The following is a 71,777-nucleotide window of genomic DNA, read 5'->3' as shown; positions in this document are numbered from 1 at the left end:
ATCTGGGTAAAGATACAGCAGAGCATCCTGCTATTTCATCCAGTGGAGCCCTGCAATGCTTCATTTAAGCCATGACTGTGGAGGGCAAGATCTTTTGCTTAGAATGGTTATATCTAGAAAGGGAAGGTTGGAGGGAGCAGTCATGAAGGAGGAAGGAGAAGGAAGGAGAAGATAAGGCACACTACTCTAGAGAGTACTTCAGGCAACAGGCGGTTTACTAAAAGAAATCCAGATGTGTCAAAGAAATGAGCCAACTAGTCCATCTGCTTAGAGAGATTTCTCCGTTGTCCAAAACGGGTATGAGTTGTGAAGCAAAAACCTGCCATCAAGTCCTCAAAAGAAAAATCTCGTGACATTCTCTTATAAGTCTAGACCAGCCTTTCCCAACTAGTGGGCCACCAGGTGTTGTTGGACCACAACTCCCATCAGCCTCAGCCAGCATTGCCAATGGTCAGGAAAGATGGGAATTGTGGTCCAACAACATCTGGTGGCCCACTAGTTGGGAAAGGCTGGCCTAGACCAACTAATATCCTTTATCTAGCTGTGGTTGTATTTCAGTCTGATCTCCTTCAGATCCTCACTGGGGACGCTTAAAGGTAAGACTGCCAAAGAGGAACTACTTTGAGATCCTTTCCAACTTTTAATTAACAAGATTTGAAGACATCATTATGTGTCTTACCTGCCTTTATATATGTGTTGTCAGCAAAAAAAAAAAAAAAAAACACCAAAGGAATATTTTGTGATTAGCCGTTCTCCCATATGGAATGTGACATCACAGCAGATAAAATGGCATCCTTGTAATACGAAGGGATCCCTGACAAGGAATGTGGTAAGCTATGCATTCTACTAAGATCCAAATCAGATGTGTTAACAGAGATGTATGAGTGTGTCTACTCTCCTTAAATGTTTGCAACACAGCAGCCATGGGACCTCAATACAGATCAGGACTGTGAGGAGGGGTGTTAACCCTTCCCCTTGTACCATCTTCCAGATGAAAATCATCCTCCTGATGTTATTCGTATTTGCAAAGAAATGTTTTTCCTAGCAGTTGGGAAATTGGATTTTCATCAGGAAAATGGTGCGGAAGGAAAGCCCTGAAGTGTGAATCCATATTGGACCCTTCCTCTCTGAGTGGCTGGTGTTGGTGAAAGTTGAAAAGAGAGTAGAAACATTAATGCATCCCTGTCATCCCATTTAGTTTGTCTCAGTTGTTTGTGTGTCAAAAACTACAATTGTTTCTAGGGACAGGTAAACTCCTAAGCCATACGCTAGAAAAAATGGATTTCTAAATATTTGACATCTTAGAATCATAGAACAGTAGAGTTGGAAGGGGCCTATAAGGCCATCCAGTCCAACCCCCTGCTCAATGCACAAATCTAAATCAAAGCATTCCAACAGATGGCTGTCCAGCTGCCTCTTGAATGCCTCCAGTGTCAGAGAGCCCACCACCTCCCCAGGTAATTGATTCCATTGTCGTATGGCTCTAACAGTTAGGAAGTTTTTTCTGATGTCTACTCGAAATCTGGCTTTGCAACTTGAGCCCATTATTCCATGTCCTGCACTCTGGGATGATCAAGAAAAGATCCCGGCCCTCCTCTATGTGACAACCTTTCATGTACTTGAAGAGTGCTATCATATGTCCCTTCAGTCGTTTCTTCTCCAAGCTAAACATGCCCAGTTCTTTCAGTCTCTCCCCATAGGGCTTTGTTTCCAGTCCCCTGATCATCCTTGTTGCCCTCCTGTGAACCTGTTCCAGTTTGTCTGCATCCTTCTTGAAGTGTGGAGACCAGAACTGGACACAGTATTCAAGATGAGGCCTAACCAGTGCTGTACAGAGGGGAACTAATATTTCACGCGATTTGGAAACTATACTTTTGTTAATGCAGCCTAATATAGCATTTGTCCTTTTTGCAGCCACATCACACTGTTGGCTCATATTCAGCTTGTGATCAACAACAATTCCAAGATCCTTCTCACATGTCGTATTACTGCGCCAAGTATCCCCCAACTTATAACTGTGCATTTGGTTTCTTTTTCCTAAGTGTAGAACTTTGCATTTATCCCTGTTGAATTTCATTCTGTTGTTTTCAGCCCAATGCTCCAGCCTATCAAGGTCCCTTTGAATTTTGTTTCTGTCTTCCACTGTATTAGCTATGCCCCCCCAATTTTGTATCATTTGCAAATTTGATAAGCATGCTCTGTACCTCCTCATCCAAGTCGTTAATAAAAATGTTGAAGAGCACTGGGCCCAGGACTGAGAACTATGGTACCCCACTCGTTACTTCCACCCAGTTTGAGAAGGAACCATTGATAAGCACTCTTTGAGTATGATTCTGGAACCAACTGTGGATCCACCTGATAGTTGTTCCATCCAGTCCACATTTAGCTAGCTTGCTAATCAGAATACCGTGGGGCACCTTGTCAAAAGCTTGGCTAAAGTCGAGGTATATTATGTCCACAGCATTCCTACAGTCTACAAGGGAGGTTACCGTGTCAAAAAATGAGATAAGATTAGTTTGGCAGGATTTGTTCTTCATAAATCCATGTTGGCTCCTAGTAATCACTGCATTATTTTCAAGATGTTTGCAGATCGACTGCTTAATAATCTGCTCCAGAGTTTTTCCAGGGATTGATGTTAGGCTGACTGGTCTGTAGTTCCCCGGTTCCTCCTTTTTGCCCTTTTTGAAGATAGGGACAACAGTAGCTCTCCTCCAGTGATCCAGAACTTCACCGGTCCTCCATGATTTCGCAAAAATAATAGACAGCGGTTCTGAGAGTTCTTCAGCCAGTTCCTTCAATACTCTAGGATGCAGTTTATCAGGCCGTACTGATTTGAACTCATTCAAAGTGATTAGGTATTCCTCAAGCTCCAATCCTGTCCCTTCTACTTCATGTTTCCCAGGAGGGTCACTGATCCTTTTTTGGGAGAAGACTGAGCCAAAGTAGGAATTGAGCACTTCTGCCTTTTCTTTGTCATCTGTTATCATTTTGCCTTCCTCATTGAGTAGCTGCAGCACCATTTTTTTTCTCTGTCTTTTACTATGGACGTACCTGAATAAAGCTTTTTTGTTACTTTTAGCATCCCTCGCTAGCCTCAGCTCATTCTCAGCTTTAGCCTTCCTGACACCATCCTGGCAATTCCGTGATACCTGCCTGTACTCTTCCTTTGTGGCCTGGCCTTCTTTCCACTTCCTCTATATGTCCTTTTTTTGTTTTCAGGTCACCTCTAAGCTTTTGTGAAGCCACATTGGCTTCTTCTGTTGTTTCCCCCCTTTTTTCCTTGTTGGAATTGCTTGCCATTGTGCTTTTAGAATTTCATTTTTTAGAAACTCCCACCCATCTTGGACTCCTTTTCTCATTAGGGTGACTTGCCATGGAACCGTACTTACAATTGTTCTGAGTTTATTAAAATCAGCTTTCCTGAAGTCCAGGGTACGCGTATGGCTACTCTCAGCTTTTGCTTCTGTTAAAGCCAAGAATTCAAGTATGGTGTGGTCACTTTCCCCCAGAGTTCCCGTAACTGCCACTTCATCCACCAAATCATCTCTATTGGTTAGAATCAAGTCCAGGATAGCTGATCCTCTGGTGGCTTCCTCCACTTTCTGTAGGAGAAAGTTATCTCCAACACAAGTCAGAAATTTCTTGGAGGGGCCGTGTTTGGCAGAATTTGTCTCCCTACAGATATCAGGATAATTGAAATCCCCCATTACTACTACATCATGCCTCCTCGAAAAGTTGGCAATTTGCTTTTCAAAAGTTACATTCTCGTCTTCTCCTTGATTGGGTGGTCGATAATAGACTCCAAGCACCACATTCCTTTTATTACTTGCCCCATTAATTTTAATCCTGTATTTCTGTGCAGGGATATATATTTTTAACATATAGCGTGACTCCACCTCCCTTTTTATTCCTTCTGTTCTTTTTGAACAAGTTATATCCTTCAATTGCTGTATTCCAGTCACGGGAGTCATCCCACCAAGTTTCAGTTATACCTATCAAGTCGTAATTGCCCTCCTGTATTAAGAGTTCAAGTTCATCCTGCTTGTTTCCCATGCTCTGCGCATTAGTATACAGACATTGAAGACCATGTGATTTATGGCTTGGCTTCCTTACTACACTTTTCTGAGGTCTGTTACTCGTCCCTATTACAGCCGATCTCTCTGTTCCCATTACTGTGCACAAGCCTTCATCAGTCATTACCACCAAGTTTACGTCTCCCTCCCCCTTAGGATTCAGTTTAAGGCCCTCCTGATGAACTTCTCCATGCTGTGGCCAAACACATTCTTCCCAGTCCTTGTGAGATACAACCCATCACTTGCCAGCAATCCATCTTCCAGGAAGCATAGCCCGTGGTCCCAGAATCCAAATCTCTCACGTCGGCACCGCCTTCGTAGCCATTCATTCAGACGGAGTATTTTTCTTTTCCTTTCTACTCCTAAGTACTGGAAAATGGATGAAAAAACTGTCTGGGCCTCAAAGTCCTTGAATTTCCTTCCCAGAGCTTCAAAGTCTGATGTGATTTCTTCATAGCTCCGTTTGGCAGTATCATTTGTTCCCACATGGATGAGGAGAAAGGGATACCTGTTGGTGGGCTTGATGAGTGATGGCAACACTTCCATCACATTTCTAATCCGTCCTCCTGGTAGAGAGCATACCTGGCAAGTCCACGGCGAGGCCACAGTGACTCCAAAATTTATTTGTATTTCATTTACAACATTTATATACTGCTTTATTGTGAAAAGCCTCAAAGCAGTTTATAGAAGGAATTAAAACAATAAAATATTGGCAAAAACAGTTAAAGACAGGTATTTAAAAACATTCAAAATAATAAAACCAACAAGTTCAAAACAGGTAAAATCATAATGTTTTTAGCAGGTGCCAAAAAGAGTACAATGAAGGTGCCTGCCTACTGTAAATAGGCATGGAGTTCCAAAGGGTAGGTACTGCCACACTAAAGGATCGATTTCTTACAAGAGTAGAACAAATACTATGGAAAGCAGACCTTGAACTTGGCCTGGTAACAAAGTGGCAACCAGTATGGATTTCAGAGCAGAGGTGTTATGTGCTGATAGGGTCTCTCAACTCATGTCAACAATTGTGCCGCAGCATTCTGTAATAACTGCAGCCCTCGGGTCAGGTTGTGCTGCTTGGGGATTTCTGTGACCTTGGCTGCCTGGCTGCCAGGATACTTTAGTTTTGGTTAGCAGAACTGACTGGTTGTGGGATGCTGAGTTTTCTGTATTACTCAAAGGAATCGTGTTGTGGTTGGTATGGTACTGCATTAAGGAAATCATCACTCTCTTTGGGTTTTTTTTCTATTTGCATTTCATTTACCTCTGACCTTACTCCCTTGCATCCATAGAAGCAATAACAGTAGGTCCATCTGGTCAGCTCAACTCCCTTAAACCCACTGATAATGCACCTTGTTATTTGCATGATGGTTTGTTTCTTGCCCAATAGTGGTAAAAGAGAATTCACGTACTGGGAAGTGTGGCTTCAATTGCTGTTGTTCCCTAGCTACAGCCTGTGAAGGTAGACCAAACCATGTGTGTTTTCTCTGTCAGTTATTACTCACTGGAATTGGGCTGGCTGTCAAAGTGAGTTTATAGCAGCCCGCAGAGTAGGCAGGAAAGAGTAGAGAATTTTCTTAACCTTCATTCATTTCTCAAACCTCTCTTTGCAGTGAAGGGTCAAGTCTATAAAGACGTTTGGAGCAGCCACATTAAAAGACAGGCAGGGCATTCCAGGCAGGGTGTTGCCAACCCTCTTTGATATGGATATTGTTGCAGAGGATCCCTAGTCAAGCCTTATCAACAGCACAATCCTAACCATATCTACTCAGAAGTAAGTCCTGTTGAGTTCTATGGGGCTTAGTCCCTTAGTAAGTGTGTTTAGAATTGCAGCCTTCAGGGGCATCCAACTTTACTCCTGAGTGCTCCTATCTAACATCTCCACAACACTAGGCTTTCTTCCTACGATGGCCTTCTGATGACTGCCCTAGCCTGAGGGCACATAAACCCTTCTTGGCAGAAGCAAGTAGCCTAGATTAAATGTTTATTTATTTATTTATTATTTGATTTATATCCCGCCCTTCCTCCCGGCAGGAGCCCAGGGCAGCATGTTCCTTGCCCAGGCTATCTAAGCAGTGAGAAGGAATGATTCTGTCACTTCAGCTGGACCTGGAAGCACCCCTATTTAGCTAAGATTTCTATCTTAATTTCAAATCAGAGAAATTTTTTTGTTTAAGTGGTATGCTCAAAACAACTGTGGTTGATGGTTGATGTATCATGCTTAATGATATCACTAGGGCCCGCCCCTGAAATCTCAGGATTTGGGATGCTTCTGACCTCGCAACTCTAGTTTCTAGTGTCACTCATGGCTGAGTGGGGAATCCAATTGTCCAACTATTGCATTTATACATCTATAAATGTTCAGTTTGTTTTACTGATAATTTTATTGTCTTTTGTGGTCCCCTTCTAAACCAAAGTAAGGCAATTTTCAGTTTCTTTGGGTTCTATTTGTAAAACTGCAAAATCTTTCAATGCAGGAGGAGGAAAGAAAACCAAACCTTGGCCACCCCCCGTGACCTCACTGGCCACCCCCCGTGACCTCACTGGCCACCCCCGTGACCTCACTGGCCACCCCGTGACCTCACTGGCCACACCCCTGTGACCTCCTAGCAGCCCTACCAGGTTTAGAGGGCACCAGCCACCACTGCTCTTTACCGTACAACTATAAAGAATCAACTTTCAATCAACAATCAACACTCAAAGGGCGGATCAGGGAATAGGGATCCAACTTGTGCTGGACGGGGTTACACTCCCCCTGAAATCACAGGTTCGCAGTTTGGGAGTTCTCCTGGACTCGGCCTTGAACCTGGAGGCACAGGTCTCGGCTGTGGCAAGGAGTGCCTTTGCTCAACTAAGATTGGTACGCCAACTGCGCCCGTTCCTTGACCTGTCAGACTTGACTACGGTGACACATGCCTTAGTTACATCCCGATTGGACTACTGTAATGCGCTCTACGTAGGGCTGCCCTTGAAGACTGCTCGGAAACTTAAACTGGTACAAAGAGCTGCAGCCAGGATGTTAACTGGAGCTGGGCTCAGAGAACATACAACCCTGCTGTTGTACCAGCTCCACTGGCTTCCAATCTGTTTCCGAGCACAATTCAAAGTGCTGGTTTTAACCTATAAAGCCCTATACGGCTTAGGTCCAGGCTATCTGTTAGATCGTGTCTCCCTCTATGACCCTTTCCGAGCTTTGAGATCATCTGGTGAGGCCCTGCTCAATATTCCATCTTTCTCACAAGCTTGCTTTGTAAAAACACAGAATAGGGCCTTTTCAGTGGCTGCCCCTAGATTGTGGAATTCCCTCCCTACCGAGGTTCGACTGGCTGCCTCACTTTCATCCTTTCGTGCCCAGGTTAAGACTATTTTATTCAGACGGGCTTTTAACTAATATTGTCTTTTTTAACTTTTACTGATTTAATCTATTTTTAATTGTTTTAAACTGTATATTGCTTGTTTTTAATTGATTATGGTTTTTATTTGTAAGCCGCCCTGAGTTCCTTGGAAAAAGGGCGGGGTATAAATATTTTAAATAAATAAATAAATAAATAAACTTCAAAACTGTTGTTCTGTCTTCTTCTAAGATGTAGTGGAAGCACTTGTTTTGATGGTTTTAAAAAAGAATAGGTAATCTTTTATTTATTTATTTATAAAGCCATTCATATTGTTGCACATGCCCCTGAACAGTGAGAGGCTTCAGGTGGGCCAGCACATACCTCAGGTTTGGTTTCCTTGAAATGAAAATCACTCCCCCAAAGCCACAACTTTGGACTTGGGACAGAGGGGAGAGCAGATGTATCTGTGTCTTTCCAGCTCCAGAATGTCAAGGCAAGCCAAGCCCCTGTTCTATTGCTTGTATGCCCTCCACCCTCAGAAGGAGACACAACACAATGTATGTGGGGGGAAATGTTATATTTATTTGAATATAATAGTTGGCAGATATGCAGTACACCAACCAAATAGTGCAGGCAGGTTAAACTAGATGACTATCAATGAGGTATGCATCCCTCCACACCCTGGGCGTACTGCACAAGCCTCCACCCCTGCCACCTGTGCTGCCACAGCTGGTCTCAACGCCACCATTCCTCCTAGGCCAAATCACCAGCTTAGTTCATGCCTTGCCAGCGCCCACAGCCACCCACATTTTTTGCCCCAGCACAGGTGAGGCACAGGAAGACCAGGTTGGAGCTGCAAGCACGGCAACAAAGAGGGTGGTTGAGAGGTGGTGCAGCCTTAAATACCAGGCTGGCTCTCCTTTTGGGATTTCATAGCCCATGTGAATACCTGTTCCTTATGTGGGAGAGACAGAGAGACACTTTCACATAAGTCTCTTCCAGGTAAAGGAGGGCACAGCAAATCCTTTTAAGGCAGGAGTGGCATTGTTCTCCTACAGTAAACACAGGATAATATCACCCACAGCTAGGTGGTGGTGAGGAGGCCTTCCATCTTCTTCTGGAAGCATCTTGAGCTAGTAGTTTCTATGGAAGCACACCTGTATTTGGCAAGGGCAATTTTAAACAATGGCTCCCTAGTCATAGCCACAGCACCTGTACTTTGGAACTTCCTGCCTATTAACATTAGGCAGGCACCACCACTGTACTCTTTTGGACACATGCTTAACATTTTTGTTAGGTGGGCCTATGCAGACACGTGATTTAGTTACATCAGTTCTTATATTTATTTTAGATGTTTTATTTTTTATTTTTAGCAGTTCTAAAATGTTTTGATTTTTTTAAATGGTAATTTTTTATAAATGAGATGTTTGCTGCTTTGGGTTTCTTTAGGAGCAAGGGTGGGATATAAATTTAATAAATAAAACACCTGCCCATCAAGAAGCAAAGTTAGATCCAAAAGTACACACAAGCTGCGAACCTGGTTGTCCAAGAGGGGTGCACCCTCATCTAGAATAAGATATACACTTAATCTCAGATTAGTTCTCCACCACCTCTGATTTGTCTGGATTTAAGTCTCACCTTGTTAGCTTACATCCATTCCTTCACTGCATACCAACATTGGTTCAGAACCTCCATAGCATCTTTGACATTAGATGGAAAGAAGACACAGAAGTGAATATAATCCACACATTGATGGCTCCTAACCCCAAATCCATAGGCAACAACTCCCAGCAGTTCTATGTAGCTATTAAACAGCATGGGTGAAAGTTGGAATCCTGGGAAACCCCATAGGCCAATGACCAAAGTATAAAAAGTTGTTCCCAAGCACAGCTTTCTGGAATTTGCCCATCAACAGAATAGAAACCACCATAAAATGGTGCCTCCAAGCCTATCATCAAAATGCGACTATGAAGAATACCACATCTGATCATATTAAAAGCTACTGAGAAGTCCAGAAAAAACAATGTGCGGAACCCACCCACCTGCATCTTATTGTTGGCATAGATTACTCATGAAAGTGACCAAAACTGGGTCTGATTCTAGACTGGGAAAAGATCCAGATTTTGTTTCCTCCAAGAAAGCCAGGAGTTGGGTCAGATGGTCTATCAAATTGATGGTGACTAGGTCTATTAACAGCTATTGTCTGTGAAAGCTCTGTTGGACCTCCATGTTCTGAAGGAGCATAACTATGAATACCAGATGCTGGATAAACAAAAGGGGACAGCTACTGATTTCATGCCCTGCTTCTGAGTTTCTCAGAGGCAACTGCTGGCTGCTCTTGGTTGGAAGCAGAATGTGGACTTGATAGGCTTTTGCCCTGATTTGTTGTGTTCTTATATGGAAGAATGAGAAACACCTAATTTGCAGTTAGGCACTATTTATGTAACATGTATTCAAGCAATATGCACATACATAGCTATCTATATATGTATAATAAGCTGTTCTAAACATTCATCATTCACTCAGGCCAATCCCTTAAGACTGTGCTGAGCTAGGATGGAGAAGCAGCTTCGTGCACAAGCAGTCCTGATGCCTACAGATGGGGGGTTCTCTCTCTCAGCCACTTTTCCAGCTAGTGTCTCTTGTATTCCAGAACTTTGTCCAAACACTGGAAGAACATCAACATCAAACACCATCCCACGCATTGACATCCATGTATTGCAGCTCTCCCTCACTCCCTGCACAGGCTTGAAACATGATGTGTTGTCTTTGCTGTCTGTACACTAGCCACATTGATGACTCATGTCCTTCCTGGGTTAGCCAGCTGGAATGGAGTGTGCTTGATAAGCCTTTCTGCTATTGTACTTTGGAGTGAGTTTCTGGGCTTTGGTGTGGAAGAAAAAATTGATTCAATCCACATTTAGAGCTGAATTTATCAAATTTACACTTTCTGAAACAACATGAGAACTGAAACACAGCTGTCCTTTGAAATTTACACTTATGCAAATTTTGCAATGCAGTTCTTCAATCAAGCAGTGTTTACAAAAATGCATATATCAAAGGGAAAGTGTGTACAAAATGAATATATTGGTGAAAATAAAATAGAAAAATGCATTATATTAGGATACATTGCTTGCAAAAATGTGTAAATTAGTCAAAACTGCATACAAAAATGTATATATTAGGATAATGGAATGGAATGGACTGCCTTCAAGTCAATCCCAACTTATGATGACCCTATGAATAGGGTTTTCATGGTAAGTGGTATTCAGAGGGGGTTTACCATTGCCTCCCTCTGAGGATAGTCCTCCCCAGCACAAGCCAGCCCCTTCCTTGTCTGCAACTGCCAGCTGGGGGGCAACTGGGCTCCTTGGGACTCTGCAGCTTACCCACGGCTGCACAGGTGGCAAGGCACGTCACCCCTGAGCCACTCACGGTGGGGGTGATCTTTAGCTGGCCCTTGACGCCCAGGAGACACGAGCGGCGATTTGAACTCACAGACTGGACTCCCAGCCAGGCTCTCCTCCTCACTGTGCTATACCAGCTGCATAAATTTGCCCTAAAATGCTGAAGAGTTTTCATGAGGATTTTAAAAAAATTAAGAAATGTGGAGAACCAAGTTTAAGATTAGAAAAATGAGAAACGGAGAGAACTGAAACTGGCAGAGCCTTCTGTCCGATCCCCGACACTTCTTGTGGATTCTGGCCTTTGTTTGTTTGCATCACTCTAGCTTTAATTGGAAATACTCTTAATATTTCTAACTGATTTAGCAACATCTTCTGATGGTCTTAAGAGAAGTATTAGACTTAAAGAGAATGTACAATTCCTGATATAGAAGCAATCATATTTCAGAACTGCTGTATCCACACTAATTTCCCAGTTCCACAATAAGTCTGTTAAAATTTAATTCTAACATTTTACAGGTGTCAGACATGAGTGAGTGGACAACCTCCCTTTTCTGACGCCACCCAGAGCTAGCTGTCTCAACTATCAGTTTCATCCCATTTCTTTCCTTTATAATTTACACTGGTATAATTCTCTTTATATATTTGTCCCAAAGAAATCGGAAAAAGGAAGATGAGATGGTGCTTGTCTTCCATAATATTTATAGATAATTGTCCGGCAAAAGAAGCTGCTTTCCCCTTATAACATCCCCATGTTTTGTGACTTCAGGGTTAAGCCATTGTTCAAACCCTGCCTAAGCCAAACCCTGGATTAAAGCATTCATCAGTTAAAACTAAAGGTTACCATGAATAAGTTAACTGCTCTCAGGTTTTTTCATATTACATCATAGAATCATAGAGTAGCAGAACTGGAAGGGGCCTATAAGGCAATCTAGTCCAACTCTCTGCTCAATGCAGGACTCCAACGTAAAACATCCCTGACACAGAAGGAATAGCCAGCCTGGTGGTGTCCAGATGTTGTGGATCCCAGTTCCCATCATTGCTGACTATTGACTATGTTGACTGGGGCTGAGGAGAGTCCAAAACATCTGGAGTGCACCAGGTTGACTACTGCTGCAGTATATGTTTAAATGTAGTATTTTATTTTATTCCATGGGTCTTCTTACACCCTAGTCAAAATCTCAGAGTATCTATTTGATCCCATTTGGCTGGCAGCCCACTAACATCATCAGAGTAGCTTAGGTGGGATCCTGTGAATTCCCAGCAGTAAAACTGAAAACTGACAGCAAACAGCCACACACAGAGACACACAGCTGGCAGACGCATGTCCCGTAACAGTATCAACTACTGCAGTGCAGCAGGAGCGCAACAAGTGAGATGGTGCGCAGACTCTGCCTGCAGCTTCTGTGTTGCTGGCATCTGTGACTGTGTTTTGAGGAAGGGGTGGTGGGGAGACAAATGCTCTATGGTGTATCCGATTGCTGTTTGCTGCTAAGGCTGAGTGCTCAGGGAAGTGTAGGTGGCCAAGTCCTGGAAGCTTCCTCTTTTGTGTTCCGACATCCCTCCGCCCGGCATGCCCCTCACAAGCACTGTTTTATGAACTAATACACAAAGAAAAGTGAGGAAGGAGAAGACATAGAACACAGCGTCCTCATGGGGGCCTGAAGTAAATGCACATCGCCAGGAGTGGCTTGCCTGGTGGGGCAGAGCGGCAGTGGTAGCCTCCTGACAGCATGTCACTGCCATTTACTGGGAGGAGCGAGGTAGCACAGCAGTGAGGTGAAGGCTGTGGAGGTGCCTCAGCAGAGGGAATCTGGCGTTCTTATTGTTGCACCCGCTCAGCTGCAACCTCTCTGCCACCTTGCCCGCTGCTGGAAGACTATGGCTGTGACACCACTCCACCAGGCAAGCTGTTCCTGCCATTTTGAGAGACAGGTTAGAGGTTGTATACACACCATACACTTAAAGCATATTCCCCAAAGACTTTTGCCAAGCAGCCAGGAGAGGGGTACGGCTGCAGTAGCACCGCTGCCAGCCTAAATAGGCTTGTCTACGTCACTGTGCCCACATGCCAGCCATCACCCAAAATGGCATGTTGACACCCCTCTGCCCTCTTGGGTGATAACAAGTATGTGTGCAGGCCAGGCCTATTTAAAACCCTGGAGGTGGTCGTGTGATGTGGAAGTGGCATGGCCAGCCTGCACAGGTGGTGATGGTGTTGCCTGGAAGGATGGCTCCTGCTCCATGCCAGCATCAGGTTGCAGGGTACATGCTCCATGACATGATGCTAGCATGAAGCAGGAGCTCCACCTACCCAGCCCCAGCAGCAGAGCCCCCTCTCAGCCGCAGGGGTCCTTGGCCAGTGCCCAACCTGGCTGCCCACTGGCTCCAGACCTGGGGCCAGGGTATAAAACAAAGGCAGAAATAGAATAACAGAATAGTAGAATTGGAAGGAGCCTAAAAGGCCATCGAGTCCAACCCCTTGCTCAATGTAGGAATCCAGCTTAAAGCACACACACGTCAGGTACCTAGCTGCCTCTTGAATGCCTCCAGTGTTAGAGAGCCCACCACCTCTCTAGGTCATTGGTTCCATCGTCGTACCACTCTAACAGTTAGGAAGTTTTTCCTGATGTCCAGTCGAAATCTGGCTTCCTGCAACTTGAGCCCATTATTCCGTGTCCTGCACTCTGGGACGATCGAGAAGAGATCCCGGCCCTCCTCTCTGTGACAACCTTTCAAGTACTTGAAGAGTGCTATCATATCTCCCCTCAGTCTTTTTTTCTCAAGGCTAAACATGCCCAGTTCTCTCAGTCTCTCCTCAGTCCCCTCCTCTGAATCTGTTCCAGTTTGTCTGTATCCTTCTTAAAGTGCGGTGTCCAGAACTGGACACAGTACTCAAGGTAAGACCTAACCAGTGCCAAATAGAGGGGACGTAGTACTTCAGGAGATTTGAAAATTATACTGTTAATGCACGGAAAATAGCATTTGGCTATACTGACAGCAGCAGCCTCCAGAGTCTCACTACATAGGACATGAGGTTGGAAAGCAGGAGATGGGAGTTCAAGCTCCACAAGAGGGAAAATATCCCTACTCACATTTTGCATGTATGGGGATTGTCAGTAGTGGGGCTGGTGCTGGCTATGCCACTGGAGCTGAGGGAGTGGGAGTGCGGTGTTGCTGTTTTGTGCAGGAGGGGGGATGTCCCCATTGCTGTGAGTTTACTCTGTCCATCTGTGAGGAGCATGGGGGGTGCTCATCATCAGCGCAGGCCAGGTACTAGCCTGTGGGTTTGGGAAAAGGTACTCACTGTGTTATGAACGAAACCTTGCATCGGTTTGCCCTAATACCAAGAAGCAACAGGACTCAGGTGAACTTCAGTGGTTGTATTTATTCATAGTAAACACAACAGCATCTCAGCATAGCATAGTAGCTAGGACTGGGACTTGCCATGCAGACTCAGGCTGTGAACACACTAATCGCCTACAGCAAAGTGTTTCCATTAGACGCACCTGGAGGAGGAATGGGTTGATCTACCGATCAGTTGCAAAATCTCTTTGAAACAGCTGCCGTGCACGATAACCAGTTTCCAAACAAACTCCAAGGGTGACCACTTCAGCCATAAGATGAATTCTGGAAATTGCCTTGCAACCTTCAAAACTAACCCACTCTGTTTAATGGGATTTATTGCCCAGAGAGTACCTCATCTGGTGGCGCAACGGAGGCAGGACGACGTGCTCAACATGCTAACATCTCTCAATGCCGCTGATTCAAGAGACAGTGGAAGCAAGGAAGACAACCATCTAGCAATATCATTAAGGGATTCATATGAAATTCTTCGGTAAACTTGTTGACCAGCTATCAAGTTAATGCCAAGGATACAGACTGGTAATTCCACCCACATTTGAGTGAGTCTGCAGTGAAACATGGGGAATTCCCAAAGCCAGTAGAGCCTGCAGGGAACAAAGAAATCATACTAATTCTATATCCAGTGCCAAGGAGAAGCCTTGCTTTCTGAAAACTCGCTGCCTTTCTCATTTCAAGAATACTCAGCCTTATTCTTCCAGATCTGGTGACACAGCAGTGAAAGTTTCGAACAGCAGCAGTCATGCCAAACATAGGACACATGCCTTGGAAAGCTGCAGCCAAGGCAGCAATAATGCAATTTTGCCTGAGAACGGTTTTCACTATATTGACTTTGAAGCTACCAGCAACCATATTGCCTCCAGGGACTGGAATGGGTACTTCTTAAATTGCTATGGGAAGAAATGACAGAACGGTTGCGTCTATGGTTTCTTGTTCCTCTTTTTCAACTTGCTGCACAGCATGCTGCTTCTTTTGCAGCGCTGGAAAAGGCCCCCCCCTGAACTCGTGCAGGGACACCCGAGCAGCCACGGGGGGGGAGCGGGGGTGTTGGGAGAAAGCCTGCCCCGCAGGGAAGGGGGGCAGCTGTAGGCGGTTTCCCAGCTTTGAAGCGCCCGCCCACCGCTAATGTGAAACCCTGCCTCTTTGCTGGTGCCACGCCTCCCTTCGTTTAAGGTTTGGTGCCCATGGACAAAAAGGTCCCACAACACCACAACTGCAGCATGCACGAGAAACATGTGTGAACAACCACTCTCTTTCTCTCTCTCACACACACACACACTACGTGCAATGGAAACGTTTCCTATCGACCTTGTGCCAAGTAGGGTTTGCCTGAAGGAAATGAAACTGACAGCAGGAAACCAGGAGAACAGCAGCCCCCAATGTCTCCTGCCTTTACCTGTACTAGACAGGGAAACACCGCTCCTTCCCCGCCTCCACACTTAACATTCTAATATGTGGGCATGGCAACAAGGAAACACTGATAGCAATAAATGCAAATGCGTGTGAACGCTATAAAGCAAAACAGCACATTTATTCATAGTGAGGGCGGATGTATGTGAACCATCAAAATCAATCGCGATAGAAAAAGCAGCATTTTTAATGCGGATCTTGGTTCCTATGTGAACCAGCCCTAAGACTCTGGGAAAGATGGATAGGTGTTTGAATGCTGAATATCACAACAACAACAGCAACAGCACAGTCTCTAGAGAGAAATCCAGTGGACCAGTCTAACTCTTATGGTAATCATCTATTTTAGAGCTTGAAAAGAACAATGTCCTTGAAGTGAAGGAAACTTCTGCTACAGGTTATGTTGGAAGCCATTGTCTGTCAGCCACTGACTCAAGACTTAGGTCTTCCTGGTATGATGCTCCACGGGACAATAATGTAGATATGAATGAACTGGATAGGCCATACCTGTCCAGGAGCACCCCAGATGCAAGAATTCAAGTCGGATTTCTCCAGAATGACTGTAAGAAACCCTTGAACCAAAGTTCATCTCTCTCTTCCCTACATGATTTACATAGGGATTCAAATATAAGAAGCTGCCAAATTTCTGATGTTGGGCTTTCTGCAGATTATATCAATGCTCATGCCAGCGTAAGCAACCATGTTTCATTTACCTCAGCCATAGATGTCTTCTAAGGTGGAGCACAGAGGACCTCCGCAGTACTCTTCTTAACTCTCCCCTACAGAAAATGTACAGCTCTTAATGAGGATTCATCAGAGAAGGAAACATTAAATAATCATATGCACAGTATCAGTGACTGGACAGGGAGGCTGCCAAGAAAGAAGAGGAAGCTGCAGGAACCAAATGCAAAGATTCAAATGAATACTTTCACACTGGAATTGAAAACCTTTCTCCAGACACTTCCCATTTCTCTGGTTCTCCATGGTCCCCTGGTCAGATTTTCCTCCAAAGAAGTGAGTCTGCTAATGTAATCAGCAGTGATGTCCTGAGACAGAACATTTATGAGAACTTCATATGGGAGCTTACCTGAGCAGGATGAACACTGAAAACACAGACACCTTAGAGCAACTAGATTGGCTGTATGAGAAAGAGCAAGGAGTTGTCCGTAAAGCTGGATGGCTCTTCTTCAAACCTCTTGTGACCCTACAGAAAGAGAAGGAACTAGAGTTGGCGCCCTGGAGAAAATGGAAACAATACTGGATAACACTAAAAGCTGGGAGAGAATGAAATGTGTTTCCTCTCCTGAAGAGTGCTGTGTTAAGTGTTGTTGCTGTTCTCGCCTTTTGGCTAAAAGGCCCTCAAGGTAGCTTACAAAAAATAAACACAAATATAGAAATACATATCAATAAAAACAGTACAATTTATAAAAAATAAATAATAGGGTAATAACATTACTAAAAAGCAACAATAACAACTTTCAATGAACATACAACAAATCACACTTTCCTAACACTTTCCTAACAATTAGACAATGTCTGCTAGTTCTTACATCAATATGTTGACATCAGAACATGAGACCACTGAGGGGTCCTGCTGCATCTGCCAGTCCTAATACAGGAGAAGGAGCAGGAGCAGTCCAGCTTTTTGCCACCATAGACGGTGTCCACGGTCAGCAGACTTCAGCTTGATCACGGGGATGAAGCAGTCAACGTTCCGGCTCTCATCGGTGGTTGCAAAGGTAGAAACAATGGGCTCAGAAAGAAAGGAAAGAAGTAGAAGCCTGCTCGGCGTGGGTGGGAGAGAAGAAAGGAGTGGAGGCCTGCTCGGCATAGGTGGATCTGCCTGCGGGGCACACCCCAGTGCCGGAGCTCATACTGTCAGACAGTTGGTATGGGTCTGCCATCACGACCGGGCTGGATGACGAGAGGCCCAGTGGGGAGGGCAGTGGCAAAAAATGATGCGGTGGCGAAGACAGGCAGGGGTGCTTGGTGGCGCTGGGGCTTTCAAAGGTGAAGATGAAAGAGCTGCCCCTCCACCATACTGGACAACAAAAAGCCCAGCAGGAAGGGCAGCGGCAAGGAAGGCACAGCGGCAGAGACAAGCAGGCAGCGTTCGATAGCTCCAGAGCTTTTAAAAAATAAAGGTGGCACAACTACACCTCTGCCAGTAACTCTGCTCTGCACAGGTCCTGAGTGGCAAAGGTGTTCAAAATAAAGCACCAGCAGCTTGCCCGCTGCTCTCTCCACTGTCTTCTTGCAACCTTGCAGGAGCCCTGCAGGAACCTGTTCACGCCCCTGCTCATGCCGCCACCATTGTTTTAGGAAAATAGTTACTGAAGAAGTCTGGTAAACCCCTGCAAGCCCAACTTCCTGTACAGCAGGGGTAGAAAGCCAGTGGCCCTCTAGATGTTGTTGGATACACAGTCCCAGCCAACATGGGCAGTAATGAGAATTGTAATCCACCAACATTTGGAGGGCCATGGGTTTCCCTATCCCTGTTGCATAGATCTAAGTTATACAGAATTCACTGAAGTTTTGGAATGACAGGATAGCCTCTTTCACACATTATTGAACAGGGTTGTGCTGCAGGCACTATCCCTCATGTGAGGCATGCAGGGCCGGTTCAAAGGGGTGGCAAGGTTGGGCACTGGCCCGAGGGCCCTGCATCTACAGGAGCCCCTGGGGGGGCCCTGAGGGGCCCTCCACTCCCCTTCTTTGATCCGCGCCACGAGCCGTGCCACGGATTACAAGACAAAACCTTCCAAGCCACCCGCCATCCCCTCCGCTTCACCTACCTTTCTCTGCTGTTCTTTGCAGCTGGGCGCACTGCGTGCGCAGGGTTGCCATCAATGAAGATGGCGGCCAAGGTTTCTGTAAGGATCTGAAGCCTTTTCAGGCTTTATAGACAAAGATACAAGGGGGTTGTGGACAGCAAGGGCACCCAGACACAAAGTAACAAGCCATAGAGAGACTGAGGCAAAGTCTCTAGTAGTATTGCTTACAGGAAGTGACTGGTGGTGCTGCCTAGCAGTGGGATCTTGTGAGATTTGTGCTAGAGTGGAGTGAGAAAAAATAAAAATGACAATCCTGACTGGTGGTGTCCTGAGGTGGTGCCTAGTGAAAGGCGGTAGCCACAAGTAGGTGGGAACCTGACAGGGGGAGCCAAAGGTGGGATCGTTACATGCAGGGGGGTGGCGGGTGGCTTGGAAGGTCTTGTCTTGCAATCCATGGGATTGCGGAAGGGGAGCGGAGAGGTCCAGGGCAGGCTAATGCCCAAGGGCCCCCGCATTCCTGGAGCCGGCCCTGGAGGCATGCTTCTGGCTTTGCTCACACATCTTCACATAGATGTCAGCACTGGAGAGGTCTACACGTTGGCGGTTGTTTTTATGTAGGCCTCCATGCAATTGGGATCATTGAGACACCTGATCACATGGAGGTCTGCACATGAACAGCAGCTTGTGTGTGGGCTTCGATGCAGAAGTCCAGGCTGATACATGGACATCTGGAAGTGGGGCCAGGACTTCTCCAGTAACCATGTGATGCTGCCTCCATGTCATGGGGTCTATAACAGAATGGAAATTGGAAGTACATTATTGTAGAGTGGTCAGGAGATATATTTAAGAGGTAGAGGAGTATACGTTACAGTGGTATATTTTTGTGAGTTCTTAACGATGCATTAGCACATTTGCTATTTGGATAGCCACTGTGCTTTTCCTGGGAGTGTTGAGGGTTCAGACTAAAGACATGTAACATTAGGGTTGTGTAGTATTAGATCTCAGAAGATGCTCACTTTTGCTCCTTTTTATACTGATAGAACTGCTAGTACATAGCAGGCTGTCTGAGCACAAGTAATCTGTGTTTCCTGGACATTTCCTGTTTTCTTCACCCCTCAGAGTAATGTCTTTTTGTCTTTAATTTTAGTTCCATTTAATTTTAGTTCCATGAAGCAATCTTCAGAAAGCAATCTCTTTTTAAAGATAAATCTTACTTCTAAGACAGTCAATTATAAGTTTTGTTACAGTTGAATTATTGATTTGGTTGAATCATTTCCTGCTTGGGCAGGATGGCAGATACAAATATCCTTGTTTCACTTTTAAAATGCGAAGTGTCGGAATTCAAGTCTGTTATGACTTATGGCCAAACAAATAAAATTTACTTACTTTGAAGCTGATTTTTTTAAAAACAAACAAACCTCAAACTGATCCCACCAGGTTTTACAGTAAAAAGGAGCAGGGTTTGACAAGCGTCATGTGCCCGTTTTCAGAAGAGAGGTGGAGACAAACTGGAACTGGCACAAGAATGAGTGTGTTTCTCCCTAAAGATGGACTAAGGAAAAGCTTCCAACTGGTTCTAGCCAGTTCCAACAGAGGAAAGGGAAGTTTCCACTACAGGTAAAGCATGTCTCTTTAAGAGTCAGGCAACACACTCTACAGTCCTCGATGGTTGTGATGTAACAGTGTTTCTTTTTTTATACTTTTATTTTCAAATATAGCATTACAAAAACATCACATAAAACACATAATGAACCAAACTGGATGTTGTTTCTAGGGATGTACCCAGGACTCAAACTAGGGTTGCCAGGCTCAGGGCCTGAGACTCATCCTGTATCTTTAGGAGACGAGAAAGTCAGCCAAGTGCAGGTGTTCTTGCAACACTGTAATGGGAAAAACCACAAAGCGGAATTCTCCCTTCCCCCTGCACAACTTTTAAAGATACAGAAGACCTCTTGGAGACCTGGCCTGGCAACCAAGAGGTCTTCTGTATCTTTAAAAGTTGTGGAGGAGGGAGGGAGAATTCCACCTTGTGGTTTTTCCCATTACAGTGTTGCAAGAACACCTGCACTTGGCTGACTTTCTCGTCTCCTAAAGATACAGGACCAGTCTCAGGGATTGAACCTGGCAACCCTAACTCAAAGCCACATTGCAAGCTACACAGAGCATTTCCCTAACCACTGTTGTTTTTGCACCATCTTTATATTTTCTTGTTGTGTGTTTTCCCCTTCCTCAGATAAGCAGTCAATAGATCCAGCAGCCATTCCACATGGACGGCAGTGACATACCTCCAGTACTAGCATGACTGAGTTGCTTTGCCCATCAATTGTTGGGTTAAATTTAAGAACATTTATGTATTTTCAAAACCTCAATTTTAGGTGTGTTTTTTATATAGTGAAGAACTTATATTTTAATAAAGAAAATGTGGCTTGAATCCAGTACTAGTGCTACTCAGTGCAGTAGACCCATTGAAAGCAGCACAGAGCTGGCCCTTTTTAAACATCCCTGCAGTGCTCCTTGAACTTCTGCTTTGAAAACAGCACATGGATATTTACAACAGACTTTCAAACACCCCTGTGCTGCTCGTTAAACCTCTGAAATGTGGCCCACCAGGGGCTGGGGAAGTTGAGATCTGGCCACCTGGCCAGAAAAGGTTCCCTACCCCAGTGTAGCTGCTTTCCCACCCCAGAGTGCCCTCTCCCATCTGGTTCCTTTGGTGCCTCAGGCCTTCTCTCCTTGGCTTTTCCTTTGGCTCCCCTCGCTTCAGCTGCCAGCTGATTGGGCAGTTTGAAGCTGCCTTTTCCTTGCCACCAGCAAACTCTTTTTGAATCTCTGCCATTGCTAGGGATGGCCAGCAATCTCACAGTGCCCAACAGTGGATTATCAAGAACCACTGCCTCAGGCTCACTGCAGTGTTGCTTAACAACACCTGATCCCATCTGGGAGGAGGGGGGTTTCTCCATCAAGCTACTATGCCTCTTCACAGGCTCACTCACAGGTGGGTCAGTGGGGTCTGCAACGGGCCTCCTGAGGGTCCACAACGGTGCTGAACCCTGATGCTAGCCCTGAAAAAGTAGAGTTAACATTCTGTTGTTTACAAAACAGTATCTGATTCGCTTGAAGGATTTGCATTAAATGTCTACTTTGAGTTTTGATTGGTTTACGATAGGCTGTGTGTTCAGCGGAAGCAGCCTCCTCTGTGGATTATGGCCAGTGGACTATGGACTGCCTGGGTGCTGTTAGCTCAGAGGTGATACTCCTCCTTGCGCCCTGCCAGGCCACTCCTTCCTTTACTCTCTGGACAGGGAGTGCCACATCTGTGAGAGCCATAGCACTTAGCAATCCTTTGTTGCTGTATAAATGTATTTATTTATTTGTTGCACTTGTATACCGCCCCATAGCCGAAGCTTTCTGGGTGGTTTACAGCAATCAAAAACATTAAAACAAATACACAATTTAAAAACATATTTTAAAAACAATTTAAAACACAATTTTAAAATTCAAAACAATATAAAAACAATTTAAAAACACATGCTAAAATGCCTGGGAGAAGAGGAAAATCTTGACCTGGTGCTGAAAAGATAACAGTGTTGGCGCCAGGTGCACCTCATCACAGAGATCATTCCATAATTTGGGGGCCACCACTGAGAAGGCCCTCTCCCTTGTTGCCACCCTCCGAGCTTCCCTTGGAGTAGGCACCCGGAGGAGGGCCTTTGATCTTGAATGTAGTGTACGGGTGGGTTCATATCGGGAGAGGTTTTCCATCAGGTATTGTGGTTCCAAGCTGTGTAAGGCTTTATAGCTCAAAACCAGCACCTTGAATCGAGCTCGGAAACATACAGGCACCCAATGCAAGCGGGCCAGAATAGGTTTTATATGTTCGGACCATCTGGTCCCTGTTACCAATCTGGCCGCTGCATTTTCCACAAGCTGCAGTTTCCGAACAGTCTTCAAAGGCAGCCCCACGTAGAGTGCATTGCAGTAATCTAATTTGGAGGTTACCAGAGCATGGACAACTGAAGCCAGGTTATCCCTGTCCAGATAGGGACGTAGTTGGGCCACCAACCAAAGGTGGTAGAAGGCACTCCGTGTCACCAAGGCTACCTGAGCCTCAAGTGACAGAGATGGTTCTAGGAGAACCCCCAAGCTACGGACCTGCTCCTTCAGGGGGAGTGCAACCCCATCCAGGACAGGTTGGACATCCACCATCCGGTCAGAAGAACCACCCACTAAGAGCATCTCAGTCTTGTCTGGATTGAGCCTCAGTTTATTAGCCCTCATCCAGACCATTGTCGCAGCCAGGCACTGGTTCAGCACATTGACAGCCTCACCTGAAGAAGATGAAAAGGAGAAATAGAGCTGTGTGTCATCAGCATACTGATAGCAATGCACTCCAAAGCTCCAGATGACCACACCCAATGGTTTCATGTAGATGTTGAACAGCATCGGTGACAGAACTGACCCCTGCAGAACCCCCTACTGGAGAGTCCAGGGTGCCAAGCAATGTTCCCCAAGCACCACCTTCTGGAGGCGACCTGCCAAGTAGGAGTGGAACCACCGCAATGCAGTACCTCCCACTCCCAACTCAGCCAGTCTCCCCAGAAGGATACCATGGTCGATGGTATCGAAAGCCACTGAGAGATCAAGGAGAATCAACAGATTCACACTGCCCCTGTCTCTCTCCCGACAAAGGTCATCATACAGGGTGACCAAGGCTGTTTCCGTGCCAAAACCAGGCCTGAAACCCGACTGAAATGGATCCAGATAATCGGCCTCATCCAAGAGTGTCTGGAGCTGGCCTGCAACCACTCGTTCCAGGACCTTGCCCAGGAATGGAACATTTGCTACCGACCTATAGTTATTAAGTTTTTCTGGGTCCAGGGAGGATCTCTTCAGGAGTGGTCACACTACTGCCTCTTTCAAGCAGCCAGGGACCACCCCCTCTTGCAGAGAGGCATTAATCACTTCCCTGGCCCAGCCGGCTGTTCCATCCCTGCTAGCTTTTATTAGCCAAGAAGGGCAAGGATCCAGCACAGAAGTGGTTGCACGAACCTGTCCAAGCACCTTGTCAACGACCTAAAGCTGCACCAGCTGAAACTCATCCAAGAAATCGGGACAAGGCTGTGCTCTGGATACCTCGCTTGATTCACCTGCTGTAACACTGGAGTCTAAGTCCTGGCAGATGCTAAAGATTTTATCCTGGAAGTGCCTAGCAAATTCATTAAAGCAGGCCTCAGATGGTTCTACCATGTCCCTGAGGCCAGAGTGTAATAGCCCCCAGACAATTCTGAAGAGCTCCACTGGGCGGCAGATTGATGATTTGATAGTGGCAGCAGAATATTGTTTTTTTGCTGCCCTTACTGCCCCTAAATACACCTTACCATAGGCACTTACCAGTGATAATTGCATCCACTAGGAGTTCATCTCCATCTGCACTCAAGCCGCCTCCGATATTGTTTCATCGCTCTCAGCTCTGGGGTATACCATGGAGCCGTACGAGCTCTACACAGGAGAGGACGCTCAGGAGCAATCATGTCAACCGCCCGGGTCATTTCTGTATTCCACAGTTCAACCAGGGTTTTGACAGGAGCGCCAGCCCTATCAGCCGGAAAACTCCCCAGAGCCCTTTGGAAACCATCCGGATCCATTAGTCTCTGGGGGCGGACCAACTTAATAGGTCCCCCACCCTTGCAGAGGGGAAAAGCCGCTGTAAGTCTAAACTTCAGCAAGCAGTGATCTGTCCATGACAGAGGGACTGATGTAAGGCCCCCCACATTCAGATCACCAACTCCATGTCCAGATGCAAAAACCAAGGCTAGAGTATGCCCTGCTACATGTGTTGGGCCAATGGCATATTGGGACAGTCCCATGGTTGTCATGGAGACCATGAAATCCTGAGCTGCCCCGGATAAGGTGGCCTCAGCATGGATGTTGACATCCCCCAGAACCAACAGTCTGGGGATCTCAACAGTACACCCGAGACCACTTCCGTCAGCTCAGCTAGGGAGTCTGTCGGTCAGCGGGGTGGGTGGTACACCAACAGAATTCCCAGTCTGTCCCACTGACCCAACATAAGGTGCAAACTCTCCAGACCAGTAGTCACATGGACAGGGTGCTTGAAGAGGGAGATGGAGCTCCTATAGACCACAGCAACCCCCCCTCCCTGACCCTCAGGTCTACCCTGATGCTGGACCAGGTACCCTGGCGGGCATAGCTGGGAAAGACTGACTCCCCCCTGCTCACCCACCCAGGTCTCGGTTATACATACCAGATCGGCTGTCTCATCCACAATTAAATCGTGAATGAGGGAGATCTTATTATGCACCGATCTGGCATTTAGCAGCAGCATCCGGAGGCCTGAGAGCTGGCTGATAGGGCAACCAACAAACCTGCGGGTGTGGGGAGGACCGGAACAAGGCACAGCCATTAACTGCCTGGGCCACGTTCCCCTTACCTGGCAAGTCCTCCTCACAACACCATATCTCCCTCTACCCATCACTACGCTAATCGGGGGCCCCTCAAATCTCCCCACTTGGCTCCGAGTCCTCTCTCCCAGGCACATGACTCAAGACCCAGAAAAAGGCAGACAAAGCAGGAGCCACCTCAGCCAGCCGGCTTATGTATCCCCTCCAGAGAAGGGACAGGTGGAAGAAATCAGCCACAGCTGGCTGAGTACCTGGGGCCTGGTCCTGCAAGGCGTGACACCTGCCGAGCAGAAGTCCAACAGGGAGAGGGTGGTGATAGCCGAGCAGCAGCAGCAAGCAGGCAGGCAGCAGCAAATGGCTCTCTTTCCCTGGAAGGGATGGTGGTGTTCCCCTTCCTCCTGCAGGCACTGGGTAACGCAATACACCACAAAAACAAAGGAATTTGCCTCTTGTCTCAGGCTAACTGCTGCGCTGCTTAACAAGGACTCTCCTCCCTTCATTTTACTATTCTTGTTGTTTTGCAGTACTTTGGCTTGTTAATGGCATTTGTTATCACCTAGACAGAAGTTAAGAATGCATCAGCTTAGAGGAAAGCGAATTACAAAGATAATAACGTAAAATTTGGAGGTTTGTCTTTTTAAAATGTGCTGATGACAGCTGTGACCCGCCACAAGAAATCAATGTCAGTCTGAAAACAATGTGGATTATCAGATTATGTCAGAATCCAGTAATAAATTCGATTTAGCAGTTATGCTGCCCTATCCCTTCTCTATTTTATTAAACCCATACTAGGATCTTTGCCAGAAGAAGAGGAGGAGCAGCAGCATGTTGTTCAAGCAAGGTTCAACTAGCACAAGACACCCTCTCATAATTCCTTCCTGTCTTGGGGGATTGATTGGGCCGCCTAGGTGACCAAAGTCAGTATAGAGACTGAGGGTATTCCACTGCCTAACGAGAGGCTGCAGCTAGCCTGCACTTTGGTGGCTCTCCAAACAGGGCTGACTTGCACAAGGCCACACAACTTCCAGTTTGAGTCCCAGCACTGCCTGACATGCCCTAAAGCTGAAGGCAAATCTGTGTTCCAGTCTTAGTATGCTTGCAATAGAGCAATCATTTGGATATTCTTGATTCTATATGTTTCTATGTCCATTTGACAGCAACTCATAGCAAATTTAGCTTGTTGCTGTTCTGTCATTCATATTTATAGACAATTCTGAAGGCTCAAGTATATGACCCTGATATTCAGGAGCTTTCCACTTTCATGTTTTGTCAGGGGTGGATCAGGAGGTTACAGCTGCCATGACAACTATGGGTTTTCTCAAAATATTTTGGTCCCAAAATGACATTCGGCAGCCACTGACAAGGAAGCTGGACAGAGGGAGTATGGTTGGTAGTTCTCCTGCACTTGTCAGTGGCTTTTGATACCATTGACTATGATATCCTTCTGCAGTACCAATCTAGAAAGGGAACTGAGGGACTCATGCTCAGTGAGTTCCACTCCTAACAAGGAGGACATTAGCAGAAGTCAGGGCTGAAGGACCACTGCTCTGCCCCATGGCATTGATTCCAGGTGGCTATGGGGTGCTGTAGGACTGCATCAACATTAAACACCCATGCTTTTAAGGTCTTCATCAGGATCGGCTAATCTCTTTTGGAGCTGCACTGATCCATTGTCAACTCTCCAGAGTCCATATGTCAACATGGGCATGATCAAAATTTAATTTTTTTTAAAAAGGACAATTTTAGGAGAGTCTTGGGGGAGAGTTACTAAAAACTTTTGGTATCACAAAATTACAACAGGGAACCCATGGTAGTAGTCAGTAAAATATCTATTTTTAAAAAAATAATAGCGATGCAATCAGTAATTTAAAAAAATTAAATGAAATAGAAAATTTTTAGAGGGGCCTTGGAAACCCCACAAAAATGTTTGGTGTGATGGCATCACAGCAGGGGACCCTAGGAGCAGCAAATATTTTTTAAAGGAATAGTTTTTTTAAAGACAATTTTTGGAGCACAAAAACCTTCTTGGGAGGGCTAGGTATGGTTTATGGGCCATAGATTAGCCACCTCTGATCTACATGGAACCACTTGGGAGAGTTATCTAAGGATCTGGAGTGAGCTCTGCTTCCACTTTTCATCAAATCCAGATAGGATAACTGATGTCCATAACAGTTACTAGGAGTCAGTTGTGGGCTGGGTAAAGGCTAATAAGTGATGCTCAATCCCCTTCTTAAAAAACATATTACCAGTTATTCATGTCTTGGTAATGTCTGGGTTGGCCATTATATGTGGAACTTCCTATGAAAAATATTTGGAAGTTGCTACCAGGGTTCGAATCCCCACATAGCCAGGAAGCTCACTGGGTGACCTTGGGCCAGTCACTGCCTCTCAGCCTCATGAAAACCCTCTTCATAGGGTCGCCATAACTCGGAATTGACTTGAAGGCAGTACATTTACATTTACTGGTTCAAAACATGGTGGACAGATTACTAAGTGGAACCTACCATGATGATCATATTTCACCAGCACTGAAATATCATCACTGGCTTCTGGTTTGTTTCTGGGTGCTACATTTGACCTACAAAGCTCTAAACAACTTGGGTCCAGGGCATCTTAAAGTCCATCTCCGTCCTATGAATCTGCTCATATATTGAGATCCTGTCCTGAGCCTCCTTTAGCACTTAGACAGGTGGCTGCCAGATACCAGGCCTTTCCATTGTGGAACCCTGAGTGACTGTGGGTGCCTTGCACCTAGCTTGATTTCCTTTTAATGGCAGGGTAAAACTATTTTTTATGAAGGCTTTTTAGTAAGATTTAAATGTGAACCGCTTTTGGGTGCTTTTTTTAGGACTGCAGTTTTGAATGTATATCAGTACTGAATTTTAATTTGGTTGCATTCTTAGTTTTGCATTGGTTTTAATTTTTTGTAAGTCACATTGCTGAAAAGGCAAGGTAAAACATAATTGAATGAATGAATGAAGAAAGATATAAGAATTTAACGAGAATGATATTTCACCACAATAAAAGTAATTCCTTGCCAAATCAATCATTTCTAGGAGAGACCATCAGTTCAGTTCCTGACATTCTCAGTTAACAGTTAATCGCAGGCAGAGCTGGAAATGATGTCTGCCCAGGGCTTACAGAGTTATTGCCAGCCACAGCAGACGGTTCTGGGATAGACAGACCAGCAAAAGAGGGCAGTTTCCTGTGGTCTTCTCTGCGATGGCACCTTGAAGAGACTAGCTCCCCCAGACAGGATAGTCACCTGTTTGCTTTATTTACCATCCAAAATCGTGAGACTCCATGTTGTAAGAAGTCATTCAATCCCTTAGCCCTAGGCCAGGTGGCTCCTGTGAATCAAGGCTGCTATATAACTCACTGTCTGAGGGACAGTCCAGAGTAAAACTATTAAAGCCATTTGGTGAGCAGTTGACAACTGGCATAAGGGAATGACCAGAACCAGTCAACCACAAGGTCTCAGAGGCATTGGCTGGCTGAAATCACCACAGGTAGTTTCCTAGCTTACTTGTAATCATGTAATTTTTCTCTCAACATTTTGCATTAAGCAACCTTTTGCATTCTTGAGTTGCCTTGGTTAGGGCAATACAACCTGCTGTGAATAAATCCTAGAAGAGTCCCTTCCTTTGGTTCTCCTGCCAGCAACTGCTGGAGGTTTAAAGCAGGAAGTGCCAGAGTCAGCTGGCCTTCTGATCATCCCAGCTTGCTTGTGGTGCTGTGAATCCCTGGACTAGTTTTCACCAAAATGATAAAACGTGTGCTTGGACTGTACCACTTCAGACTACTGAAGGGAATTCACATTCTGAGTAGTGCAAGACTTCCAGGGGTTCCTGTACTTGCCCAGGGTTTGGTTTCCTTGGAATGAAAGTCAGTAGAGATTGTGGTCTTTAGGATACATCATTTTATTCACACACGCACATCCAGAGTGTAAGATGCAGGGATTCTCAGCATTAACATTCCAACAGAACTTGCTTTCCCATTAGGCAGGGTTGGTGCCAGAGGGCAGCCAGGTCAGGCCCTGGCTGAGGGTCCCTGCAATCCAGAAGGGCCCCGAGGGCCCCTCCTTAGGGTGGGAGGGTAGCACTCCTATTCCACGATATGTGGCAGTGGTGGCTCCTGACCCTGCTGCAGATCGAGGAGAGGGAGCTCCCAGGCACCCCCCATAAAAACAGCATGGGCTTTAATTAACCCCCACACATGCCCCACCTACCTCTTCCATCACTGTGAATATTGTGTGCACTATGTGTGCATGCCTGCCATTAACTAAGATGGTGTCAGGGGCTTCATTAAGCCCCTGCCGCCATCTTGGTGATAGTACCACCTACCCTGTGGAACTCTCTGCCCTTAAATATTAGGCAGGCGCCATCTCTGTTATCTTTTCAGTGCCTTTTGTAGACTTTCCTCTTTCAACAAGCCTTTTAAGTTGAGACCTATCCCAGTCTGCGTCTGTGTTGGAATTGCTTTTAATATTTTTTTTATTTTAAACAATATGTTTTTAACCCTTTTTTAATGATGTTTTTAAACCTTTTTTTAAAAAAATATTTTTAAAGTTGTTTTGGTTTAATGTATTTTAAGGTCTGTTTTTATGATGTTTTGATGTGTTTTTAGCACTTTTGTTTGTCGCCCTGGGCTCCTGCTGGGAGGAAGGGCAGGATATAAATAACAAAACAAAATAAAACAAAACAAAATAAAATAAAATAAATAAATAAATAAAATAGACATGAGCGCAGCATGCACGGCATCCACAGTGATGGGAGAGATAGATGGGATGCATGGGCGGGTGCTGCGGTCCCAGGGCAGGCTGCTGCCTAAGGGCCCAGTCATGCCTGGTGCCAGCCCAGCCCTGCCATTAGGTTTCTAGGAGAGTCCCTAAAGCAATAGCTTGGGATTCAGCATAGAGTGAGGCAATCCTCTTTGTGTCTTTCCAGCTTCCAGTTTCACCTAAGACTAATTCAAAATCTATCTCCTGCCCCAGCCAGGTGAGGGGGGAGAGCTACCCTAATTCCTATGGCCATCTCTTGGCCATCTCTTTGAAGTGTAGATTAGCCACTCAACAGGCCCATTAACTCACAAAGAGACTGGCTTGGCCAGATGAAAAGAACTGGTATGCCTAGTTCATCAGGCCTCTCTAATAAAAACTGCATCCCTCTACAGATAACAAAATCACAGGCTGAAGAGTACCTACAGACAACATCCAGACCAACCTCACAATCCTATAACAATACTTTAAAATAGGAGTTACTAGCTACTAGGGTGGGTGGGAAATTTGCATTACCCAGTTTGCACTTTCCCAAGCAATACATGAACCCAAACCCAGCTATCCTCAAAATTCATATTTCTCCAGCCATAAATGTGCACAAATGTGTGTATATTATGGGAAGCGGTATATAAAATGCATATATTAGTGAAAACAACATACAAAACTGCATTATATGAAGCAAAATTGCTTGCAAAAATATGACAAATTTTAATGAGGACTTTAAAAAAAAATTCTCAGACTGATACAGCATTGTGGTGAACTGACCTTAAGATTGGGAAAGTAAGTGAAACCTAAATTGATAGTTCCATAAAAACATAAGAAGAGCCTGCTGGAGCAGGCCAATGGCCCATCTAGTCCAGCATCCTGTTCTCACAATGGCCAACTAGATACCCATGGGAAGCCTGCAAGCAGGACCTGAGCTCAAGAGCACTCTCCCCTCCTGTGGTTTCCGGTGGCAGGAAAACAGCTAGTATCATGTGGCTCCTGTCCATCAAAACTCATTTCCTCTTTATAATCCTAGGTACTGTATGCTGTATCTCCAGTGTCTGTAGGCAGGAGTTTCACTTTAGGAATGAAAGAAGCAAGGGCTTCCTGAGAGGTGATGATGTCATAGTAACAGCACACCAGAAAGCTTTTTCATGAGGCTAGGATCAAAGCGTTTCACACTTTCAGCTCTTGTATCAATATACCAATGAAAACAGAAAGTGCACCTGTTTGTACTTCCTATTCACGTGAAGCAGCAGAGACATGAATGAAAAAGCTGTTTAAGCCAAAACTTATTCCATTTTAAATTTCTCTTTGCGATCTCACCTGAGCTGCACTATAGATTTCCATCGCAACCAGCCTCACTAAGCAACTCACCTCAACCACAAACTTTTTTTTCTAGTTTGATGTGTTGTGAACTTAGAAGAGATCCCTGCCAGCAAAAGCAAGTCTTTTAGCTGCTGTTCTACCATGATATTGCCAATGGACCCAGCCAACAGACCCAATACTTTCTAAGTAGCGATCCATATAATAACCCATACCAGACAGTCAGGGCAAACAGTCCTGGATCAAAGATAATGCCCTATGCTTACACCAACCATCACTGATGATTTCTGAGTGTCCACGTTATCACAAGACAATGTGGCTAAAATCACTCTTTATACTGTGCCCTAATACTTCTAAAGTACCTCCAGCACAGCCGTTACACAGCCTGTTTGACACTGTGACTCTGTGCAACTTCCCTTCCAATTTAGGGCTATCCTTTGGTGTTGACCAGTGAACATAATCTGCTTTGGCTGTTGACCTGCCTTTGGATGACTCCTGTGGGTGAGTTTACACAGGGATCTCACTTCTGTAAAAATGGCTGTTATTCTTGTGTAGTTACGTGTTATAAATGTGCTCTCCCCACATGAAAAGATACTCTTGCTTTCTTAAAAGGAAGAAATGCAATTGTTGTATATCTTTTTCACATGTATTTGCAGGAGCATCAATGGAGCAGTTCCTCATCTTGTAGTGGGATTGCCCCAAAAGGTTGGTCATTGTATCCTAAATAGCTGAACAAGATGGTTAGTTGCCCTTCATTTGGGTTCCACTGACATTTCTCTCTGTGGTGCATTTCATGCAAACATGTGGAACTGTCTAATGCCATTCATAAAATTGGTATATACACCTTATACCAATTGTATGATCATCAGTCCCATGCTGTCTACTCTGACTGGCATCAGCTCTTCAGGGTCTCAGACCCTACTTTGAACTGGAGATGTCAGGGAGTAATGCTGGGACCTTCTGCATGCAAAGAATGTGCTGTACCACTACACTACGTATTGTTGTACTATGCTGGAGGAATCTTATCAGCCCACCAAATTATTTAATCAAAATGGGAAGCTACTTACTTCCATTCTGGCTTCCAGTTTGAATGAATTTATAATGCAATATTTTTCTCCAGGTCAGACTGGTTTTATGCCAAACGGGCAAATTTCGGATCCTAAACCTCTTGTATCGTTATAGACAGTCAAGTTCTCCCTTTGCCCTTCTCTCCCACAATGCATGCAAAGCCTTTGACAGGCTTAACTGGAACTTCCTCAGACCAATTTTGATGAAGCTGAACATGGGAAGACCTTTCATAATACTGTGCTGAGCAATCAGCAGCCAAGGCATGCTTGAATGGAACTGATTCTGGGGAGTCTACAATATTTTGAGGGAAGCAGAGCTGTGCATTCTCTCTACTCCTCTTTGCAATCTCCATAGAAGCACTAGCAACAGCCATAAGTTCCCATCCTCACATGCTGTACTTGGTCCATTGAGCAATGGAACCCCACACTGCCAGTTTGTTTGCAGATGGTGTAGCTTTAATGCTGGCAAACCCCCTAGAAGCAACTGCTGAAACACTAAACATTTTTACATGATATGGTAGTGTGGCAAGTTTTCAGGTAAACATGTCCAAGTCAGATACCATGTATGTGGGAGTCTCTCCAAGCTTTCAACAGCAAGTCAGGAAACTGTGTGGCTAGAATGCCCTCAAATTAAATCTAACCTAGTTGGGCTGCAAAGCAGTAAAATTGTAAAATTGCAAAGCAGTAAAATTGTCTATATTACTGAAATCCCTATTCCTGTTTCAGACTCTGCCAATAACCTTCCCACCCAAGCTACTACAGTCTTGGCAGAAATGATTAATAAATTTATACATAGCCATAAAAGTGCTAGGGTCAGTAACAAAATTAAATACAGCTCAGGGATGGTGGGAGGTCTAGACATGCCACATCTGAAAAGTTACTTTGATGCTTTCCAGCTACCACATCTATGTTCCTTGATTCATAATGAGATCAACAGATCACGGAACTGGTAAATCCATCAGATAAGGCTTTGCCTTTTCTTTCCTAAGGAGTTGAAATCAGAGCACATAGACAACCCTTACTTATATTTGACACTGCTGACATGGAAGTCTTGGTATAAAAGGCTTTTACCTCCACTATCTTCACTGCTGTCATTTGCTTATCACCCTTCCATTGTTCAGACAGGTCACATCTTTAAGTTAAGAAACATGGGAAACAATAAATTTATATTGATTAAAGAAATGTTTATGAAAGCAACTTACCTATTCCTGGGACAGGTTAAAATAACATCTTACAGGGTGGAACTGAACTGGTTTCAGTACAACCAGTTAACTCATTTTCTTTTTAAACCCGACATTGGTCAGGCAAGGGAACTTATCTCCTTTGAAAAGCATCTCTTGACTGCGTGACATGATTCACACAAGTTGGTCTCATGAATTTACAAATTATTGGTTACAGCCGCCTTGTGGTCACTAACAGGGGCAAAATTAATGTGGGATAATGAATTAGATCTAACAATCACAGAGGAGCAGGGTTGCCAGGCTCAGGGCCTGAGACTGATCCTGTATATTTAGGAGAAGAGAAAGTCAGTTAAGTGCAAGTGTTCTTGCAACACTGAAATGGGAAAAACGACAAGGTGGAATTCTCCCTTCTCCCTGCACAACTTTTAAAAATACAAAAGACCTCTTGGCTGTTAATGGATTCCAATCAGGATGTGTTTCGTAAAGAATAATCTTACACATGGTAGCAGCACGCCTTGACAGTTGCTTTGATGGAGAAATTGACCTCACAAATTAGACAAGTACAAGTCTGGGCAAATAAAGACAAATTTGCTCTCATATGGTTTCTGCTTATTTAGTTTATTAATAACTCTGACCAAATTCATTTACCTCCATCCTCACATCATCATTTGTGGAGAGATACACTTGGTTGTTATACATGCATATAAAATATCTATCATGTGTTAAATTTACCAATAGCTGGTTTGTAAACTTTTATTTGCCTGCATGGTTTTTCTTTTTTGCACAAGACATACAGAAAAGTTAATAAAAACAATTCTTAAAAAAAAGCAACTGCCTTAAAGGTCCAGAAACCAGAGCTGACTCTGCCATTAAAGCAGCAGCTATGCCAACTGTACTGACATTTCCTGTGCTGAAAGGAATCCTTTCTAACCCAGCAAAGTGAAATTGGGAACTGCAGAGACAAAAGGTAATCTGCCACCTACTGAGGTCCATCCCTCATTGGAAAGGGACACTTACAAACTGGGATATTCTCCACAACTTCTCATGAATGTGTTATTTCACAGTGAAAATAGCCAGCAGCAGATGGGTATTAGCTTGAATTGCACAGTGGAAGCTCAGAACCTGACCCCACTGCAGTGCTGAATGTGTTGTAACCATTTATGAGACATTGTCACACCCTCAAAAGATAGGCTCGAAAGAGTTTGTTTATGAGGATCTGGGATTATTCCTTGAAAGCTGCAGCCTGCTTGCGCCTAGACTATGCAGATGATCATATTGCAGACACAATGGTCACATAACAGTTTATTAGTAGTATACATTCTTCCCTTGGCCATTTCTTTATAGATAGTGTTTCCTATTTCAGTTCTGAATTGTCTGTTTTTCTTCTTCTGTGAATTACTGGATATTGCCACTGATAAAAAGAGATGTGAAATTCCCCCCAAACTGGACTCTATAGATTACATATTCTAAAGATTATGAAAGTATTGTTATGAGTGGTGCAAGACTTCCAGGGATTCTTGTGCTTACCCAGGGTTTGGTTTCCTTGGAGTGAAGGTCAGCAGTGACTGTGGTGTCTTTAAAATATATGGTTTATTTACACATTTATACAACCTGAGCATAAGATGGAAGGGTCCACAGCATTAACAGTCCCACAGACCTTGTTACCTATCAGGCTTCTAGGGAGGCACCCCAAAGCCATGGCTTGGGATTTGGCTCATAGGGCAAGCCTCTCTGTGTGTTTCCAGCTTCACCTAGACTAACTCTAACACAGAGAGAAAGTACTGGGGGGGGGGAGTGAGGAGCACTCTCCTCCAAGAGTTCCTATTGCTATTCAGGACTTCTCTGAACCACAACCTTACATACGCAAATTAGTCCATTCAGGCCAGAGTGATTAACCTATGAAAGGAACTTGTTTGACCAGTTTCTCTGCTACTCCTCCACTTGCACAGATTCCAAATCAGAGGCTGGAAAGGGGTCCCAAAGACACCATCCATTCCAACCTGCCAATCCTATGACAGTATGTAGACACTTTCATTTTTCTTATCTTCTTGGGTTTCACTCAGTGCTGTTCAGCATCCCACAAGAGACCCTCATGGCTGAAACAAATGCAAGGGGAGAAAGAATTTCCATTCCTGTGGAGTCTCTTTCATTGCTATGGTGGTGGCTGACCTATGGCATTGCTGCTATACCACCACAGCATTTGATGAGGAGGTGACAGGGCCACAGAAATATTCCCTAGAAGCCCTGGATGTCCTACCAGAGGCAGCACTCATGTGTGGTTTGTAGAGTAAACTGTCTGACTTAGAAAACAGCATACCTCAAAGTGAGCAGCTCAATTGCTTGCTGGGACAGACTTTCACCACATTACACCACTTCTGAAAGAAATGCACTAGCTGCCAATTAGCTAAATTCAAGGTGCTGGTACTAATGTACAAAGCCCTTTGCATCTTGAAACTACAGGTGTTAAGGCCCGGGGGGAGAAAAACAGAAAAATTAAGGGAAAAGCCTCTCCCCCCCAAACTTTACCAGGTTTTTTTCTGGGCCTTCACATTTCTACTTGGGACCAGAATACTTAACAGATAATCTCATCCCTTATACACCAAATCATCACCAGGCAGTCGATTCCATATGATACAGGAACTGGGCCTTTAGAGGAGTGGCACCTACCCTTTGGAACAACCTCCTGTTGCATATTAGACAGGTGCCTTTTCTACTGTCTTTCTGCACTTATGAAGACCTTCCTTTTTCAACAAATTTTTATCCTAGTCTGTATCTGTACTGGATTTGAAATTGTTTTTAAATATGGAATTCTTTTTTATTGTATATATGGAATTATTTTTATTGTTGATGTTTTTACTATTGAAATATTTTATGGGAAGTGATTCAAAAATGGAGTAAAATAAAATAAATAGCAGGGAATGTTCTCATCCGCATATAGATATGAAGAAAAGGAAGATCTCCCCCAGTCACTTCTTATGGAGGCCCCCTCTTCTTCAAACTTACTTCAGTATACAACTTACTATTTCTTGAAATCATCGTCACAATTGCATATACTTAGCGCTGAATTATGATATTTAGGTAGCAAACACAAGGCTACTGAAAACCAAGAGGGAGTTATCAACGTGTATAGGGGAACCGCAAAAGTTAAAGTAAAAAAAAATCCAGGCGGGGAGAGGAGGAACTAAGAGGGAAAAGAGATGCTCAGAGGAACCCAATGAGAACAGAACCCAAGGAAAAGAAAAGCAGGGAGGAGGGGGAATGGAATGGAGTATCCTGAAAGGAAGTATGGCTGATATCCTGATCAGGAAAACTCCAGGCCTGAGAATGATTCTGTATCTTTAAGAGAAGAGAAGATTCAGCCAAGTGCAGGTTTTCTTGCAACACTATAATGGGAAAAACCACAAGGTGGAATTCTCCTTTCCCCCTGCTTTGTGTTTTTTCCTTTGTGGTTGGGCCTGGCAACCAAGAGGTCGTTTGTGTCTTTAAAAGTTGTGCAGGGGGAAGGGAGAATTCCACCTTGTGGTTTTTCCTATTACAATGTTGCAAGAACACCTGCAGTTGGCTGACTTTCTCTTCTCCTAAAGATACAGGGTCGGTCTCAGGGATTGAACCTGGCAACCCTAGTGATCGCTGTGCATTGTCCAAGGGTGCTGTTGTGAGGATTCTCCTTCTCTATTCCCTGCAGAAGAACCCCTTTTATTCCCACAGGGATTGAAAGACAGTAACAAAACAGAGAATGTGGGTGGGAGCATGCAGGAATGTCAAAGCAAACACAGATCAAAAGAGATCGCAGCTACTACCTGTCCCTTCCTTCAATTGTTCTAGTGCTTAAAATACAGAAGTTAGGGTGAGAACTTTTAGGCTTGCTTCAAAGCTGCTAATGTTTCTCTCCGGCCTCCACACAAGTGCCTATCCAAACTCTTTTAATTATTACTAAGAAATTGCTTCTTTTTTAATTATGCTATCCGAATTTCCAAAAACAGTAACAAAAACACTGTTTGGGGAATTGTCCCTGAACCCCTTCTTCACCTATTTTTCTAATTCTCTTTCCAAGCCATTTATGTGGACAGCTGTTGCACTGGGAGCTGGGATTTCTGCCAGCAGGTGGTTTGGCTGGGGTAGCGAGGAGGGAAAGAGAAGCCTGGATGCCGAAGAGACAGAAATTGCAGCCCCACATATCTCCACTCTGAAGAGAGCCCTCATGAAATCATTCCTGAATCTAAAGTACAACAATGCTCTTCAAAAGGAGAGGGGATCTGCAGGGAAAGAACAAGCAAATATAGGAGACGGATTCTTCTTCTCTCTTCACTTTCTTTAACAAAGGGCACCAAACTGGGCAGAAGGTGCTAGGCACTAGAGCAAAGGCTACGAGGTGTATGAGAAGCAGTGACAGAGTCACCTGATCAGTGCATCAAGGCACATGTCAAAACCACACCTCTTGGAATAGCCCACATTTCTGCAACCTGTGTTGCTCTTCCAGGCTTTTCTGCTTTTTTTTTTTAATTTACAGTTGAACTTTCTGCACTGTAAAAAGACATGAAAAAACACAGCAGGTTAATGATTTGATCAATATTATAGATTTTTTTTAAAAAAAATTCAGTATCAGGCTCCTTTTAACATGTGTTGGGGTAGGAGTAGTCAGGGGCCTGCCATTGAGGTTATATTGAGCAGGGGACGTAATAGCGGTGGGAGGCAGACTGGCTGTTACAAGGGAAGGGATACAAGACATCTTTGGGCTTGCATCCTTTCCGGTCCCCCTTCCAACCCTGGGGACACTGGTAGCTATGCTGGGAACTCCCTGGATCTTACTGTCCTGCTGATGAATGCAAGGTCAGTGACTAATAAAACCACTTTAATTCAGGATTTAATCCTGGATTGCTTGTATTACCAAAACCTGGCTAAATGACCAAAATGGAAGAGGTCTCTCTCAGCTCTGCCCACCAGGTTTTGTGGCACTCCAGCAGCCAAAATCCAGGGGATGGAGAGGCTGGGTTGCAATTGTCTGCAGAAAATCCATCTCCCCTGTCAGGTACCCTGTCCCTAACACCTCCAGCTTTGAGTGTGTGTGCCTGGTGTTGGGTCAGGGAGACAGAGTGGGGATTCTGTTGGTGTACAGTCCACCCTGCTGCCCAACAGTCTCCCTCCCTGAGCTGATGGAGCTGCTCTCGGAATTGGTGTAGGAGTTCCCACAGCTGATTGTCCTGGGTGACTTCAACATACATGCCAAGGTTAGACTCCCAGGTCCGGCTCAGGACTTCATGGCTCCTATGACAACCATGAGGACACACACTTGATCTTGTGTTTTGTTCGGGACAGGAAGAAGGTGATCTGAGGGTGGAGGGGTTCTTAGTGACTCCATTGTCATGGACAAGGTTTAGACTTTGTGCCCCTGTAATCTTTGCAGGGGTGAAGGACCGATTAAGAGGGTCTGCCCCCGGAGACTCATGGATCCAGATGGTTTCCTGAATGTTCTGGGGCATGTTCCCAGCATGGCTGGCGATACTGCCGAAGCCCTGGTCAATCTCTGGAAAAAGGAGGTGACCCGGGCGGTGGACACTATTGCTCCAAAGCGCCCTCTCCCATCAGGGAAGGCCCATAATACACCTTGGTTTACTCAAACCTTGGGCCTGATGAAATGGCAGGGACGACGGCTAGAGCGACGATGGAGAAAAACTCAATCTGCTTCCGACCAAACACAGGCTAGAGCTCATTTTCAAGCCTATTATGTGGCGGTGATGTCAGTGAAGAAAGTTCACTTCTCTGCCACCATTGCATCTGCTCAGTGTTGTCCGGCAATGCTTTTCCGGGTGGTCTGGGGTCTTTTGGGCTCTGGCCCTATATTAGACTCTGAGCCCTCAGTTGCTCGTTGTGACATGTTTGTGAGGCACTTTGCAGATAAAATTGCTCGCATCCGGACAGACTTGGGCTCCTCATTAACTACAGTTGTGCCAGATGCCCCCGAGGCTTCCTCTGGTCATTTTTCTATGGATACTTTTCAGCTTGTAAAGCCTGAGGATGTGGACAGGACTCTGGGAGAAATAAGGGCCACTACGTGTTCTCTTGACCCTTGTCCATCCTATTTAATCAAATCTACCAGAGTGGGAGTGGTTGACTGGTCGGTATATTTAATTAACATCTCCCTAAGGGAAGGTTCTATGCCAGCATTGTTGAAGGAAGCTGTGATAAGACCTTTGTTAAATAAGCCTTCGTTAGACCCTGCGGATCTTAACAACTTCCTCCCAGTCTCTAATCTCCCCTTTCTGGGCAAGGTGATTGAGAGGGTAGTGGCTGCTCAGCTCCAGGTTTTCCTGGATGAATCGGACTATCTAGACCCTTTTCAACTAGGCTTCAGGCCTGGTCATGGGACAGACTGCCTTGGTCACCCAGCCTGATGACCTGTGCTGGGCATCAGACAGGGGGAGTGCATCCCTGTTGGTGCTGCTGGACCTCTTGGTGGCCTTCAATGCCATTGACCATGGTATTCTTCTGGGCCGTCTAGCTGGGATGGGATTGGGAGGCACTGTTTTACAGTTGCTCTGGTCCTACCTGATCAACAGGACCTAGAAAGTGGTGCTGGGAGATTACTGCTCGACCCCCTGGCCACTGGCCTACAGGGTACCGCAGGGTTCCATTCTGTCTCCCATGCTCTTTAACACTTATATGAAACTGCTAGGAGAGGTCAGCCAGAGATTTGGAGTGCAATGTCATCAATACGCTGCTGACACTCAACTCTATCTCTCCCTACCACCTGATCGCAGGGAGGCAGGACTCATCCTAAACCAGTGCCTGGAGGCTGTGAAGGGCTGGATGTGGGCTAACAAACTGAAACTTAATCCGGACAAGACAGAAGTGTTGCTGGTCAAGGGGAAAACTGCACCAGGGATAGGGTTGCAACCTATTCTGGATGGGATTGCACTCCCCTTGAAGGAGCAAGTCCACAGTTCGGGAGTCCTCCTGGATCCTGCCCTGCTGCTCGAACATCAGGTGGCTGCAGTAGCCAGGAGTGCTTTTGGCCAACTCAAACTGGTCTACCAGCTGCATCCGTTCCTGGAAGAAGTTGACTTGGCCACAGTGACACATGCATTGGTGACATTGAGGCTTGATTACTGTAACACACTCTATGTGGGGCTGCCTTTGAAAACGGTTCGGAAATTACAGTTGGTTCAAAATGCAGCAGCCAGAATGTTAACTGGAGCACGGTGCAGGGAGCATACCACCCCTGTGCTTTATCGACTCCACTTCTCCCAATTTGTTTCTGGGCCCAATTCAAAGTGCTGTTTCTGACCTTTAAAGCCCTAAACGGCCTTGGACCAATGTACCTGAGGGACTGCTTACGTCCATATGTACCTGCCTGTGATTGAAGATCAGCTGCCTCTGGTCTCCTCTGCGTGCCTGGAGTGAAAAATGTTAGACTGACAGGCATGTGGGTGAGAGCCTTTTCAGCTGTGGCCCCCAATCTTTGGAATACCCTACCCCAAGAAGCCCGCTCTGCTCCCTCCCTGATGTTTTTCCGGAGACTTCTGAAAACAATCTTGTTCCGGAGAGCCTTTGGAAGGAACTGAGAATAGAGCCTGACATTGACTTTATGCCTTCCATGTTAATTTTTACCTCTGTAGTCCCTTTGGTACCACTCCCTATATTATATATATGTGTGTGTGCATATAGTATTCTATGTATTTTAATTGCATTTTATGTATTTTAATTTATTTTAATGTTTTTGTGATCTTTATTGTGTACAATGTTTATTATGTACACGTTCAATTTTATTGTAAGCCGCCCTGAGTGCCCTATTACAGGGTAAAAGGGCAGGATAGAAATAGTTTAAATAAATAAAATAAATAAATAAATGAGACATTGGCAACAGTTCTTTCAAAAAATTATTAGATTTTTTTCCAGAATGAACAAATCCAGATTACATTAAAAAAAAAAAAAGGCTGGCATTTTGAAGCAAACTTTGTTGCATGAACCCTGCAAAAAAAAACCCGGCATGCATGAAGAGCACCAACTCCACAACAAACGCCAGCCTGGAAGCACCCCTCCTCTGGAAAACAGCTGGTGCAGCATAATGACTAACAGCACAATCCCATGCTTGCGTACTCAGAAGCAAGTCCCACCATCTTCAATGGGATTTATTCCCTAGCAAGTGTGTTTAGTGCTGCAGCTGAAGAGGCTGATATATCTGAATTGTGCAGTTGAGCCTGTGCCATAGAATGTGTGGGTGGGGGTGGATGAAGAACCCATGGCAACTTCTGCTTTAATGTTACTTCTGTTTTTGCCTTCAGATCAAGAAAGTGTGGCTGGAAAAAAGAGGCTTGAGAAAAAAGGGAAGAGAACACGGGGAACTAAGGCGGAATAGGCCATCCAGAGAAGGGGAGCTCTGAAGAAACCTTACAGTACATAAGATATAAAGTGACTGTATGCTGTGGGCGAAGAGAGACAGGAGTGTTAGGAAGGCTGGTCGAGATACAGAGTGATTAAGGAAGAAATGGGGCAAAATAGTCAGTGGCCTGGAGATGGAGACATGCGGAGATGATGGAATGAGGAGCCAAGGAGAAAATTGGGAACAGAACACAACAGAATGGATTGTGCAACACTAGCAAGAAGTAGTGGTGGCTGGTGCCCACTGGAGCTGGTAGGGTGGAAAGGTGGGAGCCCAACAGGAGGTGAAGCCAGAGCCAATGACAGGCAGAGCCAACTAATTCTAGTTTTGTCCTCCCTGTTGTGTTTTATAAGGGCAAAACTGAGGCTAAGGAGGAGGAAGCTGACAGGCAAGGCCGCTCCCTGGACTGGTTATAAGTAAGAAAACAGGCAGATGTGGGTTGTCTGAAGGCACACTGGGGTAGGCACAGCAGTGCTCCATCTGCTCTAATGGACCAACCTCCAAGGAGGCTGGATCAGGCAAAGGAGAAAGCCAAAGGGGCAGAGGGTTGCTGGGTTCAGAGGGGAATCCTGCCAGTTGCAACTTCTACAGCCACTGCAGTGCTGGCAATCCCTGAGGGGGAACGAGAGCCAAAAGGTGGGGCAGGGACTTGATTTCAAACGCTGATTTGAGCTAATCAGCTCATTTGATTGCAGGGTCCTTATACTAAATGAATGTATTTGAAACCCTCACACAGATAAAAAAAAACCCATTATTCCCAAACCAACCTCTTGTAGGTATCAGCCTTATTTCTCTTAAATTTTAGATATAAATTGCATGGCATTATATTTTATTATGTGATACACTTTTACAAAGCTTGATAAACATAAGCTGCTGATGTGAAAGGTTTTCCCAGGCCCACTTATGACATCAGGGAAGTTTCATTCCACAGCAGATGCTGGGCCATAAGCCAAATGAGAGTTCCGTATCAGAACATTAGTTTCGTTAGCTTTGTACTCCACAGTCCAAATTGTGATGAAATGCAAACTCCACCCATTTTTAAATAAGGTATATAAATATATTTCCATGTCCAGGGCCACTAACTTCTGAAGAAGTTCTTAAGGAGTTCTAGGAAGTACAGTTGTGTTTTGAGCTCCTATAACATGGAGGCATTGGCTTTCACAGAGGGGCTCAACCTTCAGAGAGAACTAAATAAACCAAGAAACAGCAGGATTGTTCTGTGCCTTGTAGCCTATTTGGTCATCTTGATGTTGGTGTTACTTCCATTTTTGATTGCCTGCATTCTTCTCCATCATAAACAGGTAAGCAGAGAGCAAATCTCTAAACAGATATTATTTAAAGGATTTTTAACCCACTCTTCAGCTGAAAAGGCTGCCAGAGCAGGGAAAAGGAAAACAAGCAAACTGAGGCACCAGTTCTCAAGAATTTGCAAAGTTCTTATAATGATCAACCTGAGGGAAAAGAGCCCAATGGAGCTGGTCCCTTAACAGAGCCAAAGGGGTGCGCCCCGCTTCCCATCTCTCCTACTGCTATAGCCCAATGATGTTAACATGTTGACAATTTGCATTAATTACTAAATGTAACCGTTTTATGTCTGGGGTAACTTCGTGGAAAATATAACGCTGGAACTTTCCAGCACTGGTGCAAGGGAATTTTAAGTAAGAGCCAGTGTGGTGTAGACATTAGAATGTTGTGACTGGGGAGGCTCAACTTCAGGTCCACATTCAGCCATAAAGAGACTTTGGGCCAGTCATGCTCTCAGTCAGTTGCTGTACAGATAAAATGGGGAAGGGGAAAGACCATATCTGCCGTTTAGAGCTCCTTGGGATAAGAAATGACAAATAAATCTCTGTGATGCTCTACATGCTCTAATTGCAGGAGTGGGGAACCCTTTTCATCTCATAGGCCACATTCCCTTGTGGACAATCTTCAGGGGGCTAGATGTTAGTGGTGGGTGAAGCCAGAGGTAAAACTGGGTGGAGCAACAAATGTGACTCTCACCTTTGGAAATAGGCTACATTTCAGCCACACAAGTGTCAGAGATTTCTACAAACCCACAGGCACCTACCTATCTTCAATCCAGGCAAGCATGAAGCATTATCATCATGCATGCACATTCCAGCCAGGGAAAAGCACTCAAGGCACGCGTGGAGCAGGGTCAGTGCAAAGTGGGGCCTGGGAAGGGGGTGTATGGCCTAGGGAGAGTCCAAGGTTCAGATATAAAGGCCTGGAGGGCCATATTTGGCCTCTGGATCGGGGATTCCTCATTTGTGCTCTATGGAAAGGTATATTTAGCTATTTCTTGTTAGTAGGAAGGGGAGCTGAGACAAAGCACTGCAGCTTGTCCAAACAGCATCTTGCACAAGGCAAACTGGTGAACTGTATCCTGCCATTCTGGTCACCAGCTGCAATTCCATGAAAATGGTTTATTACAATATCAGATGGAGGGAAACAAGCCAATCCCATTAGCTTCCCTTTCAAGCTTATTGGTCAAAGGGAAGGTATGTCTGAGATTAAGCCAGCTGTGCCTTACTCTTTGAGGTATACCTTATGCAGAGTTTTAAATTAAAAGGCAAAGTCTAGTAAGAAAATCAAGAAATGTCTCTAAATCAAGGTTTTATGGGGCATCCAGACTGCAATCTCATGCATACCTGTGGGGAAGACCTAGTGCATACAGTGAGACTTAAGACCAAGATAGATGTGATGCTAAAGGCATAACTGGGAATCCAGTTTGTGTTTGTATTTTTAAAAAAATCATAGCAGACATGGCTGGACAATTTTCTTTGCGGCCATAGTTCATAGGGAGATTATTTAACCGTTTCTTCTCCCACTGCAGTCCTGATGAAAGTCAACCATCCCACACCAACCTGATGAAAATGCTGCCATTGTTGCTATTCACTAATGAAAATTTCTCTTCCAGAGCTAACAACGGGGAACAGAGGAGTGGGTAATTTTCATCAAAACCAAAATGGACAGGACAGAGTTAAACCTCTCCTACGCATGTGCTCTGGTCCCAAAGAAAATGTCCCCCCATTACCCATAGTTATAATAATAATAATCCAACATGATTCCCAAGGTTATGTTTAGCATCTAGTCCGGCACTTACTTCCAAGAAACATGCATAGGATTGGGTTGTAAATCTATTTACTGTAAATCAGGCGTCATCTGCTCAGCTCAACTGGACACTTGAAAACACAGGCCCCAACAAAGAGAAGTACTTTTAAGTTGCATTGGTTGACACAGGAGAGTTTGGGGGCCGGGGGAGCACTTGCCGGGGAAGGTTAGCCTCCGCCTTCTTATGCCTGTCAGTTCTTGCCTGCCTGTCTCTCTGCCCCCTCCCATTCCTCAGGAGAGGCTCACTTCCACTTTCGGAGCCATGCTGTGGAAAAAATAAAGACCGACGCGAGCGGGGGAGCAGCCCTAGCTAAGGCCTCGATCTCTTGCGTCCACATCTTCGGAGGGGCGGGGGGGGCGGAGGAAGACGCTGTCACGGGCAACAGCAGCGCGAAGCAAGCTTATTTGGGGTACTTACTTGCTAGAGCTCCAAACCAGCTGAGGACGGTCGATAAGCCTCCGTTCCGCAACACTCACGGCTCAGGCGTTTCCCTTCCCTTGAAAGCGCCAGGTGCTGTCCTTTCTTTCGCGTCCCTAGACGCGGCCTCACCGGCGTCGGTTCACCGCCGGCGCTTTGCCCGCAGGCCGGCTCCGCGCGTCTCAAAGTCCAGTTCACTCCCAGCCCCGCTTCGTCGTCACCGCGTGCTTGTTGTATCCTGGCTGTTTCGGCTCCGTTCTTCTGCGGCGTAGCTCGGTTTTCGGGCCGACGCTCTTACCGCGGATCTCTGGGTCCGTCTTCTACCTTCTCCTCCAGCCGGTTCGGAAAGCAGGCTTTGGTATCCCTGCCTTTTCTCCTCGTCTGGCCAAGCAACAGTCGTGGAAGCCGCCGAGCCCCAGTCAGAGAAGGAGAGACGCGCAGTTCGAAGAACTAGCAGGCAGGGGACGAGCGAAGCACCCATTCCTCCCTACGAGCGCCACCTTTGTTTATGAATCCCGGTTTTGCTTCATAACGTCGATTTCCCTCCGGGGCTTTAACGGGAGCAAAGTGCCCCAGGTTTGCATAATGTTGCACCCCTCTCCCAAACATACTGCTCCAGCCATTTATTACAAATGAGCCAGCTTTTGTAACCTGTGCTCAGTTACTCAGTGTAACATAACCAACGGATCTGCATTATAGTGTAATGTATGATGAAGAGCTTTGGCTTTTGGTTAAAAGTGAAATAAGGCTTAGGAATGTGGGGAAAGGACGGCAAAAAACTGTGCATTGTTCCTAGAAAATCTCTATGCAAAATTTATGCATCATCCTAAATTGCACGCCAGATTTTTTGCATCAGATGAGTATAAACCTTGACTAACCTCAGAATGGTTAAGTAAGAAGAGGGAAGCATTTTTCTTCGACGGGGAAAAGTGATGAGGGCTGGATCTGGCGGATGAAGCCTGAGCCAAATGTGGGCTCTTCTCTCTCTTCTTCCAGACGGATGGCTTTTTTTTCCTTCAGAGGAATGGTGCCATCAACCCTTCCTTGCAGACAATGGTCATTCTGCCATCCCACTAGCTCCACCTTCTACTCAGCTGCCTGCAGTACCAGGGCTTTGAAAATGGAAAATGGACTGCCTTCAAGTCAATTCCGACTTATGGTGACCCTATGAATAGGGTTTTCATGTAAGCGGTATTCAGAGGGGGTTTTCCATTGCCTTCCTCTGAGGCTGAGAGGCAGTGACTGGCCCAAGGTCACCCAGTGAGCTGCATGGCTGTGTGGAGATTTGAACCCTGGTTTCCCAGGTCCTAGTCCAACACCTTAACCACTACACCACACTGGCTCTCTACCAGGGCTTTGGCTAGGTTTAAAGTTAGGCTGCATTCATACTCCAGGGATGTGTGACATGCCTCCTGGAAGCAGCTATTTGCACTTTGACTGAGCATCAGAGACAACCATCCATAGAATCATAGAGTTGGAAGGGGCCTTGTAGGCCATCGAGTCCAACAACCTGCTCAACCTGAGGCCTGACTAATGCAGAATATAGTGGGACTATTACTTCCCTCGACCTGGAAACTATAGCTCTGTTTATGCATCCCAAAACCGCATTTGCCTTTTTTGCCGCAGCATCACACTGCTGGGTCATGTTCAACTTGCGATCCACTACAATTCCAAGGTCCTTCTCACACGCACTACTGCTAAGCCGGGTATTTCCCATCCTGTACCTGTGCATTTTGTTTTTGTGGCCTAAATGCAGAATCCTGCATTTGTCTTTATTGAATGTCATTTTATTAATTTCAGCCCAATTTTCTAGTCTATCCAGGTCCCTTTGGATTTTATGCCTGTCTTCCATTGTGTTAGCTATCCCTCCCAGTTTCGTATCATCCGCAAACTTCATAAGGCTTCCCTCCACCCCGTCATCTAAGTCATTGATAAAAATGTTGAAGAGTATCGGCCCCAGGACAGAACCCTGTGGCACTCCACTCGAAACCTCCTTCCAGTCCGAAGCAGAGCCACCGACGACCACTCTTTGAGTACGGTTTTCCAACCAGTTGTGAATCCACCTGACAGTATTTCCATGTAGTCCGCATTTGATGAGTTTGCTAATCAAAAGGTCGTGGGGGACTTTGTCAAACGCCTTGCTGAAATCTAGATAGATGACATCTACAGCATTTCCACCATCTACTAAGCTAGTGACCTGATCAAAAAAAGAGATGAGATTAGTTTGACAGGATTTTTTCTTGACAAACCCATGCTGGCTCCTTCTAATCACAGCATTGTCATCTAGATAGTTGCCAATGGACTCTTTTATTATCTGTTCTAATATCTTTCCCGGTATTGAAGTCAGACTGACCGGCCTGTAATTCCCCGGATCTTCTTTTTTACCCTTTTTAAAGAGCGGGATGACGTTTGCTTGTCTCCAATCCTCCGGCACCTCTCCCGTTCTCCAGGATTTCTCAAAGATGATGGCAAGAGGTTCCAAGAGTACATCCGCAAGTTCCTTCAATACTCTGGGATGCAGTTCATCAGGCCCTGGAGATTTGAACTCATTTAGGTTAACTAGGTATTTCCTGACTATCTCCTTATCAATCTTGAACTGCAATCCCGACCCCTTCCTGAGATTGCTACCGATGCAAGGTTGCACACTGTTCCCTTTTTGGGAGAAAACGGAGGCAAAATAGGTGTTGAGCAGTTCTGCTTTTTCCTCGTTATCTGTCAACATTTTGCCATCTTCATTGAGCAGCAGTCCCACCGTTTCCTTGGTCTTTCTCTTGCTTCGAACATATCTGAAAACCCCCTTTTTGTTGTTCCTCACTTCCCTCGCCAGCCTGAGCTCATTCTGGGTTTTAGCCTTCCTTACGCTATTCCTGCAAGCCCAAGCCGCTTGTCGGTACTCTTCCTTAGTGATGCGTCCTTCCTTCCATTCTTTATACATGCTCTTTTTTACTTTTACCTCCTCCACCAGTCTTCCGTGTAGCCACATTGGCTTTTTCCGATGTCTTCCGTTTTTCTTCCTCTTTGGAATTGTTTGCGATTGTTTGCGATCCAGTTTCTACTGAAGTCAAGGCACAGCTGCTGATGGCATTTATTTATTTAACTTATATCTATTCCTTGCCTTCCTCCCAAAGAGGCCCAATTTTAGTAATTTATTTCTGCCCACTCATTGCTGTCCCACTGTAAGCTACATAACCTTTAGCAGGTACATCCCCGTTTTCTGTCATGTCAATTTTCACTCACTTTTTATAGGGTAAAGACGGAGTTCCATCTTGTATGGAAGTCCTCTCTCTCTCTTGAACATGTCCCATCCTCAAGGGGTGGAGGGTCCTTTCCCTGACCTCATGCTGCATATTTGAAATAACACAAAGTTGAGGGTAAAAGGAAGTACCTCTGATGGTGGCAGAAGCACACCAGCTTTCCCTGCCTCTGTGGCTACTGAATAGCTGGAGCTCCAAGGGGAAGTTTGGGTGGAGCATTTGATCATTTATGTTCTTAATTTTAATCACTGTAGATAATGTGTCTTTATACTATAATTCATAATTTTCTGAGACTAAAACCATTTGCCTGTCTAGTGAATTGTTATTACCTTGGATTGACACTTCAACCATCTTTGATAATAGATCTGAATTAAAGAGAAACCTCAGGGCCAAACTACAGGAAATGCTATTCAAACAATTAGCAGTTGCTATCCCCCCCCCCGTTCTTTCAACAGGGTGGTGATGGTGGCTGGGTGCACCTGTCTTATGTGAGTCTGTCAACCAGGTTTAGGGGTAGTTTGAGATATGAGATGTTTGTGTTACAGTTGAAAACAAGTATAAAGGAAAGTGGAGGACAGAGGAAGAGAGGGAATTGATTTGTTCAAGCCCCTGACAGCTTGTAGTAAATATCCTGGAGTGGGTTTAGAGTTGTGGGGATACTTTCTCATCTTCAGAGCTATGTGCTCCCACCCCACTGCATAGTCCCCAATGCTTTTATTTATTTGATTTATATCCTGTCCTTCCTCTCAGTAGCAGCCCACAGCACCTACTGAAGTCACTGAGGGAGGTTATCAGGGGCAACTTGCTTATTTCTCATTGTTATTGGAGTCAGGTGGGGCTGTTTGGGTGCTGGACTGGTGCCCTGAAGCTGTAATGAGCTGGATGAGGGCCAGTAAGCTGAGATTGAATCCTGACGAGATAGAGGCACTGTAGTTTGTTGTTTCATGAGTCTGGAAGTTGGTTAGACAACTTGTTCTAGATGGGGGTGTACTCCCCCTGAAGAAGCAGATGCATAGTGGTGTACTCCTTGATATAGGGCTGTCACTTAAGGCCCAGGTGGCTTCAGTGATGCAAGGTGGCTTTGCCTAGCTGTGGCTGGTTCACCAGCTACCTGGATTGGAATAGTCTGGTCCAGGGACCCACACTCTAACTTCCAGTTTGGATTGTTGCCCCTTAAGACTGTCCAAAAGCTACAATTAGTGAAAAATGCAGCTGCCGGAAATAATATTCTGTGTAACTAGCTGAAAACATATAACACCAATTCTGAAAAGCTTACACTAGCTGCCTATACCCAGAAATCAAGGTACTAGCGTTGACCTATATAGCCCTAAATTATTTGGGACCCAAATACCTGAAGAAATGCTTTTCCCTGTATCAGCCTTTCCATGCTCTTAGATTTGGAGAGGAGGCCCTTCTTGTTCCACCACCAGGAGAAGGGCATAATCATGTGACATGTTTTCTCTGTGATGGCACTCGGCCTATGGAAAGCCTTCCTTTCAAGGCATGACTAATGCTAAAGCTTTTGTCATTTTGTCATCAGGTGAGAACTCATAATAATAATAAAATTGTCATCTGTTTGCCTGGACTGTTTTAGGTTACTGGTAATCTTGTCATTGCAGAATGTGGCTCCCTGGATGTTTTTAAGGATATGCTATGTTTTTATCTATTATTATAACTGGTTTTATCTATTGTTAACACCGGTTTTATTTCTATGTTTTTCTTGTTTTTGTAGTGGTACTCACCCCGGGAACATATTATGAAGGGCGGGCTAGAAATTATAAATAAATGGCTATAAAATACTCAGTTTTGGAACTTGCAGCCCTCTAGTGCTATATAGTACAGCAGGGGAAGACCTCAGAGGAGAGGGTGAGAGAAAAGTGTCATTTGTTGCTTCCTCCATTCTTGAAACTCATTCCCCGCCCAAGGCCTGAATAACATTATAATGCTCTTTTTCTCGGTTGTCTAGAGCCATTATCAGGAGCACACTTCTTACAAGGTGGGGGATACATTGCAACATTGTGTTACAGGTTCCAAGTATTTTGATAAATGTCTCAACAATTTATAATGAAAATTCTATCTTGTATAACACGTTAATTTTCAATTGAAGAAATACTCATTGCTCGCTAAAATTTCCCCTGGCATGGTAAATAAACAATCTTACCATCTGAGAAAACACTCAAGAGAAAGATTTGCCACTGAAATGGAATATTTACCTCATGGTGACATTATCACATTAACAAGCAACATGAGAAGAGCCGGGCTCCGGGCTCCTTTGTCAGGTATCAGAGGATTTCAGTGGGATTTAGCAGCTAATTTTGAGTTGTTTCTGGAGAATGGTTATCCTTATGGGTGTCATGCGGTTGAAGATTCAGGCAGGGATACTAGTGTAGATGAGCATCCTAGCTCAAATTTTTGCAAGCAGAATCATGGTGTGCCCAGCCTAGGGGTGGGATAGAAGTTCTCATTTAAAGGTGAACCTATCTAATTTGCAATTTCCAAAGCAATACGCAAACACAGCTATCCTTTGAAATTCACACACCTCAGACTTCTGCAACACAGTTCTCCAGCCAAGTAATATGTACAAAAATGCATACATTAGGTCAGGGGTTGCCAACCTGATGCCTGTGGGCACCATGGTGCTTGTGGAGGCCTTCAGTGGCATCCCCAGCAGGTAGTCTAGAATCTGAGTTTTCATTTTTGAAAAAGTCTCTAGCCCTTCTGAAAAGAAAGTTATGGAGCAAAAAGGGCAGGTACCCTTCTAAGCAATTTACATGAAATGACCCAGCTTGGCTGCTCCTGCCTATCAGTGTTATTGGCCAATGAGTGAAGTCAGAGCTGTAACTGACAAGTGAGTTGTTTGGACACCCCATAAGAGAAATCCCTGGGGTCCAAAAGAGCTGCTGTTTTGCCCTCCCTTTTAGTGTACTTTGCCCGCTTCTGCCTTTTTCTGGGCCTTGGAATCTCCATAGTTTGCCCTGCCTTTTCCCCTAACAATCAGGATGCATCTTTCACTTGAGATCAGGTTCACTTGAGATCAGGTAGGGTCTAGAAGTTATTTTCTGCAAATACTACTACACAACAAGTGTGGGTGAATGTTAAAGAATCCCCCTCCTCCCAATAAGGCAAGTGTGAAAACTTTGCAAAGAGGCTTAGGCATGTCTCCTGCTGTGTAGGAGATAAAGACTAGGGACTCATTAAGAATTTACTGTATAGTTAACTTACATGTCCACTCAGAATTAATACCCCAATTCACAAAAATAAATACAAAATGATCAAGCAAAAATTAGAAACCCCCTAGTTTCACTTTTGCTTGCTCTCTCTCTTTCTCAAGGTCACCCACCCAAAAAAACAGTAAATAAAGCAAAACAAAAAAGCCCCCCTCAAAACAGAAAATGTCTCCTGTTGCTTCTCTGGTTACCTGTGAGATGATCTGGCCTTCAGGGAAATAGCCCTGACTATGCTCAGAACAGATGCATGATTCTGATACAGGTTAATACTACCACATAGGTATGTTCTTGAAGCAGTTCTGACTCCTTCATAATTTGCTATACTGGCTGTGCAGAATAGGCCTCATGACAACAAATGTAGTGGGAGTCTTCTTAGTAGGGCTGACAAGCAGGCAGTCCTGGGAGGGATCTCTTTGCCATAGCAACATTTTTGGATTAGGATTGGCTGAATAGGGCAGAGAACTGATTGGCCAGAGAATCATAGATTGGCAGAAATGTTTGCAGGGCTTCTTTAATTTCAAGTAGAATTATATAATATTTGTAGGACGGGAAAGAATGCGTTGCTTTGAGACTTTAGGGGATTTTTTTAATTGCTTGACATTCTCCTTGAGACGGCTGCTCCCCAGGAGCCCTAGTGGACCAGCCTCCACAGCTGGCAGCATCTTCACTTTACAAGCCTCTGAGGAGGAGAGGCCTGCTTGGCTTGTCCCGTCTTCAGTGGAGTTTCTGCTTGCACCTGCTATCCATCTTTGCTCCCAAGATGAGTTTTTCCTTTTGGAGATGTGGTAACAGACAGCAAAGGGAACCGGCTTTTCAAATTGTTGTTTATAATATGTGTACTCCTGTTTGGCACCTGCAAAAGTGTTTGAGCATTTGAATGGGCTTGAGTCCTCTCCGGGATCAGCACAAGTGGAGTTGCCCATCTCTATTTGCACCTTATACCAAGTACTGTTTAAAAGAAATGAATTCCTCTTTGGTTAGCTGAGAGTGAGAGTTGGAATGTCATCTTTTCAGATTCTATATTTGTATAATTTTCTTGTTTCCTCTAAGGAGGTCAAGTGGCATTTTAGCCTCATAGCAAAGCTTAGGCTGAGGGACTGTCACTTGCCCAAGGACACCCTGTAAGCTTTGTGCCTAAGTGCAGACTGGACCTGGGTGTCTCTTGTTCATTTTCAACACTTGAGTGACTACACCACAATGAAATATCCAACTTTTCTTTTCTCTACAGTCACCCAAGACGTGCTGGTTTCATGGATCTTGTAAGTACTCAGAACTGCTCAAGATATTTTTTCATATTTACCAACTTTTTATTTGTATAGGACATTTCTATACTGTCCTTCATAAAATATATCTCAGGGCAGGTAAAGTAATGAAGGGAAATTCTATTATAATTACCATTTATTCAGTTATTTATTTATGTAGATTCAAACTGGGATTGAGAAAATGGATTATTTTTTCCAATTTCAGCAGGTGAAAGTAAATTTAAAGCCACTTTTCAAAACTATATATTGGTCTGCTCATGCCTCTGAATGGCCAGATAGGAACCTGAAACCTATAGGGTTATGCTAGTGCTGAGACTTCCTGCCCAGTTCACGCATTTCATTCTAGCGTTTGATTTTCAACATCACCAAGAAATACATCTTCTACAGCCTTCTGACTGTTTCCTTTTCTGAGTTTCTAAAATGTGAGTGAGGAAATTGAATGTTGTAAGAGAGTCTTAAAAAGGACTGCCATATTGCCTGGCTAGCTAGGTTTTACCTGGATTCTAGCCGTGCTACCAGGTGCCTGCTTAGCCCATTAGGTGGCCCGGATTCCCAGCTATCCTTTAAAAAACAAAAGCATGTCTCTAGTCCTTGAGGATCCAGAGATACAAGGCAAAATGTGGAGGCAGCTTTCTGCCCATTTTGTGAGAAATCAGCCTATTCCCGCCTTCCATTGTTCTTAACCAGTGAGGGACGTTATAGCTGTCCTGGAAAAATCAAGAATATTAGCCTGCCTGTCTGCTATATATGCAGAATCAAGCAGTTTAGGAAACTGCAAATGTTCACTTGATCAACATGTGCAGCTCCACCCCTTATCCAGGGACTCTAGCTCACCTTCTGGCTGAGTCAGCCTTCATCTCAATTGCCTCTGTGTCTCTCAGGGTATGTGTCTTAAGTGTGGGCTTAGCCACATGGGAGCAAAACATCGTATTAAAGACGTTGCTTTTACCTCCATTTTCTGTTTGCGCAGTCCACATGGGCTCAAAGCCGCTACAAACATGATGCTGTTCATTCACACTGAAGGGACAGGATCAATCATGCAGCTTCCTAATGACCACACCCTCTTAAGATCAAAATTTACTTCCTCTGGTTACCTTGGCAACTGAGCATGCCAAGTTTGTTCCAGAGTTGCATAAAAAAAAACACTGAAGTACAATTATTTGTAGTTTCACTGCTACAATCCAGTTGGAATGCAAATATTTGCTTGAACAGTAGGGTTGCCAGGCTCGGGGCTTGAGAATGATTCTGTATCTTTAAGAGAAGAGAAAATTCAGCCAAGTACAGGTTTTCTTGCAACACTGTAATGGGAAAAACCACAAGGTGGAATTCTCCTTTCCCTCTGCACAACTTTTAAAGATACAGTAGACCTCTTGGTTACCTCCCTGAGCCTGTCAACCTTATTGAACAGTGTTATGCTTTTGTGCACAAATTAGGGGGGAAAGAAAAATAAAGCACAGTTTGCAGCAGGCTTGCAGAACAGGAGCTAGCAGCCAAACAGGAAATGAAATGAAAGAAGGGAGGAGGAGGGAGTGGGCGTGGAGAGGGGAACAATTGACATACCCACCTAAAGCATCAGAGTAAAGCATTTACAAGCACAAGCAATATGAACTGGAGACTTTTTTCTTTCCCTTTTCGGATTAAAAGACCATTTATATACTATGGATTTAAAAGGAAAAACTGCATTCTAGCTGCTGATTGCCTGCAATGTCATGTGATCCATGCAAATTAAAATGGGCTGTGAATAGCACCAGACCTGCACTAAACCTTTGTGTGAACCAGCCCTTAAATGGATGGGAGGGTCTGCCTGCCATCATAGAGGATGGAATAAAGGGGTTTGAATCCACCAAATGCTCCCTCCCCTGAACAAAAACAAGATATAAAGTAGCTTCTCTGTAGAAAAGGCTGAGGTATTAGTATTTGCATTTTTTTGGCTCTGCCCCCTCCCTGTTAATTGGTGCTTACTCCCAAGTAAAGTTGCATTGTAATGCAGTTTCACTCTCACTGTTGCCTGGCAGAGCCTCTGTTGAGCAATTCAGAAAAGGCTAAAAAGTATTTTTAATACCTATCCTCCTTCATAATGAGTGGCAGGCATGTCCTCACCAAAGATCACCCTACTTCATCTCATCTACAAGGATGGATGGATGTGTGTATGTGTATATACATATATACATACGTACATATACATATTCACTATATTTTATATATATATATACAGTGCCTTGCATCATACCCTTGACTAATGCTCTCATATTACTGAATTACAAATGGTACATTGTAATTTCATTCTGTATGATATTTTATTTTGAAACACTGAAACTCAATTATTGTAAGGCTAATGCTTTGCATACACAGGATCTGGTTGGGAGGGTTACTCAAATCCTCTCACATACTGAATGAACATGCTCCCTCACCATGCATGTTAGCCAAGCTCCTCTATGTGCACACTAAAGTATTTGTGTAGAGCTTCTCTCTATGAGGGAGCTCTTGATTAGATCCCATCCCTTATGAGGAGGAACTCTACACATGTTAGTGTTTCAGGTTCACTTCACATGGTTTGCAGAAGTTCAAAAAGGAGATTCCCTGCACCCCCCCTCAAAAAGCATAAAATGAAGATTGAGCTTCCCCACTACCACAGAATGCTCAGTGTCAGTTGCGAAAGAAAACTGGAAGACTTGGGGGGAGGGGGTTGGAGTTTCTTTGAGGAAGACATGGCTGGCTAGAAACCTGAACAGGAGCACCCCTGTTAGAAGGTGAGGATGCACTGTAACATTTTGCTGCATGCGATACTACTACTGCTGCTACTACTACTACTACCAACAACCATTTTTTGTACTTTGCTTTTGGCATTCTTCTCCCCTGATTTATACATGGAAGCTCCAGTCACTTCCTTGGCTACCATCAATTGGAAATGGAAACAGAATTGTCCTGGCTCTACGGTGAATGCAAGTGATTCCTCACTGGAAATCTTGGAAAGTGGCATGTATTTTGTCTACATTTATGTGGCCCTTATGGAGGATGTCTCTACTGAGGAGTACTTCGTTGTTCACCTGGTCACTAACTCTTATGACCTCAGTGTTCTCAAAGGGCCCAGTGCTACTCATGCATTTGTAAATATGGGAAGGCCTTATTTCCTGGAAAATGGAATAAAGTTGCACTTGGAGATTAATGAAGGACTTGCACATATTGATAGCAATAGAACATATTGGGGGATTTTTAAGGTTTAACAAGAGCCCTGGCTTGTGTCAATTTTTACTAAGTTGAAAGTATGTGCATAATAAATTGCTGAGAGTGATGCTGTATTTCTCAGCAATGCATCAAGGTGTTCCCTCATATTCTTGGAGATCAGTTGACGGTCCAATCTTCCTTTTACATTTTCCAAGAACTTATGCTTTGGTTCTGCTTAACTCCAGCCAGTTGTTTGGCTAGATCTTCTTACACAATGGAAACAGAGATTGCAAAACTGTGACATATACAAGACCAAGATAAAATAAACTTAATGCAGGTTGCACCATTAAATTGAACATACCACCTAGGTCACCTAGACCAAACATAGATAGAAGGTAGATCTAGGTCTACTGGTAGATTTCTGGGTGATGTGCAATAGATTGGTAAGGATTTCTGACTCCTAATTGTCTGACAGCAGCAACAACTAAAATGCTTCCCCTGCCCCCCCCCCCAGATTGAAGGAGAACATTGTGGAGGAAAACCAGTAGTCGTTTTCTGTGTGAAAGAACTTGCAATCATTATCATAACCAAACTCACAAATTCCTGGGCTAAGCATGTGCTTAGCAGTACCCTGTTTCTTAGTTTTTAGTGTATATGTGCCCAGCTCAACCACTATTTTGCACCTGACTCTGGTTGGTGGTCCTTGTGGTCCTGGTAAAAAAACAAAAACAGATCTTGTAAGCCTGAAGCTTGCCAACTCCTGCCCTAGACCTGTTTGTTGGCATTGTCAAAGTCATCTGTGGCTGTATATTAAAAGACACCAACATGATCTGAGAACAGTTAATATTAACCTCCAACAACTGTAGCCTTCCTTAGGCATTCTATATAAGTTGAATAAGTATGCAAGTACAGAGCTTGGAAGTAATTTGTTAGGAAAAATGAATTACTTGTAATTTATTACTTTTTTGAGGAACGAGTGGGTAATTTCTTTACATTTTGATTGCAATAAAACAAGGAGTACTTTTATTTATTTTGAGCTGTAATTGTAATGTTTCCAGTGTTACTTTGGGGTGTTACGGAGGAGCAGGGGAAGCATTCTGCTTCTTCGATTCATGGATGAAAATCACGTACTTCTGCGCAGCGTCGTTCTTTCCTTGTGCTCTGTGGATGTTTAGAAAATGATGAGGGAGGAGGTGGCGAGTGGGACGGGTGGAATGGAGAAAACAATTGTTTTTTAAAAAAGATGGTGGCGGAGAAGAATGGGGCAGAAAGAGAAAGGATCTGGAAGGCAAGAACATGGATGAATGATGAGAAGGAGGCAACACTGGAATGGAGATAAAGAACTGTGGAGGTGAGAGATGACGACTGTGTATATGTGTGTTTGCACTTGGTGCGAGGGAGCAGCCCTCCCTGGCTACTTTGCCGCACTTGCAGCTTTAACTTTTTTGCACTCCAAGCGAAAATGTTTGCTTTGTGGCAGGGTGGGAACCAGAAGGTGGTTGAGTGAGACAGACTATGCTTGCTAGCTGAGGGTGTGTGTGTACATGGTTTGGCACGCAAAGCTCTGAGCGGTGGCCTCCGCCTCCCTCCCCACCTCCCCTCTCTTACCAGTGAAGAGACAAGAGACCACCACAGCTAGCTAGCTGCCCAGAAGTAGCAGGGCTGCTGGGAGAGCAAGGAGCAGAGCCAAAAGCCTCCTCACAGCCATGGCTTTGGGGTGAGTGAGGGGTAGGGAGAAGTTGCAGCAGCAAGCAGCCAGGGCCCTAAAGAGCTGCTGGTTCCAGTTTTCTTTCCTGCCCTTTCTTCCTAACAACCAGGATGCATCTTCGTCTTCTGAGGAAGGTATTCCTGGGAAGTTCTTTTGTGCAAATTAAAAATCCCCCTCCCCATGGAAAATGAAAAGAGTTCCAAACAGGCACTTGTTAAAAATCATTGTGTAGTTTATTTTTATTTTTTTTATTTATTATCTGATTTATATCCCGCCCTTCCTCCCAGCAGGAGCCAAGGGCGGCAAACAAAAGCACTAAAACACTTTGTTGTTCTTATGGGCTTTCAAGTCGATCACGACTTATGACGACCCTATGAATCAGTGACCTCCAACAGCATCTGTCATGAGCCATCCTGTTCAGATCTTGTAAGTTCAGGTCCGTGGCTTCCTTTATGGAATCAATCCATCTCTTGTTTGGCCTTCCTCTTTTTCTACTCCCTTCTGTTTTTCCCAGCATTATTGTCTTTTCTAGTGAATCATGTCTTCTCATTGTGTGTCCAAAGTAGGATAACCTCAGTTTCATCACTTTAGCTTCTAGTGACAGTTCTGGTTTAATTTGTTCTAACACCCAATTATATGTCTTTTTCGCAGTTCATAGTATGCGCAAAGCTCTCGAACACCACATTTCAAATGAGTTGGTTTTTCTCTTATCCGCCTTTTTCACTGTCCAACTTTCACATCCATACATAGAGATAATAAAAACAGACCTTAAAACAAAACAACTTTAAAAACATTTTAATAAGTTTTAAAGACATCTTTAAAAGGTTAAAAAAGATTTTTTTTAAAAAAAGATTTTTTAAAAAACATATTAAAAAGCAATTCCAACTAGGGCTGCCAGGCTCAGGGCCTGAGAATGTTTCTGTAACTTTAAGAGAAGAGAAAATTCAGCCAAGTACAGGTTTTCTTGCAACACTGTAATGGGAAAAACCACAAAATGAAATTCTCCCTTCCCCCTGCACAACTTTTAAAGATACAGAAGACCTCTTGGTTGCCAGGCCCAGCCTCCAAGAGGTATTACGTATCTTTAAAAGTTGTGCAGGGGAAAGAGAGAATTCCACCTAGTGGTTTTTCCCATTACAATGTTGCAAGAAACCCTGCACTTGGCTGAATTTTCTCTTCTGTTAAAGATACAGAACCATTCTCAGGCCCTGAGCCTGGCAACCCTACAACATAACCAATTATCAGGGATGATGGAAATTGTAGTCCTACAACATCTGGAGGGCACCACGATGGCCATCCCTGGTCTGTAAGGCTCCACAAGTAACTTTTGTTGTTTGTTGCAATACATACAAGAACATAAGAAGAGCCTGCTGGATCCAACCAGTGGCCCATCTAGTCCAGCATCCTGTTCTAACTGTGGCCAACCAAATGCCCTAAAGGGAAGCCCAAAGGCAGGACCTGAGTGCACGAGCAGCACTCTCCTCGCTTGTATTCCCAGCAACTGATATTCAGAAGCACACTGTCTCTGACAGTGGAAGTAGAACATAGCTGTCATTGCTTTATCCTCTTTTGAAGCCATCCAAGTTGGTGCCCATCACTGCTTCTTGTGGTAGTAAATTCCATAGTTTCACTATATGCTGGGCAAGACCACATTTTTAATTGGAAGAGAAGGGATAACATTTATTCTGGTGGATTACTTTTGATATGTGCATTTTCTGTCTACCTACATTATGTCTCAAGTTCTGCTTCTAGCAGTTCAATCAGGCATACATATCTACCTGATGAGTTCAGTGAGACTTATTCCCAGGTAAGTATGTACAGGATTATGTTACCTCGTAGGTTATACTGTTTACAAACAAAATTACAAAGGCAACTAGTAAAGTACTAAAGTTTGCATTTTTCTTTGATGATATAGATAAGAAGATATGTACTGCCTTCAAGTCGATTCCGACTTATGGCGACCCTATGACTAGGGTTTTCATGAGGCTGAGAGGCAGTGACTGGCCCAAGGTCACCCAGTGAGCTTCATGGCTATGCGGGCATTCGAACCCTGGTCTCCCAGGTCGTAGTCCAACACTCTAACCACTACACCACACTGTCTCTTTCTTTGATGATAGGGGATTGCCATATTGATAAAAATGTGTTTTAGTTGAAAGGGGTGCTGGGGTGTTTTTTGCAACATAACACCGGCATGCCTTCAAGCACCGCAGTTCCTGTTCAGTACTGGTGGCATCGTAATGACTGTAAAAAGACATTCCTTGTCTGATGTGCTCCTTGAGCAAAGCTGAGACATAACAGAAATGTATTGTAAAAGCAGCATTTCAAGTGTATAATTTGATTTCGAGTAAAGTATATGTGTTTTGGGGTATCGCCATTGCTGGGGTGGGGGTGGGGGATGGATGTGAGATTCTGTTATGCCATTCAGTTAATCTCATGGATAAAAATATATTCTACTACCCTCTGTGTGTATTATTAACATTATTTTTAAAGTTGTTTGAGGCTACTTAGGTGTGCAGCAACCAAGGCCAGCACCTCGGGGTTTTTTTTAAAGTACACTTAAAGTAACTTAAGTGTGATAGTAGTGATTACTTTTGAGTAACAGTAAAGTAATTAATTCCTTTCAGAACAATTGTAATGGTAATTCCTTTTGGGGGCCATGTGACAGTAATTGTAATGTATTCCTTTTTCAAAGTAATCTGCCAGGCTCTGTGCAGTGGGAACAAGCATGCTAGCTCTGCTCCCCTATTGCTAATCCAGGGAAGAGACACACTTGTGGTTTTGCTGGCTTCAGTGCACCTCCATCTCTTGTTTTCTGAATGCAGGAACACACAATGCCAGGAAAACTCTGCCCCCTTTTACTCTAGACGTCAGAAGTTGCAGCTCCAGTGCACTTTACCTTGGAGCCAGCTTCACACAGCCTTCAGAACTGATTGGCCATCAACCCTGTTGCCATGCCTGGTATGACCAATGAAAATGCTTTGCTGCAGATTGAGGCAGACACAGTGATTGGCCCAATGCTTTACTGTGGGTAGTCCTAATCAGCAGTAGGGAAGGAAGATGTTTCAACTTGAGGGCAGAGTAGTTTCAAAATGCAACTAGTGAAAATGGTCTGGCTGCTTTTGAAGCAACTAGTGTGTCTGCAGTCCCAGACTGTTGCCCTCCACAAGTTGGATGGCAGCTGGAATAACTACCAGGAGGCAGATCTAGCATAGCCATCCCCACTGCTCTACCTTACATATTTACTTCACTGTTATGCCTTAGAAAGCTACACTTCTTGGAGGTTTGGACACTATGTTTTTTAGGATCAGTTTTTAAGGACTCTTAGGATAAAAGAAGTGCTGGCTTCAGTGTCTTGACTACAGCTAATGTTTAACACTCACATAGCACTTTGAAAGTGTTTTGCATAATTATTTCCATAATGCTAACATCATCTTTGTAAAATAGATGAGAATTATTATTCACTTATATCATGGTAAAATTGTTTAGTAGCTGTTCAACAATCCATTCCATAAGAACAGAAGAAGAGCTTGTTGGATCAGGCCAGTGGCCCATCTAGTCCAGCATCCTGTTCTCACAGTGGCCAACCAGGTGCCTGGGGGAAGCCCGCAAGCAGGACACTCTCTCCTCCTGAGGCTTCCGGCAACTGGTTTCCATATTTTGTTCTTCATTTTTTTATTAAAAAACAAATATTATCAACAATTCCAGATATCAAAAAAGATAAATAGAAGAAAGAAAAATAGGTATGAAAAATGTTTCACATCCGTTGAAGAGTGTTTTGTTTTGCCAAAAAAAAAAATATTCCAATTTAAGAAAACATTATTATGGTTTCGTTCCTTTAGTTTTATGAATGTTGTTAGTTTCCCAATCAGCTTGTATTTATCCAGTTTATCTTGTCACTCAGTGATGGAGGATACAGATACTGTTTTCTAATATTTAGCATAATATCTTGTATTAACAATCATACATGTCTTTAAATCATCTGTCTTTAAATCAATATGAAATTATCTCCTATACATTTCATATTGATTTAAAGACAGATTTTTAGTGTATCTTAACAAAAACTACATTGGGTCCAAATGAACTCTTTCATGAGTAATTTTTTCAGTTGCCTCTCTTATCTTCTCCGATAATGTCTGGCTTGCATGTCCACCACATATGATAGTAATTGCCAACTTCAGTGTGTCATTTCCAGCTTTTACTGCCTGGTAACCTACTATGCGTTCTGGCATCATTAAAGTGCATGGCTATCCAGTCAGGTAAACCTACATCCACCCCACACTTTCATATAAATCAGTCTTTAGTTTTTTAAGTATCTTGAATGCAACTTGAATAGCTAACAACTTATAAATGCCGCTGATCCAGTACTTAGATGTAGAATACGGTTGGGGAACTTGTGGCACTCTTGTTGGACTGCAAGTCCCATTATCCCTGCTGCCTAGAGCTGATGGGAAGTGGAGTCCTACAATATCTGGAGGGTCACAGGTTCTCTGTCCCTGCTGTAAAAGAAGGATTTAACGGATGGCTGAATATGACTGAGATAAAATGATGGTATGGATCAGGAGGAAAGGCAATGCAGGCCCAGGCCCTCCGGACTGTAGTTCAGAGTATCAGAGGACAAGATCAGAGCAGTGGAGGCTCTTTCACAAGGGCTACTGGGGCACAGCCCTCCCAAGGACAATGTCAAGCAATTTTAACCCCTCTCCCCAATCTCAAAGCCACACACTCTTTCCTGTCCCACACACCTTTTATACTTCAGTTTGAACTCAGAGTGACTCCTAGAGATATTTGTGTCTACATCCTGCAAAAATTGCCCCAACGGGTGAGAGGGTGGTGACCCATCAAGGCTCAAGAGGCTAAAATCTGTTTTGAAATATTTCATTTAAATACATCAACAAAAGACCAGTGAACACACTTCAATTTATGACAGACATAAGCATAATGACATCAAACAGTAATCAACACACATTTTACATAAATGAATTTTGGGGAAAGGAAAAGTAAGAACTGTGTACGCAAATATGCAACTTAACTTTTATAACTTAACTCTAAGTTGCATATTATTTCTTTGAATAATTTTTAAAAACAGTTATGGCATCAAAACAAATAATATATTTCACTATTATGCAACTCATTTCTGTTGCCCACCTACAGTTCCCACCAACCCAAACTAGTTAAAACCTTTACTACATTATCCCAGCTGTCCCAACTACTTGGCCTTTCAGTTAAGTGAAGAACATACAGTAGTTACAAATCCAGAGTGACATTCTAGGAATCGGGCTCCTGTGGTCTTAGATGCATGTTAGCAGAGCTCACTCTAGTTGTAAAGTGATATATATTTATATTTCCAGGATATAGGATCCAGGAAAAATCCAAGCAGAAAATTAGTCCAGTAAAAATTAAAGAAAAATGTTTGAAAATAAAATAGTGAAGTCTGTACCTCACCCAGAGAACAAAATAGTCAGAGCTGAACAAACAGTAAATGGAAAACTCGGCACACAGAAAAACTTAACCCAGTGTAAAATTATGTACACTGGAAGAATAGAATCTAAAAGCAAAGTTTTCTTCTGTGTGTGTGTGTGTTGCAGAGAAAATATGTTACAGCACAAAAAAAATCTTTAAAAAACTGCTTGTGTAGAAAGGATATGAAGCTAAGATGGAGAAAAAAATGCTACTTTTCTTTGTTTCCCAACATCCCAGAAACCTTTTCCTGATTACCAATTGGCTTATTTTTAATTCCCCCCTTGCTCATAACTAAACTTGGTTCTGTATTGTAAAATAACAGGTTATGGGAGTGACGCGACAAACACCTGCAGGAACAGTTTTCCATTGTTTTAGGGGTTGATGTGATTCCAAGAGTTACTGGGCTACAGGGAAGCTCAAGGAGGACATCCAATGCTGCTAGTCACATGGAGTAACAAATGTTGTACCTTCTTCATATTGGTGCATTTTCTTAGCTCAGCTGAGGCCTTGCCAGCATTTATGTGGGTAGAAACACACTCACTGTTCTTCTTGTTCCAGTGCTTCTCTACCTCTCCTGAAAACGGGCACATGATGCTACTCAAACCCCACCCCTTTCTCCTGTAAAACCGGGTGGAAGCTACTTGAGTGTGTTTTTTAAAAGAATCGCTTCTAAGAGATTTTGCAATAGATGACAGATAAACCCATTCCCCCTCCAGGTGTGGCTAATGGAAATGCTTTGATCCAGTGACTTCTCACACACTCTGGACAGAAAATTATTTCTGTCCTCCAAACAAGCATTCAGGCTGATTTCCATTATCAGCCCAAGTATCTTGAGTAAAGTTTTCTTCCATTCAATTCCACAGTTTCTGGGGTGATCACCATCATGCACACAGATCTGCCCCCCAAACTGAGTTCAGTAATATTGTGCTCTCTGGCCGATCAAATCTCTGCACATTTCAGCCAGTCCCAATCAGGGCAGATGAGCTGTGTTAAATTTGACTATTAGGAGGACTGATGGCTTTTCAGTCCTGTTTGTGCAGGTTTCTACTCCTTCCTGTTGTCATGGGGGCAATCCAAGCAGACTACATTAGCATGGGAACTGCAACAATTGTAGCCCTTCAGTCTCTGGTAGCCCATCAGAGTCATCCATCTATAGTTGGTGCAGCTCGAGGAAGTGGACAAGGTGCTTGGAATGGTGCGGGCGACCACGTCTGCCCTGGACCCTTGCCCATCTTGGCTGGTGAAGGCCAGCAGGGCTGTAACCACTGGCTGGGCCAAAGAGGTGATAAATGCCTCCTTGAGAGAGGGAGTAGGCCCTGGTAGTCTCAAGGAGGCAGTAGTGAGACCTCTTCTAAAGAAACCTTCTTTGGACCGAGATGTTTTGAACAACTATAGACCGGTGGCGAATGTCCCTTTTTTGGGCAAGGTCTTGGAGCAGGTGGTTGCCAGCCAGCTCCAGGTGCTTTTGTTTTTTTCTTTTTACAATAATTTTTATTCAAATTTTCATAAAACATACAAAACAAAATCATAAAACATTCAAAGACAAAAAACAAAACAACAAAAATGATTAAACAAAAAAATAAAATGTTGACTTCCCATTTGTCGCAGATCAAATCAGTTATAGGTCTACAATATATAACAATCCTGTCTCTTAAATTATATTATAAAATCACTTTCCTCCAGTAGTTATCTTAATTAATCATCAAATCTCATAAACATTACTTTATTCTTTCCACAAAAAGTCAAAGAGAGGTTTCAATTCTTTAAGAAATATATCTATCAATTTTTCTCCAAATAAACATGTCGATTAATCCATCTCGTTAATAATAATAATAATCTTATTGTCATAACCATAGTCCAAATAAACATATCGATTAATCCATCTCATCAAAATATGTTAGGTCCAATAATTTCAATAGCCATTATTCCATTATCCCTATTAATTCCATCTTCCATCTTCAATAGTCCTGTTAAGTCCAGTAATTTCAGTATCCAATCTTCCATTATCAGTATTCCATAATAATCTTGCTGTCATAGCCATAGTCATATAATAAGAGTCTGATGGGAATTTCCTCTATCCCAAATATTTTCTTGCCATCAATTCTGAATAAGTTGCTGAAATATTGTTGTAAAGTCATATCTCTGTTCTTCTTTTTTACAAAATGCACTGGCTCATCTCTTGAGAGTTTTTCCATTGTCACATGGCTGCAGTTAATTCCATAGATTTTCTCTATATCAAGCTCCATCACGTCATTCCAGTCCAGAAGATTATCCAAGCCATTGATAACTTTATCTCTAATATCTTCATTAATTTCTTCAGAGATAACGTTAAATTCCAAACAGTAGATTTTATTTCTAATATCCATAAACTCCAGATCTTTTTCCAATTCCACATTTGTTCCAATCTCCAGGGCTTGTATCTTCCCTTTATTTTTTCTTTTCTCATCTCTGATCTCATTCTCCTCTCTCACAGGATCCCCTATTTCTTTAAGCTCCTGCGTCATTTTGCTCAGTTCAATTTTCAGCTCCTTACTGCCCTGTCGCAGGGTTTGTTTCGTTATCTCAATCTCATCCATTATTTTCTGAAACATAATTACTTCCAGATTCTCAGCCACTTTCTTGATTGCCATTTTTAAAACCACAAAAACAAAACAAAACAAAAATAAAGAAGAACCACTTCTTATTTCAGCAACAATTGGGTTAATATTCCAGGCTTGATGACATCACAGTATAAACAGAGCAACCTGCCTTATCTCTCTATGTTCAAGAATACAAAACAAATTTAGTTCCCAGCATCAAAACAGTTAGTGGCGTCGTGAAGAAGCAGATTCGTCAAAATAAAATAGACCAAAAAGAGAATAGTCCCAGACAATATAATGTTCCTCGGAATAGAAATCCCTCTTCTGTTTATATCTTTAAAATGCACTTCCAGGACAGCTTTTTGCAATAGAAACAGAGATAAGCTGTTAATTTCGTGAATAACAGAGAAGAGTTATAGCTCACCCAGAAGTTCTTTAAAGCTGATTAATTTGACAAATCTCTTTTTGCTGCAACAATTTAAACCAAGTAAAAAAAATAATAAAAAGAAGGGTGCTTGCCTGTTAGTCTGTTTTCTCTTTGAAGAAAAGATAAACGTATCGCATTAATCAGATAGAGCTTGTTCGGAAGTCCGTCCGGCATTGCTGGCTGGACCTTTTCTCATAAATTAATGAAATCCAGTCCTCCCAACAAAAACAGGCTTTTGAGGTTGATCTCTACGTTTCTCCCTGCCCGGGAGAAATTTCATCAGTCAAAAAAAAAATGTTCTGACTGATTTATATCTGAATAAGCTTCTTTTGAGGCGGGAGCCCGTCTCAAAAGCAGGCACAAGCGAAGTCACCCTTCCCGGAAGTCCAGCTCCAGGCGCTTTTGGATGAAACCGATTATCTGGATCCGTTTCAATCCTGTTTTTGGCCCTGAAACAGCCTTGGTCGCCTTGTATGATGACCTTTGTCGGGAGAGGGAGAGGGGGAGTGTGACTCTGTTGATTCCCCTTGATCTCTCAGCGGCGTTTGATACCATCGACCATGGTATCCTTCTGGGGAGGCTCTTGGAGTTGGGAGTTGGGGGCACTGCTTGGCAGTGGCTCTGCTCCTACTTAGCGGATCGTCGCCAGAAGGTAGTGCTTGGGGAACATTGCTCGACACCCTGGACTCTCCATTGTGGAGTCCCTCAGGGGTCGGTCTTGTCCCCCATGCTCTTTAACATCTACATGCAGCCTCTGGGTGCGGTCATCAGGAGTTTTGGAGTGCGTTGCCATCAGTACGCTGATGACACGCAACTCTACTTCTCCTTTTCACCTTCTTCAGGTGAGTCTGTCGATGTGCTGAACCGTTGCCTGACCATGATAATGGACTGGATGAGAGCTAATAAACTGAAACTCAATCCAGACAAGACTGAGACACTGTTGGTGAGCTCTTTACCTGCCCGGATGGTGGATGTTCATCCTGTTCTAGATGGGGTTACACTCCCCTTGAAGGAACAGGTTCGTAGTTTGGGGGTCCTTTTTGACCCTTCCTTGTCGCTTGAGGCTCAAGTGGCCTCGGTGGCACGGAATGCGTTTTACCATCTTCGCTTAGTAGCCCAACTACGCCCCTATCTGGACAGTGACGATCTCGCCTCAGTTGTTCACGCTCTGGTAACTTCTAGATTGGACTACTGTAATGCGCTCTACGTAGGGCTGCCCTTGAAGACCATTCGGAAACTTCAGCTAGTGCAAAACGCGGCAGCCAGGTTGTTGATGAGGACCCATTGGTCCACGCATATAACACCTGTCCTGGCCCGTTTGCACTGGCTACCTATCTGTTTCCGAGCCAGATTCAAGGTGCTGGTTTTGACCTATAAAGCCTTACACAGTGTGGGACCGCAATACCTTGTGGAACGCCTCTCCCGCTATGAACCTACCCGTCCACTTCGTTCAGTATCCAAGGCCCTCCTCCGGGTACCAACTCATCAGGATGCCTGGAGGATTGTTATTAGATCTAGGGCCTTTTCTGTGGTGGCCCCCGAACTGTGGAACAGCCTACCTGAGGAGATACACCTGGCGCCTACGGTACTTTCTTTTAGGTGCCAGGTTAAGACCTGGCTATACTCCCAGGCATTTTAACGTTTAATGTTTTATATTCAATGTTTTTAGTTTAACTTGCTGCTATTTGTTATTGATTTTATTGTAATATTGTATTTTTATTCTTGTTTTGTTCACCACCCAGAGAGCTACCCGCTATGGGCGGTTTATAAATGAAACAAAATAAATAAATAAATAAATAAATTCTGAGCATGCTTACAGCTGTTTTTTTGAAGATCATATCCCCCACGACTTCCGGGAAGGGTGACTTCGCTTGTGCCTGCTTTTGAGACAGGCTCCCGCCTCAAAAGAAGCTTATTCAGATATAAATCAGTCAGAACATTTTTTTTTTTGACTGATGAAATTTCTCCCGGGCAGGGAGAAACGTAGAGATCAACCTCAAAAGCCTGTTTTTGTTGGGAGGACTGGATTTCATTAATTTATGAGAAAAGGTCCAGCCAGCAATGCCGGACGGACTTCCGAACAAGCTCTATCTGATTAATGCGATACGTTTATCTTTTCTTCAAAGAGAAAACGGACTAACAGGCAAGCACCCTTCTTTCTATTATTTTTTTTACTTGGTTTAATTTGTTGCAGCAAAAAGAGATTTGTCAAATTAATCAGCTTTAAAGAACTTCTGGGTGAGCTATAACTCTTCTCTGTTATTCACGAAATTAACAGCTTATCTCTGTTTCTATTGCAAAAAGCTGTCCTGGAAGTGCATTCTAAAGATATAAACAGAAGAGGGATTTCTATTCCGAGGAACATTATATTGTCTGGGACTATTCTCTTTTTGGTCTATTTTATTTTGACGAATCTGCTTCTTCACGACGCCACTAACTGTTTTGATGCTGGGAACTAAATTTGTTTTGTATTCTTGAACATAAAGAGATAAGGCAGGCTACTCTGTTTATACTGTGATGTCATCAAGCCTGGAATATTAACCCAATTGTTGCTGAAATAAGAAGTGGTTCTTCTTTATTTTTGTTTTGTTTTGTTTTTGTGGTTTTAAAAATGGCAATCAAGAAAGTGGCTGAGAATCTGGAAGTAATTATGTTTCAGAAAATAATGGATGAGATTGAGATAACGAAACAAACCCTGCGACAGGGCAGTAAGGAGCTGAAAATTGAACTGAGCAAAATGACGCAGGAGCTTAAAGAAATAGGGGATCCTGTGAGAGAGGAGAATGAGATCAGAGATGAGAAAAGAAAAAATAAAGGGAAGATACAAGCCCTGGAGATTGGAACAAATGTGGAATTGGAAAAAGATCTGGAGTTTATGGATATTAGAAATAAAATCTACTGTTTGGAATTTAACGTTATCTCTGAAGAAATTAATGAAGATATTAGAGATAAAGTTATCAATGGCTTGGATAATCTTCTGGACTGGAATGACGTGATGGAGCTTGATATAGAGAAAATCTATGGAATTAACTGCAGCCATGTGACAATGGAAAAACTCTCAAGAGATGAGCCAGTGCATTTTGTAAAAAAGAAGAACAGAGATATGACTTTACAACAATATTTCAGCAACTTATTCAGAATTGATGGCAAGAAAATATTTGGGATAGAGGAAATTCCCATCAGACTCTTATTATATGACTATGGCTATGACAGCAAGATTATTATGGAATACTGATAATGGAAGATTGGATACTGAAATTACTGGACTTAACAGGACTATTGAAGATGGAAGATGGAATTAATAGGGATAATGGAATAATGGCTATTGAAATTATTGGACCTAACATATTTTGATGAGATGGATTAATCGATATGTTTATTTGGACTATGGTTATGACAATAAGATTATTATTATTATTAACGAGATGGATTAATCGACATGTTTATTTGGAGAAAAATTGATAGATATATTTCTTAAAGAATTGAAACCTCTCTTTGACTTTTTGTGGAAAGAATAAAGTAATGTTTATGAGATTTGATGATTAATTAAGATAACTACTGGAGGAAAGTGATTTTATAATATAATTTAAGAGACAGGATTGTTATATATTGTAGACCTATAACTGATTTGATCTGCGACAAATGGGAAGTCAACATTTTATTTTTTTGTTTAATCATTTTTGTTTTGTTTTGTTTTTTGTCTTTGAATGTTTTATGATTTTGTTTTGTATGTTTTATGAAAATTTGAATAAAAATTATTGTAAAAAAAGAAGAAGATCATATCCCCCACAAAACATTTCTGGAAGCTAGGCCCCAGGGCTGTTTGTTTCCTTATTCAGCTTTGCTGTTTGCTTATTTTTATTTCACTCACCTGCCTAATTGTGATTATCAGGGGTCACACTGTATCGTTGTAAAATAATATTTGTCCCCCCCCCTTTCCCTACCCTTTGTTCTTTTCAAGCAGGTGTGTGTGTTAAGTGCTAGGGATATGTGTCTGATTGTGTGTGGCCCAACCCACTGCTGGAATGCTGCCCAGGAAGGCACTGGTCCTTGAGCTGAAAAAAGGTATCTACCCGTTTTAGCAGAATAGATTTCCCAGTATGCGTCTGTGTTGGAATTGCTTTTTAATATGTTCTTAAACCTTCTTTTTAAAAATGTTTTTAATCTTAGAAGATTTTTGAAAGCTTTTTTTAAGAAACGTTTTTAAAGATGTTTTTGTTTTCATGTTTCATTAAGTTTGTTTTTATGATGTTTTAACGTTTTTAGTGCTTTTGTTTGCCTTCCTGGGCTCCTGGCAGGAGGAAGGGCGGGATATAAATCAAATAATAAATAAATAAATCTCTCATATTTATTATCTCGGTGCCAAAAGTAGCAAATAATCTTTACCCTAATCTAGAGAGGAGAAAATATGGCTTTTCAGAATGATTCAAACACCTACTTGGTATTCTGATACTGAGCCATATTGGAAAAACAAAACAAAACCTGTTTCTGAACTGCAATGTTACTCATTTGGATGATAGAAGCCACAGCACTGAAACTAGAAAAAAGCATTGTTGAGCCACGCAAATAAAATAGATATCCTTATACTATAAAAACACTACCATTAATGTATGATACTTCTAACCAACTGGAGAAATTTTTGCAGACTGGCTACAGAGTAGGGTTGCCAGGTCTCCGGTTTTCACCTGAAGATTCTGTACTTTTGGGGTCCTCTCCAGCTCTCCGGGTAAGTCACCTCAATCTCCAGATTCTCAGCTTTCATTTAAAAGAACTTTGCATTCTGTTGTTTTCAGCCCAATTCTCCAGCCTATCAAGATCCCTTTGAATTTTGTTTCTATCTTCCACTATATTAACTATGCCCCCCAATTTTGTATCATCTGCGAATTTGATAAGCATGTTCTGTAACTCCTCATCCAAGTCGTTAATAAAAATGTTGAAGAGCACTGGGCCCAGGACCGAGCCCTGTGGTACCCCACTTGTTACTTCTGCAAAGTTTGAGAAGGAACCATTGATAAGCACTCTTTGAGTACGATTCTGGAGCCAACTGTGGATCCACCTCATAGTTGTTTCATCCAGCCCACATTTAGCTAGCTTGCTAATCAGAATATCATGGGGCACTTTGTCAAAAGCTTGGCTGAAGTCGAGGTATATTATGTCCACAACATTCCCACAGTCTACAAGGGAGGTTACTCGATCAAAAAATGAGATAAGATTAGTTTGGCAGGATTTGTTCTTCGTAAATTCATGTTGGCTCCTAGTAATCACTGCATTGTTTTCAAGGTGCTTACAGACTGACTGCTTTATAATCTGCTCCAGAGTTTTTCCAGGGACTGATGTTAGGCTGACTGGTCTGTAGTTCCCTGGTTCCTCTTTTTTCCCTTTTTTGAAGATAGGGACAACATTAGCTCTCCTCAAGTCATCCGGCACTTCACTGGTCCTCCATTATTTCACAAAGATAATAGACAGCAGTTCTGAGAGTTCTTCAGCCAGTTCCTTCAATACTCTAGGATGCAGTTGATCAGGCCCTGCCGATTTGAACTCGTTCAAAGTGATTAGGGATTCTTTGACCATTTGTCTATCCATCTCAAGCTCCAATCCTGCCACTTCTACTTCATGTTTTCCGGAGGGTCACTGATCCTTTTTTGGGAGAAGACTGAGCCAAAGTAGGAATT

The 71,777-nt window shown here is 43.7% G+C and overlaps 1 long non-coding RNA gene across 1 annotated transcript; it reads right to left on the bottom strand.

The window, feature by feature from the left end:
- Positions 1-14,177: 14,177 nt before the first annotated feature.
- LOC133364365 (uncharacterized) lies at positions 14,178-45,690 on the bottom strand. The gene is made up of 4 exons (XR_009757924.1): positions 45,024-45,690; positions 16,667-16,783; positions 16,293-16,358; positions 14,178-14,759 (listed from the first exon to the last, which is right to left on the bottom strand). It is a non-coding gene; the product is annotated as an uncharacterized LOC133364365 (long non-coding RNA).
- Positions 45,691-71,777: the final 26,087 nt, after the last annotated feature.

This window comes from Rhineura floridana, chromosome 1 (assembly GCF_030035675.1).
Source record: "Rhineura floridana isolate rRhiFlo1 chromosome 1, rRhiFlo1.hap2, whole genome shotgun sequence".
Lineage (NCBI taxonomy): Eukaryota > Metazoa > Chordata > Lepidosauria > Squamata > Rhineuridae > Rhineura > Rhineura floridana.
This window is presented reverse-complemented; position numbering and strand designations above follow the sequence as displayed.